General features: G+C 45.7%; 2 protein-coding genes and 1 non-coding gene across 3 annotated transcripts; 1 reads left to right on the forward strand and 2 right to left on the reverse strand.

Moving 5' to 3' along the window:
• The first annotated feature begins 13,527 nt into the window (after positions 1-13,527).
• On the forward strand, positions 13,528-26,237 carry GSG1 (germ cell associated 1). The gene is made up of 6 exons (XM_073337454.1): positions 13,528-13,584; positions 15,348-15,666; positions 19,471-19,518; positions 22,384-22,536; positions 22,970-23,081; positions 25,912-26,237. The coding sequence occupies exons 1-6, from the start codon at positions 13,528-13,530 to the stop codon at positions 26,234-26,236; spliced, it is 1,014 nt and encodes a 337-aa protein (XP_073193555.1). The 3' UTR covers position 26,237.
• A 1,035-nt stretch (positions 26,238-27,272) lies between these two features.
• On the reverse strand, positions 27,273-55,762 carry FAM234B (family with sequence similarity 234 member B). The gene is made up of 13 exons (XM_073327322.1): positions 55,687-55,762; positions 45,632-46,024; positions 44,378-44,476; positions 41,974-42,162; positions 39,846-39,976; positions 38,659-38,806; positions 38,110-38,251; positions 37,363-37,506; positions 34,396-34,477; positions 34,077-34,232; positions 31,909-32,026; positions 29,799-30,022; positions 27,273-29,440 (listed from the first exon to the last, which is right to left on the reverse strand). Exons 1-13 carry the CDS (start codon positions 55,721-55,723, stop codon positions 29,435-29,437), a joined length of 1,869 nt encoding a protein of 622 aa, XP_073183423.1. The 5' UTR covers positions 55,724-55,762; the 3' UTR covers positions 27,273-29,434.
• On the reverse strand, positions 53,903-54,007 carry LOC140905681 (U6 spliceosomal RNA). The gene has a single exon (XR_012156920.1). It is a non-coding gene; the product is annotated as a U6 spliceosomal RNA (small nuclear RNA).
• Positions 55,763-71,512: the final 15,750 nt, after the last annotated feature.

Consider the following 71,512-nt stretch of genomic DNA (forward strand, 5'->3'; position numbering starts at 1 on the left):
AAACCACTGAGCTATCCCTCCTTTTGTTTTCAAAGCAAGCATCAGAGGAACTAATCCTCCTCCATCAGGCAGCTTATTCTTATTATGACACTTCGACCGACATCTCTGGCCTTGTCTCTTGTTGAACTTTCCACCTGCTCCACTTTGTCAGTTCTGCCAACTTGTTTTGCCACCACTTACTGCTCCAGTCTCTGCACCGCTTGCCATGCTGTCTTTTATGCATGAACACCCACAGGTAGGCAGTCTGTAATAACAAAAGGACAATAACACCTCCTTTGACCCCAAAAAGCTAACTCTCTACATTACTCTCTCCTCTGAATGTTCCGAGCATCTTCTGTCAACTCAGAGTCTTTCTTTAAGGTCTAGATCCTGCAAACACTTATGCATGAATGTAACTTTAATAACATGGTTAGTCCCACTGCCATCAATGAGTAAAGTTACTCACATGCAGCCTGAGCCTTTAGATTTTAAGCAGAGCTGGTCAAAACAAGTTGGATTAAAATTTGATGGGGAAAAATTCATAACGGTTCATTTCAACTTTCTTGTTTCATGTCAATAACATCAAAACTTTTAGTTTTGGTAAGGTAAAAACATTTTCTTTTGACTTTTATATTATATTTAAATTACTTTTCATATTATGTATAATATTGTATATATATTGCATGTATATTATGACGTTTCAACAACATGTAAAGGAAACACTTCTATGGTTCTGAATCAAACGTTTTTAGCATTTTTGTTCTGTGGAAAATAGTGGCTTTTCAGTCTGATTTGGAACGAAAACATTTGAAAAGTCAGAATTTGCCACACCATGGAAATTTTGTTTTCTGACCAACTCTAATTTTAAGCCCTTTGGACCAGAGTCAATCTTTACCTTTGTGTTTTGTACATCAGCGAGCACACTGTCAATGCTAATCTGTAATAAATAATAATATTAATTCTGAAGACAGAATAACCAGAGGCAGAGATTAAATCCCAATCCTGCAATGAACTCCCCAGGGATAACTTTTACTCCTAGGAAGAGCCTGTTTGACTTCATTGAGGCTCCATGTGCAATGGGGTGAGCCCACACAGATCTCATTTAAGATTGGGTGTAAATTACTTAGCCACTACCATAGAGTCAGGTTTCAGAGTAGCAGCAGTGTTAGTCTGTATTCACAAAAGAAAAGGAGTACTTGTGGCACCTTAGAGACTAACAAATTTATTTGAGCATGCTCGGGGGGGGGGGGGGTCACATAACTAGTTAGCATGCCAGAGTCTCATTCGTTATCGGCATTAACCAGACAAATCACTCCACCAACTAAGAACGGCCATGCACCACCCCCCACAGAATCGAGAAAGAGCTATCAATCTGTCAATCCTTTCCGTGTCCGTGTTAGTCTCTAAGGTGCCACAAGTACTCCTTTTCTTTTTACCATAGAGTCAGTGTCAGAACCAGGAGGAGAACTCAGGAATTTGGGTTCCTTGCTAAACCATTAGCTCACACTAAGCCTCTCTAATAAAATGCATTTATTTGTGGCATTTAAAATAAAATATTTAAAATCATTTTGTTGCATGTCACCTGCCAAGTTTAGGGTTCTGTTTCTCCTGTGGCACAGATGATGACAGGCATAACGAATTCCAATAGTTGGAAACTGAAGCTAGAAAAATTCAGACTTGAAAGAAGGCACACATTTTTGATAGGTGAGGGTAATTAATCATTGGAACAATTTACCAAGGACATGGTGCGTTCTCCATCACCTGCAGTCCTTTTAAGTCAAGACCGGATGTCTTTCTAAAATATCTTCTATAGCTCAAACAGAAATTATAGGCTTGATTCAGAAATTAATGGCTGATGTTCTAAGGTCTCTGTTTTGCAGTAGGTCAGATTTGATTATTATAGTTGTCCCTTCTGGTTTTAAAATCTATGAATCTATGACAGTTCTTTTCTCTGTTTAGGTATTTGTGAGGATATTTATTCTTAGAAGGGATCCCATAATAGGTATAACTAAAACGGTCAACAATTAGTTTTAAGAGCATTTCTAAATGCAAAGAGAGACATTCTGCAAAAATGGAAATCCTGCAGCTTCTGAGACATATTACACAATGCATGAATTAGCAAGCTTAGAAAGAATTAACCCATCAACAAAATGACAAATGTGGTGCATTTCAAGGCATCTGGACAGATTTCCTGGAAATTCATGATTGATGAATGCTTGATGAAAGAAAAAGAATAGCTGCATGTTTCCACTCTTTCATATGTGCCATTTTGGGTATTGTCCCCAAAGAACGGATGGAGATAAATGCTTACCTTACCTAATCTAATATATCTGTCTATGGGCTTGTAGGGCCCACACCACTGTAGTATCCACTGTAGTATCCGAATGCCTTGCTCACACAAGCAAGCTCTGGATCTTATTTAATATAGCTATAGAGGTATAGCCACTGTTTTTTTCTTTTCCCTATATATCATATGTTGGCCTAAATTTTTAGAAGTTCCTCAATTTTTGGGTGCCCAATCTGAGTCACATTAAAGGGGCCCGATTTGAAGAAGGCAGGCTCTCAATGCTTTGTGTAAATTGAGATCCCTTAAGGTATCTTAAGTTGGGCATCTAGAAGTCAAGGCAACAAACATCCCTAGTGAATTCTGAAAATTTAGGCTGCTGCATTTAATTTTTCTTTGTTTCCTGTAACCTTGTGTGTTTCTGAAATAGGTCAAAATCATAAAGATATAAATGAAGAAAAAACAATCCCCCCTCAAACAGAACCTTTTCCTGAAGAAATGCAGGAACTTAAAGTCAGGTCCTAAGAGGTGAAAAGCTTGTTTATTCACCTTTAAAATATATTTGTAATGTGTAAACAATGTATATTCGACACGTATATTCTGTTAGTGAGCTTGTGTCCCGAACAGTACAACCAATATTAAAGGTTTTTAAAAAAATTCACCTTTAAATGGATTTAGAATCCAAACATATGCCTAACTAGTTCATTGCAAAGTAAGAGTTAATTCATACATACAAACAGCTAAATAAAGGTTGCAATCTGAGTAGAATTACTTAGGGCTCAGGGAGAAATCTGGCATTTGCAGTCTGTCACTGGTTTCGAAAAGTCTGGCTCTAATGTCACCACCACCCAGAGATATCTGCTGTGTATGTGTCACTGAGGGACGGGACCACTTCTCTGGACTTTATTCAGACAAAAGCAGAAGAAGGAGCTGTAGGTAGAAGGTAACGCAGGTGTACTGTCTGAGGAGCTTGCAGAATGGTTTGTGGGTATGAGTGTCTATGTGAGTTTAGCTGAGTGAATGTGCGTGTTTTCGTTGATATTGCCATTTTCTCCCAGGGCAACTGAAGAATCCATGTCAGACCATCGCATGACGCCTTACTTACCCCTGGGAAGAGAACTACATAAAGGGATATGAAGAGCCATGCACCTCTTGAGATCCACCGGTTGAGTATCACTGCCACAGGATGCTATCCAGTTAGATGCTCAGCACCCTCAAATCCCACAGCAGTCCTTGGGCACTGAGGGTGCTCACCTCCTTGCAGGATTTGGCTCTGAATGTGTATGTGCAATGGGGTCAAGCTAAAAATGCTGTGGGAAATTTAACTTTTAAATGACCTGACTTTTGTATATGTAAGCCTCGAAGATGTTGCACTAATATTGTGTCTTGCAGTGAAGTTCCTCGTTGTGTTCATATAAGAAAAGCACCTGATTGATCACACAGTGAAATAAGAGTGCTTCCTGTGTTGCCTTCACTAGGCAAAGGAAACCTTTAAAATGGTCAGTGGTGTGGAGCTGCAGATACCCAGAGAGGAGAAAACTGGAAGAAACAGTGCTCCCCACAGCATGCTAAGGCAGTGGAATCGTTTAGGATGTCTGGGAGAGTATTTCTAGTAGCAATGGCATGAAATTGAGCTAAGAGGATTTTAGGTTGAATACTAGGAAATATTTTCCAAGGTTGAAATCTACTGGATGGTGGAATAATCTCCAGATGGAAACCCCATTGCTTAAGATATTTGAAATGAGACTTGGTCAAGCATTGGAAAATACTGTACCGGGCGCAATCCGGCATTAGCCAAAAGATGGAGCAGGTGACCTATTAGATCTTTGCCACTGATAATTTTCACGGTTTTATAATTCTTCGGGGCTTAGCTGATAGAGATAAGCACCTTAGAAAAACCTAACACAGAAAGAGAGAGAGAGAGAGAGACAGAGACTCAGAGAGAGAATTTGTTCTTTGAGAGAAGACAGAACAAAAAAGGGAGAGAAGATAGATATAAACTGGGATGTTGCTTCCCCGATACACGTGATACAAGTTCGAGCAGCAAGTGAGGCTTCCAGAGAAAAGAGTGAGGAAAAGTTGCCACCTGGTGGTAGGATAAATTCTGTTGCCATCAAAAACACTAAGGGCCAGATTTTTAAAGGTGTTTATGCAACTAAATCCACAATTCTGGACCTTAAGTCCAGTATTTTTAAACATGGGGACCTAAAGGTATACACCTAAAATCCATATCTAGACACATAAATTAGAACTCACTTCCACAATATAATTAAACATGTGCCCAACTTTAAGCACGTGAGTTGTTCCACGTACTATAATGGGACTGCTAACGTGCTAAAAGTTAGGTGCATGCTCCACAGTTGACTCAGGGATTGCAAGAGGATTTTCAGAGGGGCTGCCCACCTCTCAGACTCACCCTCTGAAAATCAGGCCACTTTTATTGAGGTCTGTAAATATGGATTTCAATGCCAAAATTTACATACTCCCATTTGAACGTTTTGACCTACAGAAAGAATTGCCTCTCTCGCTAGAAGAAGACTCCTAACCAATATTATATATGGGCTTCATTCTTTTCACTCAGACAGAGGAATCTGCATTCAGCACAACTCAACAATTAATATAAGGATCTGAGGACAGTGATTGTCCAAACATTTAGTACTGCTGCCAATTAACCTCAGAAAGAAATATATACATAAGAGTAGCCTGTGCAATAGCTAGGACTAACGTGATCTAAGGGCTATCAGTCCTCCTGCTTCAAGATATAAGTGATCAGGAGGAAATTATGCTATTGACCAGGTAGGGGCATTGTGTGGCATTTTCATTAATGTCAGTGTGGTACTTTGGAGACAGAAAGTACTATACAAGTGCCAAGTATTATTTTATATCTACCTCTCAAGCATCTAGCAATGGGATTTATAAGAACCAGGATCCCTGACTAGATAGACCATTGCTTTATTTGGTATGACAAGAGGCAGGAGAGTAGACTAGCTACATACACAATCCATTCGGATAACCCCGAACAACACTGGGAGACTCGCCCACTCTGTACAAGGTCTCCTCCTGACCCCAGATAGGCAGGCGTGCATGGGATGCCTTATGGGCACTTTTCTGTAATGAAGTTCTAACTTAAAACAAATGCCTTGCACCATAGTGAGAGCTCCCCTATGCCCTTTAGTGGCTGTTTGACATATTCATCCAGTTATTTCTTTTTAATTAGAATTTGAAGAGGTTGTGAGAGGTGCCGGATTGATGTCCCTTGGAGTCTCAAATCTTCCATCCTCAGAACGGGTGCAGAGCACCAGCTTTTCCCTTCCCCTGCTCTTTCCTTTTCACATGCCTCAGTTCTGCCGAGGAGAATACTACTCAAAGGATCAAGGGAACTCAGCCTCCATAGCCCATTCAGTCCCTCGCCACTCTGTTGTGATTGCCAACAATGGGACCAGCTAGTACCAATGGTGGTTGTAGTTTTTTGGGCTGCTAGGCATTAGGCTGAGAAACTCTGACTCATTTTGTACGGGCTACCAAACATCCATCAAATGGGAGTAATTGGAGGCTCCTCTGTATTATATTGAAACTTTTTCCTCAGTGAATGCAGATCACTCTTTGCGCTTAATCCCAGCCTGCAACACCAATCTCTTCCCGTATAATCTCCCGGAACAGCTGTGCCATGATTGCATTGTGGATTATAAAACAGCTCAAAACAGCTGCTGGCTGGAAGGGAGAGCATTTAATAATCACAGGGTATTGGGGGGCTGGGTGGAGATGAAGGAGAAAGAGCTTTAGAAGCAGTTTGTTTTCTTGAAAGATCTAGCTGGTAGATGCAGGAGAGAGCAAGGCAAAGAGTGAGTCCTACAGCCGTGCCATCCACAAACTAAACAACAGCACGTAAAAGACCCACCAGCAAGGTAACTTCTACTCTCCTTTATTTCAGAAGGTTAGCAGCAGAGGCTTTCCAGATGCCAGAAGCTGTCTGACAGGTTACCACTGTCTGAGGCAGTAAGTGCTTGGCCTTCGTAGAAGGAAACTTTTCCGGGTGTGTTTGTCTAAGGAAGTTATTCAGGTTGCCTTCTTATTTTCCTAACCAATGTCCTCCTCTCTCTCAGCTCTTCTACATCCTCCTGGCACCACCATTTTCTGCCCCTTCTTCTTCCCTTTGCCCCAATCCTAAGGTATTTAGAAAATTATGCAGATTCTAAGATGCTGAGACAAATACAGCTGGACAGAATTTTTTTCTCATGGAAAATTTAGATGAAAATAAAAAAAATTGTTTTTGACAAAAAAATTAATAATAATGATTGATTCTAAATCCCTTTTTAGCAAGTGCCAACAGAATAATTCTGACCAAAAAAAAAAATGCTGAAAAATGGAAAACTTGGTTTTCAGTGGAAAATTTTCAGTTTTCAGGTTTTCTGCTTCAGATGAAAAGCTGGATATTTTTGAGGAAAGCAAACACTTTCTACAAAAAGAAAAGGAGTACTTGTGGCACCTTAGAGACTAATCAATTTATTTGAGCATAAGCTTTCATGAGCTACAGCTCACTTCATCGGATGCATACTGTGGAAAGTGTAGAAGATCTTTTATACACACAAAGCATGAAAAAATATCTCCCCCCACCCCACTCTCCTGCTGGCAATAGCTTATCTAAAGTGATCACTCTCCTTACAATGTGAATGATAATCAAGTTGGGCCATTTCCAGCCCAAATCCAGGTTTTCTCACCCCCCCCTCCCAACACACAAACACAAACAAACCCACTCTCCTGCTGGTAATTACCTCTAAGGTATGCCAGTTAGTCTTTAAGGTGCCACAAGTACTCCTTTTCTTTTTGCGAATACAGACTAACACGGCTGTTATTCTGAAACTTTCTACAAAGAATCTGTTTTCTTGACAATCTTATCTTCACCAGAAAAAAAGTGTTATTGGACATTTTTTCCCTCAGCCCTGGCCACAAACCCTTAACTAATACTGTGCAGGTGACAATCATCGGCTTCCTGGACACTGGTAAGGCAAACATGCCTTCAGATTAGAGACTGAATGAGTAACTCTGTAGTTGCGGCAACACCCTTCCCAGGGTCATTAAACAGGGAGGTTGCTGAGGGTATGTCTACACTACGAAATTAGGTCGAATTTATAGAAGTCGGTTTTTTAGAAATCGGTTTTATATATTCGAGTGTGTGTGTCCCCACAGAAAATGCTCTAAGTGCATTAAGTGCATTAACTCGGCGGAGCGCTTCCACAGTACCGAGGCAAGCGTCGACTTCCAGAGCGTTGCACTGTGGGTAGCTATCCCACAGTTCCCGCAGTCTCCGCTGCCCATTGGAATTCTGGGTTGATATCCCAATGCCTGATGGGGCTAAAACATTGTCGCGGGTGGTTCTGGGTACATATCGTCAGGCCCCCGTTCCCTCCCTCCCCCCGTGAAAGCAAGGGCAGACAATCATTTCGCGCCTTTTTTCCTGAGTTACCTGTGCAGATGCCATATCACGGCAAGCATGGAGCCCGCTCAGGTAACCGTCACCCTATGTCTCCTGGGTGCTGGCAGACGCGGTACGGCATTGCTACACAGTAGCAGCAACCCCTTGCCTTGTGGCAGCAGACGGTACAGTACGACTGGTAGCCGTCATTGTCATGTCTGAGGTGCACCTGGTCGCCTCTGTGAGGTCGATCAGGAGCGCCTGGGCAGACATGGGCGCAGGGACTAAATTTGGAGTGACTTGAGCAGGTCATTCTCTTTAGTCCTGCAGTCAGTCCTATTGAACCATCTTATGGTGAGCGGGCAGGCGATACGGACTGCTAGCAGTCGTACTGTACCATCTTCTGCCGAGCAGCCATGAGATGTGGATGGCATGCAGTCCTTCTGCACCGTCTGCTGCCAGCCAAAGATGTAAAAGATAGATGGAGTGGATCAAAACAAGAAATAGACCAGATTTGTTTTGTACTCATTTGCTTCCCCTCCTCCCCTGTCTAGGGGACTCATTCTTCTAGATCACACTGCAGTCACTTACAGAGAAGGTGCAGCGAGGTAAATCTAGCCATGTATCAATCAGAGGCCAGGCTAACCTTCTTGTTCCAATAATGACAATAACTTAGGTGCACCATTTCTTATTGGAACCCTCCGTGAAGTCCTGCCTGAAATACTCCTTGATGTAAAGCCACCCCCTTTGTTGATTTTAGCTCCCTGAAGCCAACCCTGTAAGCGCCCCTCCCAGCGTCAGAGCAATGGCAAACAATCGGGCATCTGAGAGTGCTGTCCAGAGCACTCACAATGGAGCACTCTGATGGGGCTAAAACATTGTCGCGGGTGGTTCTGGGTACGTGTCGTCAGGCCCCCGTTCCCTCCCTCCCTCCGTGAAAGCAAGGGCAGACAATCGTTTCGCGCCTTTTTTCATGAGTTACCTGTGCAGACACCATACCACGGCAAGCATGGAGCCAGCTCAGGTAACCGTCACCCTATGTCTCCTGGGTGCTGGCAGACGTGGTACGGCTTTGCTGCACAGTAGCAGCAACCCATTGCCTTCTGGCAGCAGACGGTGCAATACGATTGGTAGTCGTCCTCATCGTGTCCGAGGTGCTCCTGGCCACGTCGGCTGGGAGCGCCTGGGCAGACATGGGTGCAGGGACTAAATTTGGAGTGACTTGACCAGGTCATTCTCTTTAGTCCTGCAGTCCTATTGAACCGTCTTATGGTGAGCGGGCAGGCGATACGGACTGCTAGCAGTCGTACTGTACCATCTTCTGCCAGGCAGGCAAGAGATGAGGATTGCTAGCAGTCGTATTGTACCATCTTATGCCAGGCAGGCAAGAGATGAAGATGGCTAGCAGTCGTACTGTACCATCTTCTGCCAAGCAGCCATGAGATGTGGATGGCATGCAGTCCTTCTGCACTGTCTGCTGCCAGCCAAAGATGTAAAAGATAGATGGAGTGGGTCAGAACAAGAAATAGACCAGATTTGTTTTGTACTCATTTTCCTCCTCCCCTGTCTAGATCACACTGCAGTCACTCACAGAGAAGGTGCAGCGAGGTAAATCTAGCCATGTATCAATCAGAGGCCAGGCTAACCTCCTTGTTCCAATAACAACGATAACTTAGGTGCACCATTTCTTATTGGAACCCTCCGTGCAGTCCTGCCTGAAATACTCCTTGATGTACAGGCACACCCTTTGTTGATTTTAGCTCCCTGAAGCCAACCCTGTAAGCCATGTCGTCAGTCGCCCCTCCCTCCGTCAGAGCAACGGCAGACAATCGTTCCGCACCTTTTTTCTGTGCGGACGCCATACCAAGGCAAGCATGGAGGCCGCTGAGCTCATTTTGGCAATTAGGAGCACATTAACCACCACACGCATTATCCAGCAGTATATGCAGCACCAGAACATGGCAACGCGATACCGGGCAAGGAGGCGACGTCAGCGCGGTCCCGTGAGTGATCAGGACATGGACACAGATTTCTCTGAAAGCATGGGCCCTGACAATGCATGCATCATGGTGCTAATGGGGCAGGTTCATGCTGTGGAACGCCAATTCTGGGCTCGGGAAACAAGCACAGACTGGTGGGACCGCATAGTGTTGCAGGTCTGGGACGATTCCCAGTGGCTGCGAAACTTTCGCATGCGTAAGGGCACTTTCATGGAACTTTGTGACTTGCTTTCCCCTGCCCTGAAGCGCATGAATACCAGGATGAGAGCAGCCCTCACAGTTGAGAAGCGAGTGGCGATAGCCCTGTGGAAGCTTGCAACGCCAGACAGCTACCGGTCAGTTGGGAATCAGTTTGGAGTGGGCAAATCTACTGTTGGGGCTGCTGTTATGCAAGTAGCTCACGCAATCAAAGATCTGCTGATATCAAGGGTAGTGACCCTGGGAAATGTGCAGGTCATAGTGGATGGCTTTGCTGCAATGGGATTCCCTAACTGTGGTGGGGCCATAGATGGAACCCATATCCCTATCTTGGCACCGGAGCACCAAGCTGCCGAGTACATAAACCTCAAGGGGTACTTTCCAATAGTGCTGCAAGCTCTGGTGGATCACAAGGGGACGTTTCACCAACATCAACGTGGGATGGCCGGGAAAGGTGCATGATGCTCGCATCTTCAGGAACTCTGGTCTGTTTCAAAAGCTGCAGGAAGGGACTTTATTCCCAGACCAGAAAATAACTGTTGGGGATGTTGACATGCCTATATGTATCCTTGGGGACCCAGCCTACCCCTTAATGCCATGGCTCATGAAGCCGTACACAGGCAGCCTGGACAGTAGTCAGGAGCTGTTCAACTACAGGCTGAGCAAGTGCAGAATGGTGGTAGAATGTGCATTTGGACGTTTAAAGGCGCGCTGGCGCAGTTTACTGACTCGCTTAGACCTCAGCGAAACCAATATTCTCACTGTTATTACTGCTTGCTGTGTGCTCCACAATATCTGTGAGAGTAAGGGGGAGACGTTTATGGCGGGGTGGGAGGCTGAGGCAAATCGTCTAGCTGCTGGTTACGCGCAGCCAGACACCAGGACGGTTAGAAGAGCACAGGAGGGCGCGGTATGCATCAGAGAAGCTTTGAAAACCAGTTTCATGACTGGCCAGGCTACGGTGTGAAAGTTCTGTTTGTTTCTCCTTGATGAAACCCCCCGCCCCTTGGTTCACTCTACTTCCCTGTAAGCTAACCACCCTCCTCTCCTCCCTTTAATCACCGCTTGCAGAGGCAATAAAGTCATTGCTGCTTCACAGTCATGCATTCGTTATTCATTCATCACACAAATAGGGAGATGACTACCAAGGTAGCCCAGGAGGGGTGGTGGAGGAGGGAAGGAAAATGCCACAGAGCACTTTAAGCACAGCACTTTAAAAGTTTACAACTTTAAAATTTATTGAATGACAGCCTTCTTTTTTTTGGGCAATCCTCTGTGGTGGAGTGGCTGGTTGGCCGGAGGCCCCCCCACCGCGTTCTTGGGCATCTGGGTGTGGAGGCTATGGAACTTGGGGAGGAGGGCGGTTGGTTACAGAGGGGCAGCAGTGGCAGTCTGTGCTCCAGCTGCCTTTGCTGCAGCTCAACCATACACTGGAGCATACTTGTTTGGTCCTGCAGCAGCCTCAGCATTGAATCCTGCCTCCTCTCATCACGCTGCCGCCACATTTGAGCTTCAGCCCTGTCTTCAGCCCGCCACTTACTCTCTTCAGCCCGCCACTTACTCTCTTCAGCCCTCCACCTCTCCTCCCGGTCATTTTGTGCTTTTCTGCACTCTGACATTATTTGCCTCCACGCATTCGTCTGTACTCTGTCAGTGTGGGAGGACAGCATGAGCTCGGAGAACATTTCATCGCGAGTGCGTTTTTTTTTCTTTCTAAGCTTCACTAGCCTCTGGGAAGGAGAAGATCCTGTGATCATTGAAACACATGCAGCTGGTGGAGAAAAAAAAAGGGACAGCGGTATTTAAAAAGACACATTTTATAAAACAGTCGCTACACTCTTTCAGGGTAAACCTTGCTGTTAACATTACATACATAGCACATGTGCATTCGTTACAAGGTCGCATTTTGCCTCCTCCCATCGCGTGACTACCCCCTCAACCTTCCCCCCTCCCTGTGGCTAACAGCGGGGAACATTTCTGTTTAGCCACAGGCAAACAGCCCAGCAGGAACGGGCACCTCTGAGTGTCCCTGAAGAAAAGCACTCTATTTCAACCAGGTGACGATGAATTATATCTCACTCTCCTGAGGATAACACAGAGAGATAAAGAACGGATTTTGGTTGAATGCCAGCAAACATACACTGCAATGCTTTGTTCTACAGTGATTCCCGAGTACGTGTTACTGGCCTGGAGTGGTAAAGTGTCCTACCATGAAGGACGAAATAAGGCTGCCCTCCCCAGAAACCTTTTGCAAAGGCTTTAGGACTACATCTAGGAGAACCGCAAATGCCAGGGCAAAGTAATCCTTTCACATGCTTGCTTTTAAACCATGTATAGCATTTTAAAAGGTACACTCACCAGAGGTCCCTTCTCCGCCTGCTGGGTCCAGGAGGCAGCCTTGGGTGGGTTCGGGGGGTACTGGCTCCAGGTCTAGGGTGAGAAACAGTTCCTGGCTGTCGGGAAAACCAGTTTCTCCGCTTGCTTGCTGTGAGCTATCTACAACCTCCTCCTCCTCATCATCTTCTTCGTCCCCAAAACCTGCTTCCGTATTGCCTCCATCTCCATTGAAGGAGTCAAACAACACGGCTGGGGTAGTGGTGGCTGAACCCCCTAAAATGGCATGCAGCTCATCATAGAAGCGGCATGTTTTGGGCTCTGACCCAGAGCGGCTGTTCGCCTCTCTGGTTTTCTGGTAGGCTTGCCTCAGCTCCTTCAGTTTCACGCGGCACTGCTTCGGGTCCCTGTTATGGCCTCTGTCCTTCATGCCCTGGGAGATTTTGACAAAGGTTTTGGCATTTCGAAAACTGGAACAGAGTTCTGATAGCACGGATTCCTCTCCCCAAACAGCGATCAGATCCCGTACCTCCCGTTCAGTCCATGCTGGAGCTCTTTTGCAATTCTGGGACTCCATCATGGTCACCTGTGCTGATGAGCTCTGCATGGTCACCTGCAGCTTGCCACGCTGGCCAAACAGGAAATGAGATTCAAAAGTTTGCGGTTCTTTTCCTGTCTACCTGGCCAGTGCATCTGAGTTGAGAGTGCTGTCCAGAGCGGTCAGAATGGAGCACTCTGGGATAGCTCCCGGAGGCCAATACCATCGAATTGTGTCCACAGTACCCCAAATTCGAGCCGGGAACGTCGATTTAAGCGCTAATCCACTTGTCAGGGGTGGAGTAAGGAAATCGATTTTAAGAGCCCTTTAAGTCGAAATAAAGGGCTTCACTGTGTGGACGGGTGCAGGTTTAAATCGATTTAACGCTGCTAAATTCGACCTAAAGTCCTAGTGTAGACCAGGGCTGAGTAATTGTCCATGGAGTGGCTCACAGGAGGAAACAGAATCCTGAGCAATAAACTTTGAAGGGAGAGGGAAGGGCATTCTCAGTGGTTGGGTAGTTTCTTACCTTTGCTCAGTTCATTCTGCTTGGGCACATTTGTGCCTCTGGCAGTGTTTTGAGGCTATGTCTACACTTACGGCGGCATACAGAGTACGGACTTTGCACCCCTCCTACCACAGGTATACACAGCAGTGTAGATGGTGACGCACTGCTTAGGTGAGTAAAGACACGCCAGAACCATAGGGTATGTACTCCACACAGTCGCTCTCTGCCCAGGCAGTGCCTCCCATGTCTACATTGTAGTGTCCTGCTGCCACAATGCAGCCCTTCCTCACCACAGGGAAAAACTCTGGCTCTGGGGAAAGGCTCTGGCAGGTGAGAGGCCCCTTGCTGCTGAAGCCTTCCCCTGCTGCCCCAATCCCGCCAGGGTCCTTCACTGCCTTGTGTAGCTACATGCTGCAGTGTGGATGCAGCCTGATTTTCACTGCAGCCTGCAGCCATACATGCTCTGCATGCTGCCATCAGTGTAGACAAGGCCTTCTGTGTGATGCAAGGTTAGTCAATCCTACTCCCACGCAAGAGGGAAAGTTGCTCCATCTCAGGCACTGTCCTTCACTGATCAGACTTAATGAGCCTTCTGGTTAGCAGCGCAGGGGTTGTGGCCTCCTTGGACCGTGTCCTTGTAAGTTATCACGAGTAAAGCCACATTCCATCTCTCAGTATTATTTATTTTTGGTGTTTCCCAAACATTGAAAAGGGGGTGGTCCCTGCTTTGGGGAGCTCGCAGTGTAAAGGCAGACAGACAAGCAGACAGAGGTTAGGGGAAAGGAAACAGCAGGAGGCAAGTCATATACTATCACCTCTACCCACGGTGAGCAGCACAGCTGAAATAGGTCTTTAGGAGAATCTTAAATATGGAAAGGTAGGAGCCATGCCAATGAACTCAGCGAGGTTGTACCATGCGTCGGGGGTGCCCCATGGAAGAAGGCACATGAGAAACCGGCAGCTGGACAGATAACATTGAAATACTCTATGGAGTGTTTTGCTGGGAGACCTCAAGAGAAAACCGCAGCATTCTGGGGGGAAGTGGTGTGGGTTATTCAGCGGGGGTGCTCTTCCCTCAGAGTGAGAAGTTGCCCAGTGCCCTGACATACTAAGGTGCTGTTGGAGTTGCTGGCTTTCAAATGAATTGTAACATAGAGGCTTTTATTGTCATTTAAGATCTTCACTACACTATTGCCATCCCAGTGCCCCACTCAAATTCTGATTTAAGGGCTGGTAGCTTCCAGTGTGGGAAGTGCTGCCTAGTAGGGAGTTAGGCTGGGGAGTCAGGATTCCTAGGTTCTCTTCCTGAGTCTCTGATCCGGCGTGTGACCTTGGTTAATTCATGTAATCTTTCTCTGCCTCAGTTTCCCTATCTGCAAAATGACTACATGCATGTTTACCTCTCACAATGTTGGGCTAAATTAATTAAATTAACTAAATTAATTAGCCATTATCTGAAAAAAATAATGCTTTGCAGCCCTCCAATAAAATGTGTCCGGGCATTGCAAATGTGCATTGTCCTGGGGTACAATTGCTTCCTGACCAAAGCTTCCTGCCCAAAGCTGATGCGTGGTGTTCCTGGGAGCTGTTTAACTGCTGCGGCATGCCACCTACCTCATAGGTGCTTGCATTTCATGGCCCTGATCGGTTCATCAGTTTTGTGCACACAGCTGTCACTGAAGAGAGAAACTCCACTCACTCTGTCACAGAAGGAGTATTCCCTGGAGTCTATTCTCCAGTCCCTTTGTCCAGTCCAATTTTAAATGGCTGAAGCAACCACTTCCCTCGAGTGACTATTTCCACAGTCGAAGGGGTCATGCTGTCAGGAAATGGTTTCTCATTCCTGAGTGAGGGAATAAGATGCCCTGAGGATGGCAGAATGTCCTGTTTCTCCTCCCTGCCCTGACACACACACACTTACACATTTTGGTGGGATATGACATAGGCCCAGCTCCTCAAAGGCATTTAGGTTCTGACTGCCAGTGAAATCAGTGGAAGTGAGGAGCCTACACACTGGTGAGGGTCTGGGCCATTGTGCGTGGGAAGGGAGATGCATGGCTGGTATGTGAGTCTTTCATGTTTGTTTGTTGCAGATGGAACTGCTGAAGATCCTGCCCTGGCATCGTGCTGTCTTGGCAGTTGTCCTGAATCTGCTGGCTCTCAGCCTCTCTACCACAGCCTTGCTTGGCAGCTACTGGTGTGTTGGGACCCAGAAGGTGCCCAAGCCTTTATGTGGCAAGGGCAAAGCCACCGAATGCATCGGTGTGCACGTGTCCAGTGACGGAGGTGCTAGCAATTCTTCATCCCAGGATGCAGTGCACTACAGCTGGGAGACCGGGGACGACCGCTTTGCCTTCCGATACTTCCACACTGGCATGTGGCTTTCCTGTGAGGAGAACATGGAAGGGCCAGGTAGCATCTCCATCAAGGCAGCCTCAGCCTCATTCTTATTACAGCAAAATGCCTTTAGTATCAATGATAGGTGCCAGGCTGACAACACTAGGGAAAGGTACCTTCTCCATATCCACAGAATGGGTATAGCTGGGGCAGTGGCAGTGTCTGCCTCCCACCCATACCCACAAACCACACCACCATACTTCATCCCTCGGTGAGGGGAATGATGCGGGGGGAGTTGAATGGGCCTTGGAGACAAGATGAGACTGTTAACAAAAAGGCACCTTGGCACTATTTGTGGTAGGCGGTGGTTTTGTAATGTTCACATCTGTCCCAGCATGAACTGGAGTAGCCTCCCTCCCCCAGTTCATGTCACGTTCAGTAGGGGACGGAGCCTATGTGGCGAGAGACAAGGTGATGGCTTTATGCAGGGCTGACCACTGTTGTTGTTTTCATTGCAAGTACCATAACAGGAGGTGTTTTTCTTAAAGGCCCAGGCCCTGGAGTCCTGTGAATAAGAGAGAATTTCAACTGTCATTTAAAACACCCCCACCACCAAAGTTTCTCTCCCTCAGAGTTGTGGAGAAAAGCTTGCAAACCTGAACCCCAAAGGTGCAAAAGAGGGAGTATAAACAGGAGGGTTATCTTTAGAAGCTCATGGTTTGTGGGGGAGGTGGAGGGGGACACAGTCATGCTTTTTGAATGCTTGGCATTGGCAATATGCTTCATGGCATCTTTGTGCCAACCAAATTCTGCCTGTGCTGGGGGGCTGGTGTGGCCCCCAGTGAAATTTAGGCTAGTGGTCCTGGTCTAATTTATGGCAACCTTACCCAGGCTGCCTGTGGACTGCTCCGCAGCCCAGAGCCCTTTAAACATGCCTCCCATCACCCTGACTTGCTCCTGAAGGCTGCTGTGTTATACCTTGCGTTTGCTTTTGTTTTGTTGCATAGTTTTGTTTTTTCCTTTTTGGTGAGTCTTTGTAAGTGTTATGCAAATAAAATTCTTTTCTGCTTCAAAAAAAAAAAAATTACTCTCCTGTAGCCATCTGGCCCGACCCTGTCACACTATGTTCACAGTAATATTTATTTTTCCTTACTCAGCCAGCCAGTGCAGTAGCTTGACTCATAGTTGTATCACTATCTGCAAACTTTATTTCTTTACTGCTTGTCATTAAAGTCTTAGTATTTCACAGAAAAAAAAAATCACCCTGACTTGCTCACCCCCACCCTGCCTCAACTCCTGTGCTGCGGCTTTGGTCAGCCCCAAGTCAAACCTGCTCTGCGGGAATTCTCCCCAAGCCAATCTTTATGGCCTGGCATATCCGGGTCAGAGCTAGCCCCAAAGGCAGCAACAGCTAGGTTGAAATTAATAATACAGAAATGAAAGGTGTTTTAGCCCATCCCCATTCCTCTGTGCCAGCCAGCATTCCCCCTTCCTCAAAGGCACTCACAATGGAACTTATCAGTTAAAGAAGGCATTCTGTGCACTATTTCTCCTTCTGTGATCCACTGGGATCAGCGCTTAAAAACAGAGAGGTCACAAATTAAAAGCAGAACAACAATATTTAAAAAAGCTTCAGTCACTCTCAGGTCTTGCTGAGAGGACTGGTTTGTTCTGGGCATTGTCAGGAATGGTTCAGAACAGGGTGCACTTAGGTGGGAATGCTTAAAGCTGTGATTAATTTCCATGGCAATACCAGGGATGAGTTGGGAATGAGACTCCATCATTCGACTGAGTTCAAAGGGTTTTCAGAGCTTTCACAGGCCTCTTGGCAGTACTGGAATAAGAGTGAGGCATGAAGGGGAGGAGATCTGATAGATTTGGATTTTACTAATGCATTTGGTACAATTTTTCATGAAATCAGACTCTCAAAATTAATTCAGACTGGCTTGAATATAGCCCCTGTTATGATTGAAGGACCAGAAACAAAGGATTATCATCAGCTGCAAAGTATTGAGTTAGGGGAAGGTGTCTCGTGAGGCCACTGCACAGCTCAGCATTACGGCCAGTGTTGTTAATAACTTCATTAAAGTCTAGATGAGGTAGTGAACAGTGAGTTAATGAAATCTGCAGGTGGTACTGTGCTGGAAGGAATTTTGAACACCGAGAGGAAAGATATAATATAAAGGGCTTACAGAGATTAGAATTGTAGACAGAAAATAACAAGATGAGATTCAGCTGGAGAAAAAAGGCAAGCTAATATATATGGGGAAAATTATCCGCTCAGGGGTGATTCAGTGGGAAAGAGAACTCTGGCAAGCAGTTATGCTAAGAGGTTTTAGGGGTTATAATGGATGTGCGGATTAGACAAAACTTTGCACTGGGATATGGCAGCCAAAGCAATTTTGGATTGTATATGCCTAAGGGTGAGGAAGTAATAGTGATTCTGTATTGAGGGGAGAGTCAGAGTTTCCTTTGGAGAAGGGGTGTCCTGTTCTTAAGAAAAAGTACATCCTTCATCGGGAAGGAGCTGTGAGCTACTTTCTGCAGGACAAGTGGCAAGTGAAAATTCCATGTCCTAAGTGGGAGCTGACTCCTCTGGTGCCTGTTATATGAGCTCCTTAGCAGAGGCTGGAATCAACCTGCTGAATGCAGCCTAGAGTATAGCTGGCATGAGGGCCCTGGTGGAGTTAAGCCTCCTTCATAGGTGCAGCAGAGACTAGATACAACTCTGGATATTTTTAAAATCTTGGCCAATTAATGAGAACATAATACATTCTACAGACAAGTCAATGCTCATCTTTCTGCCATTGTCAAGAAGCAATGGCTGAGCTTAGTTTGGTGCCTAGGGTATTCTGGCCTGTGTGTGTTGGGTGGATTGGATGGCAGTTGATAACTGGCCTGGAGCAATGTCTCTGACTCACATCAGAAAATTATATATGAAAATGATAATGGAGTTTCTAGTCTATATATGACAGGTTTCAGAGTAGTAGCCATGTTAGTCTGTATTCGCAAAAAGAAAAGGAGGACTTCTGGCACCTTAGAGACTAACCAATTTATTTGAGCATAAGCTTTCGTGAGCTACAGATGCATCCGATGAAGTGAGCTGTAGCTCACGAAAGCTTTTGCTCAAATAAATTGGTTAGTCTCTAAGGTGCCACAAGTCCTCCTAGGCTATATATGGAAAGTGGATGGGGTAGATTAGAGTTCCATGTCTCTGAGTGAAAAAAGGTAGATGGCCTGTCTATGGAGATTAGGATATATATTGTGGTTTTCTCAGCACAGCTGGAGTGGGACAAGAAGCACCTCTCTGGTTTGTTCATGGAGCGTAAGAGGAAAAGAGTTGGTGTGTTTGGCAAATAACAGGCAGGCAAATGGAGCATGGGCCACGTGATGAGTTTGAGGGTTTGTAGCCGATACTGGAAAATCATGAAATAGAAGAAAGTTTATGATCTCTGAGCTGAAGCTGGGAGGGGTGAAGTTATAGAGTTCAAGCAGCTTGTGGAACTTCTATGACAGCAAAGGAACGTTTCCTCTCATCATAGCTTTCTTTTAGGGTTTCGAATTTATAGCTATTTACTTATACTCAACTGTACTTAATTTTTTTTGAATGTACACTAGCTTTCTCATAAGAGCCCCATCTGAACTAGACAGACCACTGTCCTTCCTTCCCCACTTTTCTGCACTGGACTCCTAAACCAGATCAACGCAACCATCTCTTTGGTCAGAAAGACAGCAGACTCTAGGAGACCTTAAGATAGGTAGAGCCTGCAAGCTTGAGAAATCAAAGAGGCAACTAAGGTGGAATTTTTTCCCCTCCATCCTCCCCTACTATCTTTTGAGAATCCATATAATCTGAGCTTGATTGTGTTTGCATTTCAGATGAGAAATGTCGTAGCTTCATTGAGCTTTCACCCCCCGCAGAGAGAGGTAAGAATGAGTCTTTTCTTTTTCTCACTAGCATTGCCCAATGCACCGTCTAGAGAGTGGGGAACTTCTGCAGGCTGAGAGGGTGCTGTAGGTACCTAAAGGGTTGGGTAAAATCCTGGCCTATTGAAGTCAAAGTACTGAAGATTTCACCCCAAATGTCTACCCAAAAAGCTAGAAATCTAAACCTTCCTCACATAATTTCTGGTACTTCCTGCTGTCAGCCCAACTGGAAATGTGGCAAAGACAGCCTCTTTTGCTGTGTTTCAACATGTCTAATCCTGGTCATAACCTAGAATGCACACAGGCAATCGGTGTACATGATAAATAGTAACAGAGCTGTACCATCGACTCGACATATGATCTTGGGCAAGTCACTTCTGTCAAAAATTTGAAACATGGCCACAATTTTGGGTGCTTTAATTTTTGGGTCCCAACCTGAGACACTCGAGTTCTGAATTTCAGTCATTCTGAGCATCCACTACTCCAGCTGAATAGGAGCAGTGGGTGATCAGAACATCTATAAATTGGACCCTAAGGGTGAAATCCTACTCTCACTGAAGCCAATGGCAAAACTTCCATTGACTTCAAGGCCACTATTTCGGGGTACCCACTTTTGAAAATGTTGGTCCTACTTTCTCTTTAAAATCGTGATAATAATGCATACCCCACCTTTGTAATGCACCTTGAAATCTACGGAAGAGAAACGGAATATGTGAGCAAAGAATTCTTAGTATTAACAAGCTACTTTCCCAGATGCATGCAAGAGGCCTACTTTCATTCTTAGTTTGAGTCAGAAATCTCTACTGTAGGTGTCAAAATATAAAACACATAGACAGGGCCTGTGGCCAGATTTCCATGGGCTGCTGTGCAGGGCCGAGTTTGCTGTGGGTTAGGATCTGTGCAAGGGAGGGGAGTTTTGTGTTTTGTTGTAGAGGGATTGAGTTCTGGTGGCAGTCAGGGAGACAGTAAATTGCTGTTTTGTTTTATCCTGTTACATTAATAAATATATACATCTACCCTGGTCTCCTTGGGAATAACAAATCTGTATTTTTACTGATGGCACTTGTTAATTAAAAACTGACCTGTAGTCACAACGGGAGCTATTTCTACTGGGTAATTTAAATGTTTGTGCTTTGCCTATCCCCACCCAACTTTGCATGGATACATTATTCAAGCACAAGGTCATCTTCCTAGTCTTTCAGTATTAATTAGTTTTAACAGAGTAGTGTGTGTTATCCATGATCCACTACTAGGCTCAATCCTTCCTCACAATAGGATTCTCTACCACTGTAAAGGAACAGGCAGAAAGCTTGTTGTATTTAAATTACAGTCATTAATTATTCTAACAGGTAGAACTACAGGCTAAGTCAACTCTACAACAGATGGACCAAAACCAAGAGTGGGAATTACTTGTGAACTTACAGAATGGAAAATGATATCCAGAAACAATTATGCAAGAACTTAGTATAACTAGATGCTTCCTGCTCCTTATCAAAACCTGAACTGCAGAATAGGGAGACGAGTCTCCCAGCTCACCTTGAACTTCTCCTGCATTGGGTCTATATGGCTTATTTGGAAACAACCCAGTGATCACTTTTCCTTCACTGGAGTAGTAGCAGGGAGGAGCTGGACAACTGGAGTCTTCAGCCCTCCTTAGCTCGAGGCTTACAAGGCAGCTCAGGCTTTCCCCATACAATCACTTTCCACCAGCTCCAGGGAGTTGGCACTCACGTTCTTGGCTCAAAGCCAGACTCCTGATGCATAAGAGCTCAGCTTCTGTGCTCAAAGGCAGTCCTGTTCGAGCCTTGTTATTTAGCCAAGGCTGAAAAGAAGCTTCTGGAACTGGCATTCCTGGTCTCCCAGGTGACACTGTGATGTCACCTGTCATCTAAGATTCCAAACTCCATCACAGTCCAAACTAAGGCTTTTGCTAATTGCACAGGGGATGAAACAGAGCTCCCAAATGTTTGATTTTCAAATGGTCTTGTACAGATCCTAATTAGTATCCATAATATTTTATATAATTGGAGTAGCTTAGAACATCCTGTAGGAGAGCAGAATAATGTCTATAGAAGTTAGGAGATACACTGTACGCTACACTATTTAATACAATATCCACATCTGTTATTATATAGTACAATATAAAATTAGAGATGGGGTGCCAAATCTTGGCTGCATTCCATCCCCTTTTCACTTCAGAAAAACAACTGATCCTCCCCATCTGGAAATGGGTGAAGGGGGAAGGGGACTCCTTGGGTGGCATAAGGTCATGCCAGAGGTGGGTATGTTGGGAGGAGGAGGGAGTGTAGCTGACATTCACCGGCCTCTGGCTAATTTGAGCTATGGGTCAGTCCTAAAGCCACCTTCCCCCTCCCTTGCAGTGAAAGGTACAGCTCAATTTCAGGGCTAGGGTGTCTATTAGTAGTAATGGTGGTTAGAGCAGGGGACTGGGAGACAGTCGATCCCAGTACAGAGATGTTACAGGACCCCTGTGTATAAGATCATCTCCTACTTTTCTGAGCTCTACTCAACTGCCCTAGATGTACCTGTGTAGAGGATCCACACAAGACCTATGCATATAATTTAAACCCTAATTTGAAGGCTTAAGTGGTATATACGTCCTCTTCAGGCCATCTGCACAGGGGTGAATGTCATCCCTGCAGAATGGCCACATTCTTTTTAGCCAGTGTTTGGCTATTCACTCCACATTGCTCAGCGGGATGTGGGGTATGTCTGGAGTCTTCTCTCTCTCCCCAGTTATGGTGGGGATCCTTTGGGGGGTCAGGGTCGGGAGGGCTGTGGCAGATCATGACCCCATTTTGTGCTGACTCAGAGAGGTCTCTTCTTTCCTCTGGTTTGTGGCAGGAATCCTGTGGCTGTCGTTGGGGTCAGAGATGGTCTACATCAGCTTGCTGCTCATTAGTTTCATCCTGCTGCTGATAGAAATGCTGTACTCTGGGAATCCAGTCTGCGGGCTGAAGCTCAACGCCTTCGCTGCTGTCTCCTCTGTGCTGTCTGGTTGGTGCTCCACTGCAGACACGGGGTCATGAAAGCATTCTGGGGTGGCAGCACAAGTGGCTCAGGGCAGGGAGTGAAACTCATCAAGGAAAGGATTCAAGAAATCCTTTAGGGAAGAAAGTGCAGCCAAGACCTCACACATTCATTAGCCTCAGAGTGACAATGGGGGGCAAAAGGGGAAAGGGGCAATGGAGAGAATGTGAGAGTGAGAGGGAAGGAAATGGGCAGCGTTGAGGAGAATAATGAGGAATTAGAGGAGAGACAATGACACAGGGTGGGCGAACAGGGCCCAAGGGTGGAGATTACTTAGCTGCTGAACCTGCTGAGTGGAAGGATGGATTTGGTTCTAAGCCTTAGTTCCTAGACAGAAGAACAAATCAGCTGGCCCTGGCCTCCACTGTGACAATTGTGCCTTCCTGTCCTCTTGCTTTAGGCCTGCTGGGGATGGTGGCTCACATGATGTACTCACAAGTCTTCCAAGCAACTGTCAATCTGGGGCCAGAGGACTGGAGACCGCACTCGTGGGACTATGGCTGGGCTTTCTAGTACGTGAACTGTGAGGCTCTCCACATCCTTATGGCTGTAGGCTTCAGTCACACTCCACCTCTCCAGAACTCCTCTACTTAGCCCCCTTGCCCTTGAAGACAGCTCCAATATGGCTTCCCCAGTGCTGCTTCTCTGTCATCCTTAGGTGTTTACCTCAACCCTTGTCTCACACGGGTTAATGTAATAGATCTGGGATGGAGGAGAACCAGCTAGGTCACATCTGTCCACTCCCCTGACTCAGTGCAGGATTGCTCCCTGAAACATATATTCCCCAGAGTTTTTTGTCCAGTCCAATTTTAAATGAACCAGGATATGGAGCTTCCACCCCTTACCTTGAGAAATTATCCTACAGTTTAATAGACCTCCCTATTTCAGAAGCTCAGTCATGCCTCTGCTGCTGCTGAGCATGCTGCTGTGGCTACACAGCTATTTATACTCATGCTAGCTCAATGAGAGTTCGTGTGAGTATGTGTACACGAGCAGGGGAAATCACACCCCTCGTTCATAGTGCACACGTAGCCTAAACGCCAACTTCTCCAGCAGCACAGTGCCCCCTGACAGCATACTAGGGCACTGGCTTAGTACTGAGTCAGAGGGGCAAGCATCACCAAATTAAGTTCCCGATGTTCCCTGCTTAGTCCATGTAAATACCAACCAGGCCCAATCCTGCTGAGCTTGTGCAATCTGACGACCACCTAGAGCTGCGGGCTAGAGTAAGTGCCCTGACCTTCACTACCAGCCATTTCTCTAGAATTGGATTCATCCATCCTCTCCATTTCATCATGGTTTGCTCATAAAACTGACACATTCCCGCATTTGAATATAAACAGGGGCAAGCTTAGGGCTCAGCCTCCCATCACATCCCATATGGCCCATCTGAACCCATCAATGTGAATGGTTTAGGTGTTGTTTTGCATCTTGTCTATAAACTCGTGCCTAGAAACTACAGGGCCTGGCGCTCTGTTGAAATGATTCACCAGAATCCCTCCTTTCCTGTGGTTTCACAATCTGTCTCCATTGCCACCTTCTACATGGGCCTCCTGTTGCTTGCATCAGTCAGTATAACACTTTTTCTGTAATTATGAGTCTGCAGTCCTGACCATAGTCACCTTAATGCTAAATACAGCATACTTCTCCATATACAGCATCATAACGGCTCTACAAAGTTCCATCACCACTTATGCACAGTGCAAGATCCTCCTCATAAATGTAGTGAACATGCATTAAGGAAGCTGGTACTGGTGCATCCAAGATACTGAGCACAGTGTCTACTGCTCACTGTTGTCCCTATACAGTCATAAGTCACAGGAACATTGTCTCTTCCACAGGATAACAGGAGCCACCTATTTAAGAGGGAAATAGGCATAGTGCTAGAGAACATGCATATAGTGGCGATAATGGTGTTTTGAGGGTATGGCTCAAGGAGGTGTTGGGAAACTCTGGGATTGAGGGACACAACCGGAACACAAAACCTTTCAGACTTGATCAGAACACTGGTGCATTACATTTGGGATCCTTCTTCTAGCAGTGGCTAATACCTAGTGCTTTGGAGGAACACAGAACTCCAATAAAAGCGTCTGGCCAACGGTGCTATCTTGCAGGGCTAGGAGGGAAGCAGGAAGGTTCTTTCCTGACCCAGACAGTGATCAGTTTATAGCTTGAAGCATGAGATTAGATTAGCAGAACTACATTATTGGCCATAAAATGATCCAGACCTTATTAAATCTAGTTGCAATGTTTGGCTTTGGAACCTCTGGCTGCATTGTATTCCACTGACTGTCTGGTTATTGTGTGAAGTATTTTTTGCATTGGTTTTAAGTTTACTTGCCATTAACTTCAAATCAATTTCAGGTCAAAGTATGGGACAGTATAAAAAAGATGGCCTGATCAGTTTTCCCTGTGCCCTTCTCAATCTCTTCTCTGAGAAGTCCCTCACTTCTGCCACTCTAAATAATCTTATTTACATATTTCATCTCTGCAAGCCTAGCTGCCCTGATGTGGAGCTTCTTAGTCTCAGCTCTGTTTCAAAATAATGTGATCAAAACTGAACACAAATGATTAACATTGTTCTGTCCAGTTTTCCAAAATGCCATTTTAACTGCAGTTGCATGCTGGGCAGTATCCTCAGTGATCTATGATGAGTCCTGAGTATTTATTCCTTGGAAAATCCTGCAGTTTCAAACCTAGATACACATAAAAAGTTTATTTTTAGGGTTTGTTTTCCATGTATGTAATATTGGCTTACTTGAATGTGAAAGGTTATTTTCTTTCTGTAATGATCCTATGAAAAGACCATATCAAAAGCTATTTGAAAACAAGACAAAACAAAGTATCCAACAGGTGCCACAGAGCATGGTTAATGTAACTGAAGACCGCAAAATGAACAAGATACTCAGGATCTCCCTGGCTGGCCTGTTACTCTAAGGGGTCTGCCTCGGGATCATGCTTTCCAGGTGCAGATTTTCCAGCGTCCTCCTGTCATTTTCTCTCGCTGCATCCACTTTTTTCCTTACGGCATTTTCCCCCACCTCTTTCTTTACTGTATGTTATGGACGTAGCAACATTTTACTCCATTGTTTGGGGGAAGGGAAGGGTAACGGAGGCAGGATAAAGCTCAAGGGCTAGAATGGTTTGGGTCTGGGCTACAGCTCTCGTCTATTTAGTTGATGTCCATCTCCAGTTAGTGGCCTCTGCCTGGTGTTCCAGAAGAAGGCCATTAGCTCCTTGCAATGCATCTGGTTCATTTCTTGACGCCATCATACTTCTCCGACAGTGGAAGACTTTATTAAGGTCCTCATTGCATGTGCTGTTCTCCTTCCCCTCTTATAGCATGGCCTGGGCCTCCTTCACCTGCTGCATGGCCTCTGCTGTTACCACTCTCAACACTTACACCAAGACCGTGCTGGAGTTCAAGCGTAACCATATCAAAGGCTACGACGGGAGCATCAAGGACCAGCCACAGCACCACCAGTGCTTCATGCAGCAGCAGCACCACAGGGAGCAGATGAGCAGCTACTACCAGCAGAGAGACAAGCCCCTCCGCTCCGTCTCAGAGGGGGTCGACTTTTACTCCGAGCTGCAGCAGAAGGTGCTACAGCAGGAACCTGAGTTAGACGAGGTCTTGGGACAGTCCGTGGGGGAAGACCACTGTTAGGGAGTGGGGAGCAGGCTGTTTGGGAAGCGGTAGGGAGATTGAGATCTGAACCAAATACTAGTATCAATGTTAACAAGTTCCCTAGGGTTCTGGTTCCTTTCTTTAACGCTTCCGGGGGGCTGGGAGGAGGGGAAGGCATGTGGTCACCGCTATCGATGTCTCTGGGCAGCACTGCAGGGACACTCACAGTGACATTGTGGCTTGTCCTACTAGAGCTGGTCTGCTCTCTTGAGGGCAATGGTACCATGTGAGTTGGGAATGGTAAACGCACAGGCCCTTTCCACTGGAAACTGTTATGCCACCTGTATCCTGAGGCTCCCGTGCTGCCACAGGGGTGCTATGGGAGCCATTCCAATGCCAACAGTACCACAAAAATGGAAAGGGTACACCCAGGGGGACAGTACCAGTTGTCAGCAATTATAATGGTGAGAGTCTGGAACTTTCCTTTTGATCATGGCATTTTGACCTCCATGTTAATAAACCCCTAAGGCTTTGGGCTATGTATGCCCAGCTCTATTTGCCACACAACTTGAAATGGGTCCCATTTTTCAAAACACCCAGTGCGCTGCAGAATGTCACGTCTGGCCCTTTTGAGTTAAACTGGCTCCAGACCCTCCCCCAGAACAGCCAGAGAAATCGCTTCAAACCAGGAGTTTCCCACTGGAACAGGGATAGAAAGAGGGTCTCATTCTGCACTTGCCTTCCAGTCACCTCTTCCCTCCTCCACCCACCAATCCCCCTTTTAAAGCACCCATCACCTCTGGCCAAGTCCTGTCTGCTCCCGTGCCCTCTGAGGCGCCCTTCTACACACTGTGCACCCAACCTCCTTCTCTTTGGGGCTCCCGTCTATGCTCCTTGCTCCATTCTTTCCCTCTTCAGGACGCCTGTCCGTTTCGTTCCCACACAATCCCCTCAGAGGTGCAGTGGTGAGGTCCTGCTCGCTCTTCACTCCCCAAATGCCCTTGAGGGAGCCCTGCCCGTAACAAAAAGCAGTCTCCCTTCCAGGCTAAGGAAAACAACGGTCACACACAAAGGGGATATTGTACATGATATTTATTTGTTTCACTGCAGTTCACAGTTCCCAACAATATACAGACAGAGTCTTTATTCACAGTGGGAACGCATGGGAGAAATTCACAGTATGGGGGAGCTAGCATCACTGGACGTTGACTATCACGCCTAGGAGTTTAAGGAAGCACCTCAGGGGAATTACTCCTTCGGGTAGTGACCCACCAGCCTTTCCCAGCAAGATGGGGGGGGGGGGGGAGGAGGAAGCACATCCCTGTTCCTAACTTGCCTACTGGTCCTTACATTCAGCCACTACCAGCCAGCCCGATTTACAAACCAACCAACACATATAAACACCACACCCAGCTAGAAGAGAACAGAGGCCGGGCAGGCGCCAGGACCAGAGCTCCTTGTTACAGTTGTGCTAATATTTACAAAGCTATTTACACACAAATACCATTAAACATATACAGACTGTTCAAAGGCTCTGGCATTAATAAGGAGAGGCCCAAGGCCCAGCCTCGGGGTTGCAGCTACCCCTGAAGAGACTGCACAGAAGCATTTCACTGGAAAGAGAGCAAGAGAAACAAGCAGTGGGGAGCTGGGCCAAGAGCCCAGGGTACAGAGCCAACCACACCCATAGCTCATGTGCCCTTTTAAAAGGAGGTGCCAAACTGTGCCCTCTCCTCAGCACTAAGAAAAGAAGAACTGGAGGAAAACAAAGGGGACATACTAGCTGGAGGAGAGAAAAATGTACCAAGCAGCAGCCAATTGGCCACTTTACAGCTACAGTTGCTTGGCTCTGCCAAATGTAAAGGGCCAGCCTGAGAGAGGCATGCTGGGAAACCAGTTCCTATAAGAGGGCACCCTGCAGCGGGGAAAGTTAGTTAGGGGCCAGACATCACCAAGGAGGCATTGTCCCTATGTCACAGGAGGCTTTACGGACACACTCCAGAATTGGAGCACAGGCCATCGCACACCCCGAGACACAGAGATTACATTTCATAGAATTAAAATATACTGGGGACAGATCTGGCTTTTGCACTGCGAGGAAGGTTGGGGGGAAAGTGATAATATAAAGCCCATCTTAATCCTCTCCTGATTCTGGGGCAGCTGGGAGTAGCACAGGTCCCCACTGTTAAGTCAGAGCAGCCTTCTGGCTATTCTAACTTATGCTACCTGGTGATGGCCATAAAGGACCAAAACTGCAGCTTGGGATCAGTTCAGAAAAGGGTCTCCTGGCTCTACCCCCTGCCTCCAGCCCCTCCTCCTATGCAAGAAGCAAGAGGGTTCAGAAAAGCCTTTACACCATCTGAGGAACCACTTCACACTGCTGAGATATTCCTGGGGCCACATATCCAGGCTAGAGTCTGCCAGAGGCACGGCACAAAGTGGTTGCACTCCCCTGTTCCTAAGGATCTGGCCCACTTCAGTTAACAAATTTGCTTTGGGATCCAAATGGTGTGATGTTCTTGTGAATATTGGGCATGTTTCTACGGAGCTCTGGGCCCGCAAACAAAGCAAGGGGAAAGGGCGACCTAGGAATGGGGAGCCGCTCCACCAACTACTTCAACCTGGTTGGGCGGGACAATTGGAGTGGGGACGTGGAACCTTTCTCCTCTGGAGCACATGTTCCCAACCTGCCAAGGGCACAGAGGGCTGGACGGTTCAGGAGACTGGGAACTGGACATGGAAAAGTGGAGTGGCCTGGTGACTGTAAAATAAAGAGGTAGGACAGCTGGTGGAGCCTCCGTGACCAGCCCTGCCACATATGAGCCAGGCAGAGGCTCCACTACAAAAATAAAGAGATTAGAGCAGAATGGCAGGAAATGCTGGATGGATACAAATGGGAGCTTCCTGGAACCAGTTCATAAATTAAACATACAAAAATATACGTGTATCTATTCAGAGCTCTACCGCTCTGCCTTCTCATTTCCATGTTACCCGGAAGGAAGCATGCAGGCAGGGTGTGGGGGGGAAGGGGTCACACACAGTTGCTCCCAGTGGTGGCATCTGGCAATGGCAAACCCGGCCCTGCCATTCCACAGCAAGCGGGGGGTGGGGACAGAGAGAGTGCTCAGTCCCCACTCCCTGGGCACAGCGGACGTCCTGAGGAATCGCCGAGCAGCTCCCCGTGCCCCACCCAGACCACACGTCTACCTGGCTATTGAAACTTGATGGGCCAACATGCTAGAACTGGAGAAAGAGAGAAAAGTCATCAGCCAGGCAGAGAAACGGGCTCATGGCCAGGACTCTACTAGCCCCAAGTCCAGGCAGGGGACCCCTGCCTTCCCCATGTTCCCCACTGACCTTCGTCCCCTCCCCAGCTACCATCCCCTGTCCTTGTCCTGCTCCCAAGACTCCTCCAGTCCAACTGTCACGTCCTAACTTCCAAAGCATCTGCAGGCCCTGACAATCCACTCAATTTACGCTCGAAGGGATGGCATCCTGCAAATGCCAGCGCAGAAAGATCCCGACCCTTGCCCATGAGGGGAGGGGCACTGCCCAGTCTGACCCCTGTGACTTAGCAAAGATTCCCTCTGAGTTGTCTCACCTTGTGAGGAAAATCAATAAATTTCAGCCTGGAGAGGAATCTCCTCACTTCCCCACGGCTGATTTTTGGGGTGGTCTCCATCAGCGGCACCATTCGGCTCTGAGTGAGCATGGCCCACCGCAGGCTCAGCTTACTGACCAACAGCAGGCCCGGCTGGTTTTCGGAGGTAGGGCTCGTTGTCACGGTGATGTAAAACGCATCTTTTTGGAGATCGTTAATTCCAACTGATTGATAAGAAAGGGAGAGAAAATACTGGTGAACACTGAGAAAATTACACCCTTCAGGCAAAAGCTTATAGTCTTCACTCAGCCAAGATTCCCACTGACTTCAGTGTGAGTCATGTCTGGGTGAGGGTCTGTTTACACCGCAGTCAGAGATGTGACTGCAGCATATGTAGACACACCCGAGCTAGCTTTGATCTAATTGGCTCCACTAACAACAGCAGTGGTAGCACAGGCTAGCCGCTTGAGTCCATACTCAGGGCCCCAAACCGGGCTGTTTAGCTTGTGCTGCCATAGTTGCATTGCTATGGTGCTGGAGCTAGCTGGATCAGAGCTAGCTCGGGTATGTCTACATGTGCTGCAGTCACACCTCTGACGGCAGCGTAGACAGACCCTGTGTAGGGACTGTGGATCTTTAGTCACATATAAATTTGGATCATTCTGTTCAAAAATCTCGAAGGTGGAAATCTGCAGTGGAAATAAATTGCAATGCAGATCAGAATAGGAAGTTTGAAACTCGACTGGCATTTGAGAGTCTCATGCTGGCAGCTACACATACTTGCATAAAGTAATACATTCTGAGGAGCCTCTCATTCCCAAATCTTAAGGCGCCTTACAAACATTAATCCTCTGTACTCCTGTAAGTAGGCATTTGAGAGAGACATGGTGAGGTGATATCTTTTATTGTACCAGCTTCTGCTGGTGAGAGAGACAAACTTTCAAGCTTACACGGAGCTCTTCTGCAGGTCAGTAGGCATTTTATTCATTTTACAGACAGGGAAATGGGCACCAAGGCAGGGAGGGTAACAGACTTGTCCAAAGCCCCATAATGAATAGAATAATCTGAACAAAACCCAGGAACAACCATCTCCAATTCCCTGCTCTAACAACAAATTTACACTTACTTTCAAGGTGGCCATTTATTTCAACAGTGCTATGAATATTAAAACCATTATGCCCCAGCAGATTTGTTTGTGGCATATCTAGCATTGGGCCCCAGCTCCTGGCACACTAGATTCAATGCCAGTTCATCTAATCCCGTATCTTGCCTCCTGCCACACCAGCCAGGCCACTATTGGTGCAACTGGTCTGGTATGCTCCCTTGGGTGTCCAGCTGATGCTCTTAGGAGGTAGTTTAAACTCCCACATTCCACTTCCCTGATTGTGTAATTTTGTATGGAGGCAAATCCAGGTTTAACCATCCAAGGAAAAACGAATATTTAAACAAAGTATTTAATTTCAATCACCTCTTCAAATGAATGAGGAGGAAGCAGAGCAGGTTCTTCCACATAACGCGAGGTGACCAGATGTCCCGATTTTATAGAGAAAGTCCCAATTTTGGGGGCTTTTTCTTATATAGGCACCTATTACCTCCCACCCCCGTCTCGATTTTTCACACTTGCTGTCTGGTCACCCTGCATAGTGCAGAATAGGTGACTTTCTCGGGCACACCACTGGGGCAGCAAGACGATTGGATCTGATTCCTCTTGAAGTGAAATAAATACTGAAGAACTCCACTGAAATCAATGGATCTACTCCAAAGAAAAACCAATGTGAGACCAGAATCAGGCCCTTAGTGTTTATCATATGTTGAGTGATTTGGTGAGTTTTCTACTTGCCAACCTATAGACCTGGTGTTGGGCAAGAGAGTAGGAGTGGGAGTTGAACCTTGGTGGCGGTTTTCACTGCTTTTCTGTAGCTGGCCTATACTTGGTGGACACCAAGGGTCCTGCTTAACCTGAAGCACAGCAAAACCTCATACCATGTCACAGCCAACTTTTCCTTCAGAACAGGGAAGGGTTTTTAACATCCATTTGGCTTTCTTCAAGCTTCCCTTTGTTTCCCTTTGAGACAAGACTAAGCAGCACCCCATGCCCTTGTATACTTACTGGCTGAAGCAGTCACTGTGTCTGTTACATTGGTGAGGTCCAAAAGGATGGTAGGAAAGGTAGGGTGCAGAAGGTAGAGGTGGTGTAGCCCTGGATGCTTGTTTCTTGGGCCAGGCTCCTATTTGAAAGAAAGGCAGAAAAGGGATGGCTACATCTTCCACAACAACCCCTGCTTTGGAAGAAGCCTCCATTTGCTGAGAACCCCCATCTTACACTGACTGGCATGAGCTACAGTAATCATTCTTGATTTGCTGCTATGAAAAGCTCGGTTCTTCTCCAGGATGGACTCTCCTGCTCCAGAGGGAACCATTCACACACGAGGTCTCTCCCACAATGCTTTATCTCAGCTAGTCTCCCTTTTGATTGCACAGCTCTTCCACAGCAGCTGTCCCCAAAGCTCTTTCTCAGTATGAAAAGGAGCCCCTGGAGGATGTCTAGAAAAACGTATGAGCCCAAGCAGCTTCTCTATGGACTCATGCTGAGGGAGGAGATGGGCAAAAGAAAGAAACATTCTGAGAACCCATCTCTCCGCCAGCCAGGGACAGCTGGTGAACTAGCTTAGGGGACTGGGACCACCACTGTGAGGCAAGAGGGCGGCAGGTGAGACTTTTGCAAATGCAACAGAAGCTATGGGAACTGGCACAACCATCCAGTAGGCAGGGACCACTGTAAGCCCAGCTACCAGGAGAACAAGTCACTAAAGCAAACAAGAATCCCTTCCTCAGAGAGCAAGTTGTCCACAGGCTCCTGCCCTGACAGACGGCTCTGTAGAAGCCGTAAAGCAGCAGTTATCAATTTTCTTTAGCTAGAACTCCTTTTGTGAGGCACTCCTCCACCCATCCCTATGTCCCTTCACGCCACACCCTGGCACATTTCTCGTTCCTTTCCCTCACTCTCTCTGTTCTTTTTTCCCCTTTCTTGTCTTCCGTCTATTTTTTGCTGTATATTTTTAAAGTTCTTTTTGCTCTTGTTCTTTTCCTCCCTTGCCACCCTCCTCTTGGGTGTTGCCCTCCATTGGTGGCTTCATAGTGCCAGGCTGCGCCTGCTCTTGCAAGCATGCTGAATAGCAGAAAAGGGAGGCTTGGCTTGGCAGGCTGCTGTCTGAGCTCATTCATGCGAGTTTTTCATGGGGCTGTCTCCATTAAGAACTGTCACAGGTGCAAGTGACAGCTGTGGTTTTGATCCAAGATCATGCAGCTTTTTTTTGACTCAGCTAGTTCTCCCTTCCTCACTGCTCTCCCCTCTCCTGGACCAGTCTAGCAGCCTGCCCACCGAGCTGTGGAATGCTGGTTGAAATGATTATGGAAGCTAAACCCTGGAGTTCCTTCCTGGAAAACACACGTTTAGCTGAACATTCGCACAACCCCCCACCCCACTTCCATATAAAAGAGTTCTGGGCTTAGGAAGACTATATTTTTAGGAGGGGGCACACTGTCCCAGTGACACTTGGGCTAGGAAAGGCTTCTGCAGCATCCCACAGAGTTCTCTCACTTCTCTCTCCCCTAGACATACAGCAAGCACTGCAGCCATTAGCTACAACCACGAGGGGTGAGACTCAACTGCTATTGACAATCACTGCAGAATTTAGACAGAGCTGGCCTGAAGGCCTTGTACACTTTTTCTCTCCCTTCACTCAGATACCATGGTGATGGTTGACTTTACCGGACCTGAGACAGGTGGAAGATTTCATTATGTTATTCCTCCTCGTGTAGATATGGGTGTGCGTAACGCCACCTAAAATGCATTTCCTTCGCTTCTGTTCTCCCTCTTGGCCTACATACAATTTATTCTCACCTGGTCTCCCATGACAAAAACTAATACGTGCGGGGTCTTGATTGCGTTCCACATCATTACCAATGACAGAGTGGATCTGAACTGCTGAACAGGTACAGGGGAGCTCATATTTATGTGGCGCCTATAAAAATGGCAGCTATTTAAGGAAAAATATTAATAATCTAGTAGTAGATTTAAAAGCAGACTGTGTGTGTGTGTGTGTACATGCTCAGTTCAGAATTTAGAACCAAGAGACCACCCCATCTCACCACCCATCCCATATGGAAGGTTTTAAGTTCAGTAACATTGTAACTGAAGAAGACATAAGAAAAGGGGGAGAGACTGAATACTCCTCAGGCAGAAAGCTTCCAAGTGGGAACAGGGCTCTTGCTTACCAAGTTTTGTAATGCAGGCTGCATTTCGTCAGCCCAGAAGAGAAAAACAGATTTCCTCTCCAAAGTCATCACTGACAGTGCATCAGATTCTTGCATGTGACACGGGAGATCATAGCTCCAAACAGGGAGGCCTGATTTACCATCCACCACCAGCATCTGAAAACAGGGAGGGGGACACAACGTGAGCACCATCAGCCATCGAAATGGGAAGAGACAGATGATTATGGCAGAGACTTGGGACCTTACAGCTAGCACATACCCTGCCCTCTCTTCTGTCCCACCACAGTCCTCCCCAAGTGTTTGCTTTCCTAGGATTTACCTTTTTCACATTGTTGTTGCTCTGCGCCTGCACCATGAAGTCCAGGGTTTGGTCAGCATTGAAGTAGCCAGGGGCAGGCTGGCTGTGAATATTGAGAAAGTAACAGTGACCAGAAAAGCACGGAATATCGAGCGAGACAGTGCACCTGCTTTTAGGTAATCTTCCCCTGATGGACACTCATCCCGCTTCTATTTACACAGGATTTTCCAAACCAGATCAGGCCTTTAATCCACCAGGCATAGTCCTTGACCGGCAGCAACCATTCACGGATACATCAGAGGAGGGAAAAATAACCACAATGCTCCTAAGCAATTCTTCAGTGCCATAAACACAGGGGGAAATTCCTGGCTGAGTCATATGGTAATCAATCAGTTTATCATAATGCAGCCTGACATTTTATTACCCTTTCCTTAGCATGCACAACTACTCATTTGTATTAGCAGTCATAAAATTATCGAGACCTTCTAAAATCCATCAACAGTTTTTGACTGTCTGACCGCCTGCAGCAGTAAGTTTTACAAACTGATTATATGATGTGTGAGGCAGCAGAGGTTCTAAATATATCTACCGTTATTTTTATCACATTACTCCTTGTTCCTTTATTGTGGGCCAGTGTGACAAAGAGTCACTGGCCAGTTTTTACTAAACCCTTCTTAACCTTTAATAGTTCAGCTCAAGTCCCCTCTCACTCTTCTCCTTCTAGGCTATATAATCCTAAATTTGTATCTCTTGCATCATATGTAAACTCCTGAGTTTTCTAACCATCTAGCTTGCCTCTCTGGCTTTTTGACTCTGAGTTCTATCTTTCTTAAAGTGGACAGATCTGGACACAATGCTCCAAATAAGAGCAGACAGTTCTTCAATACAATATCCCCATAGTGTGTTCTGTATTTGCTCATCCCCTTTGTAGTGCACCAAGCATGCCACTTCCTTTTTCACTGCCTCTGAACCCGGTGGCAGATATCTTTAAACTAGCATCAATGTTTCCCAAGTCATTTACCTTGGAGAATCCTGTGTCTTGGCATAAACAAGAAGTGGAGGCTACTTTGTGCCTGTGAATGTTACCTTACATTTTTTTAAGGTGAATTTCCTCTGCCATCAAGATTCCTGATTCCCCTGTGGGTTTGAATTCATCTGGAATTTTCCCCAAACTGAAAACATACTTTAGGTGCTGTCCATCAATCGACATCAACTTCCTCTTCAAAATCAGCGGTGTAACAAACCAATTCTGCCACCACATTAATTACTGGGATAGCCTGCTATTAAACCTTCTCTCCTCTGCAAATCATCCATTTACAACCTGATTTTCAATTGCTTAATCAATTGCTAGTCCACCAGACTTTGTCCCTTAGCTTCTGGCTACTCATTCTTCTTTCTGGTCTTAAAGGATCCTATCAAAAGCTGTTTGAAAATCCAATAAAATTATATCGACCAGGACGCCTTTATCAATGATTGTATTTTGTTACCTTTTTCCAAAAGGGCAAGATTTCCCCGAACAGAAGCTGTGTGGGTTTGACTCTACTGAGTGACACTTATCCAAGTGTTTTACTATTCTATCCTTAGGCCTTGTCTATGCTGGGGGGTTGTGCGGATTCCAACCCCCAATGTAGCTGCACAGGTACAAAAACCCTGGTGTGAATGGGAAAAGCCCTATAAACTGTGCAGCTTGTCCCTGACTGAACCCGGGATGTGTAAGCTGCACATTTGGAAACTGCAGCTTAGCCTGTCTCCCCGATGTGTCTGGGCTGGTATGGCTATACTGGCGGCTGTAACTGGAGCCAATCTCCAATGACGACAAGACTTGAGAATGGCCTTCACTATCCCCATTAGTGAAGTGAGGCTTCCCAGTCTGTTACCTCCAGAATCTTCCTTTGCTCCCCTTTCCAAAATTCTTCAGCCTTCAGGAATGGTCGCTGGGTTTAGACATTGTATGTTTGACACGCCATCCCTCCCGTTGTTTCATGTGTGACAATTCCTGGCAGAGTTTGTACTTCGTGCTATGTTGTTTAAGTAGGGTTTTCATTTATTAAATGATATTCTTTTAGCGCTAATAAACTCATCCCCTTCTCTACTTTACTATGAATGTTTTATCCCCCTTTTTACTCTTTGTATCTACCCACTGAGAAAAAACAGCCTATCTGGGCCGTTGGCACAATAGTCCTGTACAGGCTGTAGAATGATTCCATGATCTAACCATGTTTCCACCTTTATATTTCACTTCCTCTTCACCATTTTCCTGCATAAGTTTTGCAATCTGCCCTTTTCAAAGTAATCACTGTGTCCTCGTAGGCGTATTAGGACATCACACCCAATTGTACAGTGATCGTTACTGGTTAATGAAGATTCTACACTCGCCTCCTCTATAAATTCCTACCTGTTAGTTAACACTAAGTTCACAGTTGTATCCACCTTTGTAGGTACCAAAAACAAGTTTTTGGTTTATGCTGCCAACAAATTATTTCTGCCAACTGAGAAATAAGGTGAATATTCAACCAGTTGTATATTCAGGTGTATATTCAACCAGTTAATGCTGCGGTTGCTGGGGAAATTACTTGTTGTTATTGTCCCAGGGGATTTTGCAACTTCCTTAAGCTCTTTGAGTGAAATATACCCTTGTGCAAGGGCCAGCACGGAGCATATGCACCGTCATCTAGAGGGGCTTAAGTGCGGCATAGACCACATGCTGGCTGCCTGCACAGGGATGAATTTCTTCCTTTCAGCATACTAAGATGGACGTCACTCTTTGAATCTAGTATGTTGGCTATTCAGTCCGTCCCTTTAATTCGTTCCTTCCCTCTCCCATTCTCCCCTCCCCACAGCACTAACATACCGACACGCACATGACTCCAGCTCCCTGGTATCCCTGCAAGCTTGGGGAATAATTCCAGATGATTCTCACAGGTGTGTGTGTGCCTGGAGGAGAGAAAGAGAAAAAGGAGAGACAGAAAAAACAAAAGTGTAACTAACCTGTGAATGTCCTGCAGCTCCAGGTTCCAGCGGGGCTCCAGGTCCTCTCCTCGCAGCAGAGTCAGGCTGTGTTTTGTGGTGATGAGGAGGTCGCTGCAGTTGGTATCTGAAGCCGTCACCATCTGCAGGAACTCAACGCCCCCGCTGGGAGAGGCAGAAAGCCGACATTAGGCAATTGCGCTTCACAGGTTTTATTTACTTATTGAAATAAAAGCAGACAATGCCAAGCTCTAAACTTTTGAATATGTGAGAGTCTAATCCAGGTTTTTTCCTGTGACTGAATCCCCACTTCACTGCCTCATACAAACTGGGGCCTGCTGCTTTCTCCTTGTTCCCAGTCACACTAAAGGATTTCCCAGACTCTGCTGGGCATTGAATCACTGTGTGGAGAATAAGGGACACCCAGGAGCTACACGACCCTGGCCCACTCTGCTGTGCACAGACAGCGCTGCTAACTTGGACTCTTAATTATTTAAAAACACACCTTTTTTCCTCAGTGCGGGCTTATTCAAATGCACGTGTGGCTGTAAGGGGGGGAACAAGGGCTCAGAGGAACAAGAGGTTCTCTTTATAACACATGGCATTTGCCCACTGCAAACACTGGAACAGGGAGGGAATTGGAATTCTTGATATCACAGGCATTGCCTAGGCGACTCTGATGAACAGAGATATTCAAGTGGAAGGGGCACCCCTAACAGTGCCCAGGCAGAACTACAGCTTAGCCCAAATGGTGAGACCACAACCCACCTGTAAATGTCAATGAGCTCCGATAAGTTGACAGATCTGCGCTTCTCCCACTCTGGCTCCTCCCGCTGCAGCACAGGAGGGAAGCTGTCACGGTTTCTGGCTTGGGCAAAGAGATCCCTCAGGGCGACTGCTTGGACATTACCTAGCAAATACATTACAGGGAGAGCAAAGATTGAGATTCTCACTTGTTGGATGACAGTCCTGAGAGCACAAGAGGCTGGGACCACTTGCAGGTGGAAAGTGATCAAACAAAAGCAGGAGGAGAGTCTCGGCCTCTCCCAGCAGGACATAATGTAGGAAGAGGTGTAGGAGGATCAGTGGCTTTGGGGAGCTCCAAGCCACTCTAGTCCTAGGAGCTGCAACCAGGTATCACTGTTCCTGTGCCATTTCCTACACTGGTGTGGGGAGCTCCCATCTTCTCCAAATCTGAGCCTCCACCAGTGGAAGGCATGGTAGGAACATCCTGGCAGAGCTCACAGCAATCCCAGCTTTAAAGTGCCTTAGAAAAGAGATCAAATGGAAGTGGCAGGGGCCCGTGGCCCATCTTACCAAAGCCAAACAGGATATAGATGGCTCCTCGGCTGGTAATGTGGGCTTGGGGGCCGATCAGTTTTCCTTCTCCATTGATGCTGTACTTCACGGGCCCACCCAGAGGGTTTCCCGTCTTACCCGATACCAGGATAAAGCACAGGTCTGGCTGCAAAGGTGAGAGAGACGCAGGGAATTCTGGGAGTTGACTCACACACAGTAGGCAGCCTCTCTTCCCCAGCATGAAAAGCTCTGCCATTCCCTCCCCACACAGCAGCATGTATCAAGTGACAAACCATTTGGAATCTTTTTCCTTCCCTCCCACTTCCTCTGTTTGTTTCCTGTGTGAGCTAGCAGTCTTGGTCTAGTTCCTTCTGTTACGATGTCCTTGTCACAACCCCCCCAACATGCTAGGCACCCTTGTCAGTAGCAGAGGTGCCAGTGAATGAATGGACGTTGGAGTCTGAACTCCCTCATCAACCTTAAAGGCAGTACCTTCTAAGTCATTGTGCACGGAGCAGCACAGGGGAAGTTTGCACCATGATTGCCAGGCAGGGACGTCTCTTCTGTAGCTAAACAGAGCACATCACTGGGCTGTTAAATTGTCAGCTTTCACTAGTGCTACAAAAACACTTTAAAAACAAAAGCAGTAACTGCTAAAGGGGGAAGCACAGGAGAAAGAGAGTGATTCTCACGTCTCAGCCGGTGGGCAATGATTAATTACTTCAACAATGACAGGTTTCAGAGGAACAGCCGTGTTAGTCTGTATTCGCAAAAAGAAAAGGAGTACTTGTGGCACCTTAGAGACTAACCAATTTATTTGAGCATGAGCTTTCGTGAGCTACAGCTCACTTCATCAGATGTTGAATGTGACATCAACATCTGATGAAGTGAGCTGTAGCTCACGAAAGCTCATGCTCAAATAAATTGGTTAGTCTCTAAGGTGCCACAAGTACTCCTTTTCTTTTTACTTCAACAATGACATTCGTCAGCTGATAAAAGATAGAGACAATGTCATTACTTCTTGATCCTGTTCTCCAGAGCAAGAGAAGGAAGCCAGGTTTGTACCTAAGGGGAATGTGAGGTAAGGAAACTACTTGGATGAAGGAATTTGTACCATTCCCCCACTATACTCTCTTTAGACCATGGCCCTGCTCCCCCTCCAAAGATTCAGGCCCATTCAGAGCTCTAGTGGGGATGTATCATACCTGGGTCTCTCCAATGGCCAGAACCACCAGATCTCCAACCTTATCCCCATCCAAATCTGGCAGCATGACGGCTGGTGCAGCCAGGGTCCCACTTGGCAGGTGGGCTGGGTTCAATGTCCAGATGGTTTTCCCTATAGGAGGAGAGAACATCTGAGCACTGCAGCACTTCAAGAAAGCAGAATTCATGAGAATCCCCAGGGAGTCCAACTAAACCTTCCTGAAGGAGGAAGGGGGAGAAGGCACTGTCGCCCAACAGCATGAGTAACAAGCCCAACCTAGAACTGGTGGCTGTGGAATTCACACACAGTGGAAAGCAGAATTCTTCCCTCCCCACTGCTGTGAACTGCTCTTGAGTCTCACCCTGCCAATGCTTTGCTTTATTTGTGTACTGACATCTCTATCAGGGTCTGATTCTGAAACTGCAACTCTTCTGGGGTTCAACTGCCAGGATCAGATCCTAAATAAGAGAGAGGCTTTGCAGGACACCAGTTGTCCTAACTGGCCAGTAGTAAAGTGTGATTGTTGATGTCACGGCTATGCAGCCACTCCCAGGGAACGGAACAGATGGGAACGCATAGTTGGAGGGACAGATTTTGGAAATGGAAATCTGTGTCTCAGTTAAATTTCCAACCAGAAAGAGCCCCTGTTGCATCTTTATCTTCTCCACATGGGGGGATAAAGGCATGCAAGCAGAAGTGATTTTAAACACGGTTTGTCAGTGGGGACCCGCGTAAGGGCCCAGTAAAAGAGGATTCGCAATTTTTTTAACCAAATTAAAAAACAAGTTCGAAGTAATTCCAGATGCTCTCCCTGCCCTCTGAGTCCCTCTGCCAATTACTATCCTTTTACAATCACATTTTAACATTCTTTTCTCCCGCTTCTGCTGTGGGAAAGCCCCCTCACCCCTCCAAAGTACAGAACAAAGTTAGGGCCAGATCCTGCAAATGCTTAGGCACACAAGTAACTGTACTCACACCAGCAGTAGTACTGAGTTCAGAGAGACTAACCTGACCCTGCAAACACTTACGCATGTAAACAGTCTCACCGGATTAATTCATAACAACCGTTTGAAAGTCAAGCTGTGGTGGTTATTTTTCACTGGGCACAGAAGTCATGGAACATTTCTATGTTCCCAACTGCATGAGTAAAACTCTTAGACCCAAGGTTCCACTGCAAATACTCATTCAAGCTCCAAGAATATTCTCCAACATTTGCCTAAAATTCACTGTTCCCATGAACATTTCTGCTCGCAAATTCAGTTGCAAGGATGTCCATTAAGGGTAAACATAAAAAGAGCGTCAACATAATCAAAATGACTAAAAATGCAATATTCACTCAGATCTGGTAAATACTTTTATCCACCTAAATTCTCCTGAAGATGTAACTGGCTACAGCATACTTCCTCACCTCTTTCTCTAGATATGATGTTTAGTGCATCTGTGTTGTTGTGAAACAGCTGCTGCATTCCACTCAAGAGGTGGCTACATTTCAATGGTAGGTGAAATGACTCCTATATCCTTTATCTATATCACAGGGATGTTATAGGGCTACATTAATGAAGTGCAAAGGATTACATTACATATTATTCCCTGTAATTCAATATTTGTTAATGAGTAGATCAGGGGTTCTCAAACTATATTGCACTGTGACCCCCTTCTGACAACAAAAATTACTACACAACCCCAGGAGAGGGGACCGAAGCCCTAGCCCATCCAAGCCCCTCTGCTGCAGGTGGGAGGTTGGGGAGGCAAAACCAAAGCCAGAGCCGCACCGTCCCCGGTGGAGAGGGGGGCAAAGCCAAAGCCCAAAGGATTGTGCCCCAGGCAGTGGGTTTGTAACCTAAGCCCCGCTGCCCAAGGCTTGGACTTTGGTCCTAGGCGGTGAGGCTCAGGCTTTGGTTTTAGCCCCAGGCCCCAGCAAGTCTAAGTCAGCCCTGGCAACTCCATTAAAATGGGGTCGCGACCCACAGTTTGAGGTCCTGACCCACAGTTTGAGAACCCCTGGATTAGATCATCTTCTGTATTACTCTGCAGTTTTCTTTTAGCTATGGACTTGTTCCTCTGTTGTTACCATGGTGCTGAATTATTCCAGGTGATCAGTTCATCCACACATTCATGCCTGGAACTACCTGAGGAGGCATGGAGAAGGCTGAGGAATTTGGATGTTCCAGTCACAAGGCAGACAGGCTCAGCTGGGGCGGTGAGAATCAGTCCTTTACACTGCACACTCCGAGTCTCTTCTGGAATGTGGCTGGACCACAGGGTGCTGCCGTTCATACCAGAAAGGGCCATGACAGTTACTGATGGCCTAGAAACACCTGCAGACACACAAGAGGGACAGTGAGGTCCTTTGCAATCAAAGGAAAGAGAGGAAAAAGGCAGAGTGATCTCAGGGGGACACGCTGTTCAGTTATGCTGCTACTCTGTGCTGTCCCCAAGTGGACAAGCTTAAAGTGGTTTCAGAGTAGCAGCCGTATTATTCTGTATCCGCAAAAAGAACAGGAGGACTTGTGGCACCTTAGAGACTAACAAATTTATTTGAGCATAAGCTTTTGTGGGCTACAGCCCACTTCATAGGATGCATAGAATGGAACATCTAGTAAGAAGATATCTATATACACATACAGAGAACATGAAAAAGTGGAGTAAGAGGCTAATTAATTAAGATGATATTGAATCTATTTCCCTAAAGTTAAGTATCCTCACATCTTCCTGTCAACTGTCTAAATGGGCCATCTTGATTATCACTACACACGTTTTTTTTTCTCCTGCTGACGATAGCTCGTCTTAATTAATTAGCCTTTTACTCCACTTTTTCATGTTCTCTGTATGTATATATATCTATCTTCTTATTAGATGTTCCATTCTATGCATCCGATGAAGTGGGCTGTAGTCCACGAAAGCTTATGCTCAAATAAATTTGTTAGTCTCTAAGGTGCCATAAGATTAAAGTGGTAACATTCACAAGAATCCCATGAGTTTGGTTATTTCAGTCCCTTGTTAGCTCACAGGAATAGGACTGGCAGTAACTGTCCATAGAAACACCTGAAGTTACATTTCTGTTCTTGGTTGGCAAAGGAACATAATATTTGCCCTACCCGAGCAACTATTGGTCCATTCAATTCATCACCCTAACTGTTGTCACACCAGACTAGACTATTGTTCTTTTTAATGCTTATTCTTCTGCTGGCCAATGGTTAATGCTTGGAAGTTGCAACTACCCTTCTATTAGGAACCTGGCTAGTTATGCACAGGGTCCTGTATGTTCTGTGATTCTGTGGCAGCAGAATTTTGCTCCACAATCTAGGTTTTTTATTTTTTGATCCCCCCCCCTCCATGTTTCTAGCCTTCATTGTTGTGAAAAACACCTTGAAAGCATGCAATCAGTGTCAAACAGTGTTGTCTGCCTGAGTCTGCAGACAGCACAAAATAATAGCTAAATGGAGTATGAAGTACCCCAATATGTTTTAATCAAATGTTGACTTTAATACCTAATGATGATAAGTTTAATGTCAGCCTAACATCACACATACTGTTGATCATTTTAGCAGAAACATCCAGCTAATGTGCTTATTAGTCTCCACATCTAAGAGCCCCACATAGGTCTTATCCAGATGGCAAAACTTCCAACTTCTCCCTAACAGCATCTACAGTGCAGTTAATGTGAGGCCAGTACAAAAATCTGCTTCATGTTGAAAACTGAAAATGTGAGAACAGTGTAAAATAAAGAACACGGGGAATACCACACAGGTTGAATGATTCATTTTCATATTTAATTCAGTACAATCACAATTTTTTAATTGAAATGAACCTGCCATCGGATTTTCTATCTGCTGCACCAGAATTCCTTGGACACCAGGGACCCTGGTGTGGAATTTACATCTCACTTGTAATGGAGTACATGGGGCCTTACTTATGTAGCACTCTGCCATGGGGGAGGGAAAATTTCCTTTCTATCTGTATTTGTATTACACCAATCATTGCAATTAGGCACCAGATATTGTCAATACACTCCAGCATAATGGAGCCTTGCTTCTTGACTGTTTCTCTGGGACTGGAACAGATTTCATGTCACTACGAGGTGAAGACAGTCTGTGGAGATGCAGTACAATGGCAGCTGGGAAGCTCCAGAAACGGGAAGCTTGGAGCAGTGGGAAACCAGCAGCACTCAGTGACAAGCTAAGTTATTTCTAGACTTCTGATGGGTTATCCCATGTGTTCTTATGCAAATGTTAGCAGAGAAATTAAAAGCAGCCTGCTGAGGGGGAGTGGGCTGTTTAACATTAAACAGCCAGGCGCAGTAACATTACTACTGTCAATCAATATATCAGCTGGGACTTTCACAGCAGAAGTGAGCTGTTTTAAGGAGAGGTCTGAAGGAGGACAATGTGGCAACTCCGCAGATGGTTACGGGAACTCCTCCCATGAAGGCTCACAGGGAGAAAAATAAGAAAAAAAACACTAGACAACCCAACAAAAGAGCCATCAAGGCTGGCATCACTGGCGAAGCAAAGTCGGCAGATAACACCTTACCCAATACGCTAGCATTCATCAGGGCTGTGAAGGAGAGCAGGATATCCGGGAGCCCATCACCATTCACATCGGAGAGCTCCAGTGGGAACAGCACTCCACCTGTGACAGTCAAAGCAAATCAGGAGCTGCTATCAGAATAGCTGCCAAACCCACTCTGTATAATGGGGATGAGGACAAGCCTGAATGAAAAGGGGTCTGAATAACAAGCCATCATGGAATCCACAGGAGATTACCGAAGCAGCACTGTTCCCCCAGCTGTTATGTCCCTCCCCACACAGCACAGCTCCAGCACCAGGCTCAGCCAGAGATCCAGCAGGGGCCTACAGGAGCCAGCAGAGATGAATTATCTGCATCCACTGCAGTGATCTGGCACCACATCTGACTGGCTTCTCAGAGCCCACAAATGGGAGGAGGAAAGAAGAAAAAGGAATAGTATCACATCAGGGCCTAACAGAATCACGTCACCAATCATTCTGTCTCAATGGAGATATAAGAGGGGAAGCACTTTAGAAAATACCACAGATTAGCTAGCTATTCTATGACTGTTTGAGGAGGGACAAAGACCTCAGAACATTTAAATTATTGATTTATAGATTTAACAGGGAGAGAAATATGCAGAGGAAATAACATTAGTTAAGGCAATTTGCAGACACAAAGGAAAATCCATTCCTCCCCACCCCAGGCAACACGTCATATCCCCCCACCCAGATTTGCTGCTTGGCTTGTACTGAGCATGCTCATTAACACTACTGAAGCCAGCTGACCTCACTCTGCCCCCCCACTATTGGCAGGCTCGGGTTGTCTCTGCCTCCCCACACCCCGCGTGAATGGAGGAGCTTGTGGGGTGTAATCTCTGGATAAGGAAGTGATGGGGACCAAAGTGGACTAGCCCATCTATATCTGGGGCAAATTCCAAAATGGGTAACGCCATCCAGGCAGAGGGGTGACATGGGAGGAGAGTCAGAAGAACCCTGCTATTTTTTTGGCACTGGAGAAAGTAAGACCTTATTGGACAACAGATTTATCTCGGACTGGCCTGAGACATGTACCATATTTAATAGGGATCAGAGGAAGGCTAGGTGCATCAGCCATATGCCTGTTTATGGCCTCAGAGCATATGCAGTGGTGAAGAGGATTAAGTTGCTGCTCCTCTGCTCTAAACAAACTCTCCCAGGTGGGTCTTTCCCCCACATCCACCCTGTGAGCTACCCCCTGCCCAATCTCACACAGCTGCTGTTCCTGATGGTCTCTCACCTGCTTCCTGGCCAAGGTTGCGGTTCCAGGTGTTATGCAAGTCTCTAGGAGGACAAGGAATGAGAAAGGCGCACACCAGCACCAGAATCATGGAGATAACCATGGTAAGCAAAAAGACTGCTGTGCGCAGGTAAGGCATCAGGGAGGAGGTTGCCTTCTGCTCCAGACTGCCAGTGGCCTCTGCAGGGTACCCATCTGGGACACTCTCTGACAGCCGCTGCTTTGTCACTTCGACCTCCACTTCTGAGTCTGGGTCCAGCACCTCCTCCAGGGTGCTCTTCCCGTTCTTGACTCCCCCATTCTTCTGCAAGTTGAGCACAAGGTCATCTTCACTCTCATCACTGTCAGCCTGAGTGAGGGGGTCATACTCCCCTAGGTCCGGGCTCTTTTTTCCTGAGGAGAGAAGCAGGGAGAGAGAATCAAGCATGGCTGGTGGAAAGGAAAGAAAGAACAAGCTCTCTGCACTTTTGGGTCCCAAAGGGAGGAGAGTGCGAGAGAGAAGACAGGATGTCTGTATTTTGTGTCTACTCAGACGATGGGCATGGTTGGAGGGGATGAGGTGTAAGGGAGAAGGTGGGGTCCATGCACATCCACCAGGTCTCAGAGTGGGGGCTACAAGAAAACGAACAGTTTAGTTCCCCAAGGCAAAAAACAATTCAGGATTTGCTTAATTTCCTCTAATTTTGGGGGTCTGTAATGAGAAACAGTTCCATGGAGCTATCATACTATATCTTTAGGCTTGGAAAGATTAGAATCTCATTTGTGTATGTTGATAAGCGCTGATTTCATCGTACACACACAAACCCATGAAAAAATATTTCCATCGATAACAGCTGAAATTTACAGAGAGGCACAGTAAGAAAAATGCTACTTGTGAGCTTATTAGAGTTTGGATTTAAAGATATTTATCTTGTGTATTTTGACATGTGACGTTGACAATTTGTGTTTGAGTGGTTATAAAACTTTAACTTTTTCAATCTTAACATCTAGTGTCATTAAACAATTATTGGTGGACCCCCACTAATGTCGGATTCCCCCCCATAATTTTCCACACCTGTGAAAATGTAAATTGATAAGAATAAAAAAATGCTTAAAAATAAACATCGATAATATCTGTCAAAAACTTTTTTAAAAAAATTGAATTCTGCCAACCCTACATATCTTCATGCTTAACCCTCTGCATACCTAAGTCCCAGACTCTCCTCAGCAATCTCCTAATTCAAAGCTCTAATCATGAAAGAGCCCTTCCTCACTTGGTAGCCTTTATAGTGTATCCATGGCAGGGTCCTCTCTCTATATCTCATTTTTCTTCTGTTCCTCCTCCTTGATCCACTCAGTGATGTCACAATCTAAATTTCTGTGACATCATAGCTGCTTCCACAGGAACGAGCTGTGATGCCAGATGCTAAACTGTGCCTCCAGGTGTTTAAAGGAACACTTTGCAAGACATAAATAATATATACATGGTAATTGCAAAAACGTGTATTGTATTCACCCTCCGATACTATGATGAATGGGAATGATCCAAAGAAGAGAAATCAGAAAGTTTTAGGTTCTCATGGTAAAGTTAATTCAACCATACTGCTCAGAAGTAATTTTTCCTATTTCTGTTTTTCTCTTTAAATGCACAGCTTAGTACGTAACTGTCATGTTGTTAAATGTATAAAATATGCAGTCTGTGCTACACAGCAGAGTTGACATTGCAACAGCCATCCTTAAATTCTTCAGTTTGGAAAGATTCTATCAGTTTTAGCAGCCAAACCAGTAATATCTCTCCAACCAGTAGAAATGTTGGAAGTGCACCCAATCTACCATAAAAGAACCTTCACTTTTTCCTTTCTTATGTCTGAAATTGTAACTTTAATGTAAACTATAGGATTTTTTTAATGCAAAAGCCAATCAAATAACACTGTTAAGTCACAGTAAATCCTTAACTGCCTCACTCTAAATAGAAGCAGCCTTAGCTAAGGCAACATTATAGTGACATAGAAGCGCCGTGATAGTTAAAGCTGTGTCACAACTTCTGTTTAAAGGTTGATCTTTCTAAGTCTCTAAAATCTACATGTTTAATCAGATTCCTTTGAAATTTTGTGTGCCTCAGGACAGTGCAGAGTAGGGTTAGTGACCCAAATTTTGGATCATTTGACAAAGGGATTCCTGCCTTACAGGCTCCTCTGGAAACCCAGTTTCCTTCTGCTGCCTTGTACTGTTAAACTGAGAGGTATTAATGACTGGATGAATCACAGACCTCATTGAGACTCACGGCTGTGAACTCATCCTTCAATTAACATACTGAAGGATAAATTAATCACAAGCCCCCACCTAAAACCAAAGGAGTTTTGGACTGAGTGACCAGAGATTGCTGCAATTTGTGAGTCATGGATGGCAATTTTATTCTGGAGGAAATGTAATCAAGGTTTTTGAGGGGGAAAATAGACATATGAATGCTTCCAGGGAGGGGAGAGGAAGTGGGAGAAAGGGATTTGGGGCTGCAGTGAAGAAAGGGGGGGTTATAGGAAGGGAGCCAAATGAGGACAGGTGGTAAGGGAGAGTGGAGAGAGGTTGGGGGCTCAAGTGAGGGAGAAATGGAGGTTGGGGGAGTGGAGGGGTGGGATATTGGGAAGGCGGATGTTTGGGGGAGGGGTAGAGGAGTTGGGTGAAATAGGGCACCTGTCAGCCCCACATTCTCCCCTCCCATGTGTGCGCCCAGATTGGGGTGGCAGGGGATGGACTCTTGCACCACTAAGGCAGTCTGAGCCCCCCATATAAACTGGGATATGGGAGGTCTTGCCTCTCTGCGGTCAGTATGCAAATTGCAGGACATGATATGGACAACTGCCTAAATGACTCCTAACTCCTATCTCCAGCATATCTTTTCCTGTTCAAAAAACTAGGAAATTCAATGACAAAAATCTGTCCTGAGGCAGAGTTAAGGTTGCTTGGTGGGATGTTGTCCTCTTGCAGAACACTGAGTTGAACAAAACTGAAAACTTCTGAAACCCAGGAAATGCACTGTTAAGGTTGTGGCTTTGGAGAAGGTGACGTAGGCAAACCTCGGATTGGTGGTTTGAGAAAAATCTGTATTTTACTAGACACTGGGGAGGGGAGCAAGTGGCTACTTCCTGATCTCAGGGCAGATTAATGTGGTGCTTCCAAAGGCACAAAGGTTCAGAACTGACAGCACAGGTACCTTGACTCACAGGCACCGGCTTCCTCCTTTCTATAGGGGTGCTCAACTCCCACTCTGCCCCAGGCCCTGCCCCCACTCCACCCCCGTCCTGCCTCTTCCTGCCCCTGCTCTGCCTCTTCCCAACCAGTTCCGCCCTCTCCCCTGAGCAGGTCCCGTCCCCGCTCCTCTTCCTACCCCCAGCACCTCCTGCATGCTGCAGAGCAGCTGATTGTGGCGAGCGGGAGGCACTGGGCGGGAGGGGGGGAGCTGGCTGCTGGCTGCTGGTGGATGCTAAACATCCACTAACTTTTTTCCATGGGTGTTCCAGCCCTGGAGCACCCCCGGAGTTGGCACCTATGCCTTGACTGCTGAGGGAAAAGAAATAGGTGTGGATACTGGGTGATTCCTGGATTATGAGACTGCATTAGTTTGTGGGAGAGCAAGGAGTACACCATGACATGGGGACTGCTGAGTACACACTGAGTTGGATGGAGAGAGGTGGCCTGCACTGGGCACCTTATTTTGCCCTCTCTGCAGTGTCTAACAACCGGTTACTTAAGAATCGCTGCAGTGTCTAACAGGCGATTTAAGAGATGATCTACTGGACTTTGTGGAGATTCACTCAGGCAGAATCTGGGTATGAGAGCAGATTTAAACTGCATCAGAGATCTATATCCAGGATCTTTGATAGTTTTCTCTGATTTGGCTGAGCACCTGAATAATTGCTATATATAATATGAAAGATATGAATAAGTGCTGGAATAACATTAACTGGGAAACTGAAGGGTTCATAGATGCCTGGGACAAGGGTATTGTATGACACAGAAACATTGCAAACTCTGACTTCTCACAGTTTCTTGGCAATGGGATACATTTATTGGACAGGGGTCAGAGGATCTTTCTCTCAAACATAAAACTGTCAGTACCTTGGAACAGAAACACTGTCTGTGATTTCTCTCTCCAGTCCTGCCACAAACTCCACCCTCCAACCACTCTGAAACATGAACAGGAATACCATTCCACTGTAACATAGTTGTCCTTCGCTCCAGGCACTGTATGTGAGTTGAGTTATAGGAGGGGAGGAAGTAAAGCAATAGAAGTGTTCCTATACCAGGGAGCTAAGACTTCAGGAAGATGTGTTCCTTGCTTGTGGTGGGAGGTCCTGGGTACAGTAGTGGATGGAGAGACAGGTTGGAATGGGGAATGCAGTGAACGGGTCAGGGGCATGGTTGGCGAGGTCTGGACTGGTGGGGTCCAGCTGATGGGTGTGCGTGGAGGCAAGCTGACTCAGTATGCAAATTGCAGGACATGATATGGACAACTGCCTAAATGACTCCTAACTCCTATCACCAGCATACCTTTTTCTGTTAAAAAAACTAGAAAATTCAAAGGGAAAAATGTACTTTAAGGGAGAGTTAAGGTTGCTTGGTAGGATGTTGTCCCCTTGCAGAACGCTGAGTTGAGCAAAACTCAAAACTTCTGAAACCCAGGAAATGCAGTGTTAAGGTTGCCTAAGCAACCTTAACTCTGCCCTTTTTCAACAATGTCCCAATATGCCGTTAATACACATAACTTTACTCTGCCAACCCCCATAGTTGCTGAAATATACAAGCTCTTCATCTCCTTTGACAACCCATTCATGTTCACCCACAGGATTCCATCTTACACTAGTAAAGGACAAAAAAGATTGCCCATGTAATCTTCCTTCTGTTCCCTTGGAGCTGACAGTAGCCAATGGGAATTATTTGCATACATTGAAAGTGCAGTCAGTGTGTTACATATACCTTCTCTAAATGGTGGAGACAGTAGTTGGGGCTGCTTGGTAAAAGTGTATTTGTGATAGGAGGACGTGGATTACTTTGAGGTGTGTAGCAGACTTGTAGTTATAATATAACGAAATCTATGTTTTGCATCTTCCAGTATGAGTGAGAGCAAAGGGAAGAGCTACATGTGTAACTTCAGGATCCAGTAGGCACCATTTCAATGCAGAATTGTGTACATTCTATCATTAGCAGGGCACAGGGTTCTTATTACAAAGGGTATTATCAATAGCAAGTTGGAATATGACTACAGTCTAAGCATGTATTATCTGCATGCCTTCCAGGTCACGTGTGTGTCAGGTGTAGCTGTACTGAATGGTGGAGGCAGTAGTTAGCTCTGCTTGGTAAAGGTGTGTTTGTGAGATCTGTGGATTACTTTGAGGAGTGTGACACAGCAGTGACTGTGATATGAGAAGTTCCATGTTTTGCACCCTCTCATGTGTGTGAGGAAAGGGAAGAGGTGCATGTGTACCTTCAGGATGAAGTATGCACCATTTCTATGCAGAAGTGAAGAAGGTTTTGTCAGTAGCAGGGCACAGAGCTTTTATTACAAAGGATATCAGGAGTGAAATGGAATATGAGAGGATTCTAATGCTTTAATGATGGTTAAGTGAAAGTGTAGGTTGAGATGGTATCCTGTGAGTAGTCTTTCTGGGAAGTTGGCTAAGGGTGTGAGTGTGTCAGGATCTGCAACTTCCTGAATCTCATAATACCAAGGGTCAGTGTATGTGCTTATTTAGATGTTGCTGAAAGAGGCTACAGGAAGGTGGCATGGACAACTCTTCCCCACTCCCAGCAAGTGTTAGTTGGAATCCTGTGGGTTAGAGTGAATGGGTTGTACAAGCGTTTCACCTACTTTTACATTTCAGCAACTGTGGGATTGGCAGAGTAAAGGTATGTATATTAATGGGGCACAGTGGGGCATTGCAGAAAGAGGGCTGAGTTAAGGTTGCACAGGCAACCTTAACTGTGCATTCCTGATTTTCAGATGTTTTGAGTTTTGCTCAACTCAATGTTCTGCAACAGGATGACATGCCACGAAGCAACACTGCTCTACCTTAATTTAGTTTTTTTGCCATTGCATTAGGTGACGTATTCTTACCAAAAGAGATAAGTGTCACATTTAGCTAAGGTCAGTTATCTAAACTGACTTTTAAAGCCACTTCTATTCTGATCTATGCAGGTCCACACACAGACTTGCACTAAACTAAACCAGTTTTCATTCACACCTGTGGACATTTGGGTACAAGCCTGTGTACAGACTGACTCTTACTTCCCCGTGCCGCACTGGCATCAGCATGGAGCCTCACGGACTGCTGGTCTGACGTCCCAACTCATTTGACACAAGCTAATGGATGCAATAATGGATTTTAGCTGTTAATGACCTAGGTAAAAAATGAACCAGTGACTTATAGGTTAGACGTTCCATATTATATTCTTAATCCTTTGAGCCATCTACTATCTCCCTTGACCACAGTCCAGTCTGAAATTAACAACCTAAAGGTGAAAGGCTCTATTTTCCATTACCGATGAAATGTGATTCTCTACAAAGTCAAAGCCCTCATTCTAATTTTATTGTCACAATCTGTCAGTAGTTTTGCTCTTCTTGCAGCAGACATGTCAGTGCCGCTCCAAGGGCTGGACCAAATTTTCACAGAGATGTGCCCGAGTTTTACTTTCAGGCAAGATCATTTGTGCAGCTACATTTTCAACTCACCATACTTAAAGCCCACTAGTTGACCAAACAAGCATGAAAATAAGTGGGTAAGCCATGCTTTCAAACCATCTATTTAAGCCCCCAATTGAATTTTAATCAGAGAGACATAAGTAGCACTAAGATTTGTATAAGTCAAAGCATTCACCCATTTAAGGAATTACGATTTACTGAGAAGCTCTCCAGAGATCAAACTATTTGCTTTCTGATTACTGGGTCCTGGACCAGCGCTTGGAGAAGTTGACTGGTCTTCAAAAGAATATCCAGCACTGTCTGGTTCTGATTTATCAGTGATCAGAAAATCCAATACCTTGTGTGGTATCAGATACAAAAATGGTTTTCAGCTTTCCAATGATATAAAGCATAGGTTCCCAAACTGTGGTCCATAGACCAATTACAGGTCGTCTTTGGCCAAGATACTTAACACATGCTACTAGGCTTTTTGTTTCCAGACACTGAAAATCTCCCCCTTAGTATTTGATATTTTTAAAGGCAGAAGGTAGAGTTAGGAGCTCAACTCTTGCTGACTTTCAATGGGAGCTGGGCACCTAACAGCACTTTGTGCCTTTAAAAATCTCCTCCTTTCCTAATATTACTTTTCTATGTAAGCTACTGCTGTGGTTGTCATAGGGGTGCTATGTGATCTCACATGAGAGAAAAGGTGCTCCATTCATGCAATTATAAATAGGAGGCGAGGCATCCAGTAAGGCCTGTATTAAAACTACGTCAACATTATGAAAAGTTTAAAGGTTTGCCGGTTTGAGAGATACCAAGCTATCACCAGTCTCTTGGCCAATAGCTGTGCTCTTTTTTAGCACTAGTTTTAGAGTGAAGAGAGCAAATCCTGAACTTTAGACCAGTGTAATTTCCAATGCCTGTTTTTCTTGATGATTAAAAAGCAGGAATCTGCTTCCAATAGTCTTTGAACCCTCTTTAGTGCCATACTTTGTTTTCTATTTTTTGCTGTTAGGAGTTGGCTGATGCCTCTCCGGGCACTCCACATATATCTATCTAAACCCTTAGGGAGATAAGATAGCACATATTTGCAAAATTAATGAAAAGTGAAAGAAAAAGCAGCTATAGGAAAAACAGTTCAGACTTTTCGTGGTTGTTGAAAGCTACATTTTGACTATGTTTTAGTCACACAAGTAGTTTCTTAGTTGTACAAATTAATTTGAGCACAGATAGAAGGATTATTTTTGTAAGTGCACTTGAAAGGCCTTCGTTCAACTAAAAATAGCTTACTTTGTGTACCCAAATTAATGCCGTCCAGTTGCACGTGGATACACATTATTAGTTAAGTCAAGAAATTTAGGGAGAAGTTTGTCTTTGCAGTTGCAAAATGCTCCTTTTTCTCACATATTTATAACTCTCCCATTTTGTACTTTTATTTTTTCCAAGTAAACAGCTTTGAACAACTGTTCCATCCTCTTTAATCAAACAAACAAATTGTTCTGTAAATGAAAAAAAGCACTAGAGCCAAGCTTCAGTTTGGTAGAAGACCTTGCCCTGGATTGATTAATGCTCGAGGTGGGGCCTTATAGGTGCCATAACAGTCGGTTCTCATGGGCCAGTGGAAACGCTTCACGAATTTGCGTGTCATCCTTGCGCAGAGGCCATGCTAATCTTCTCTGTATCATTCCAATTTTAGTATATGTGCTGCTGAAGAGGAAGGCCATGTCAACTGCCTACTGAATTTCACTTCAAAGCCATGGGAGCACTAAGAAGCTGGTGAGACCCAGCAGGAGGGAGGAGCCCCAGCCCCAGCAGCAGGTGTACTAGTTCTGTTCGTTTTCCTGAGTGCAAGCAATAGACATGAAGGTTGATGGGGCACTTTCCCATTGGTTTAATATTGGCACCTGTATTGGCTCCACCCGTTCTGTAGCAAAACGTTGGCAGCCTGTTCTACAGTAAAATACAGATATTCAAGATGTGTTTTCAGCATAAGTCCCTTTTAATGTTCTCACAGAAATGTACAGTTGGCTGTATCTATGCCTCCGAAAATACGTGCTTCTCTAAACTAACAGTCCCTTTTCTTGAATATCCTATTACCAGGGTGTAGATATATTTCTTTTCTCCCATTTTTAATACAAATGATAACATAGAGATTACTGGAAATTATACAGACAAATTTGGCAGGGTTTTCATATTTACCCAGATAAATGCGGAGACAGAAGTTTAATTTGGAGCCTGGTTTCCAAGAGTAGGTTATTTATAGGAATGACACATACTAGCAGACGAAACAAAGACAAACATTTCTTATATTTTTTAGGTGTTCATTCTCCTTCATTTATTTATTTTTTTACACACTGCATCAGTTTACCGCAAAAGGTATTTAAAAGGCAGCAATTTAAACATTGTTCTAAATCTGTTCAAAATCAAATATGTTCCACAATAATATGAGCTGTAGGAAATGGAAAGCAAAGTATTGCAAAGAGTATGCAAAAATGTATTGTTACTTAATCTCAGAATATAGCACTATAAGAGTGCATGACAGGGTGCAGAGAGACTAAGATATTTAACAGAAACAGTGTCAGGGGCATCCAATGAGCAAATGGACCACCTCTGCCATCTGTTTCCAACTCAGGTCCTACTCCCCACACCTTATGATCAGTGATCCCCACTCCCCCCAGGAGCAGTGACCCCCCTCTCTCTCCCCTTCTCCCCCCCACTCCAGGAGCAGTGACCCCCCTCTCACTCCCCCCCACTCCAGGAGCAGTGACCCCCCTCTCGCTCCCCCCCCCGGAGCAGTGACCCCCCTCTCTCCCCTTCTTCCCCCCCCGGAGCAGTGACCCCCCTCTCGCTCCCCCCCACTCCAGGAGCAGTGACCCCCCTCTCGCTCCCCCCCCCGGAGCAGTGACCCCCCTCTCTCCCCTTCTCTCCCCCCCCCCCCGGAGCAGTGACCCCCCTCTCTCCCCTTCTCTCCCCCCCCCCCCGGAGCAGTGACCCCCCTCTCTCCCCTTCTCTCCCCCCCCCCCCCCGAGCAGTGACCCCCCTCTCTCCCCTTCTCTCCCCCCCCCCCGGAGCAGTGACCCCCCTCTCTCCCCTTCTCTCCCCCCCCCCGGAGCAGTGACCCCCCTCTCTCCCCTTCTCTCCCCCCCCCCCCGGAGCAGTGACCGCCCCTCTCCTTTCTCCCCACCTCAGGGCACGGACACTGACCCCCACCCAAGCTGCCCGAACCAGGATGTCCCTGGGGGGGTCTCTCCCTCCCCGCAGAAAGACCCGGATGTTTTTGGCCCCCAAGGGACGCGCGAGTCGGTCCCGGCCCCCCTGCGCGCAGGGTCCCGCCGAGCTGTCCCCGCCTTGCCCCGCCCTCCCCCCTCGGCCTGTCCCTGCGGAGCCCGCTCCCTACCTGGCAGCTTCAGCGCGCGGGACAGCACCGTGGCCATGCTGAAAGCTCACGGTGCGCATGCGCGGCGGCCCGCGGCTTGCTGGGAAGTGTAGTTCTCTAGCCGGGTGGCCACACAGGGCTCACGCTGCACACAGGAGGCGCGGGGCGGGGCAGAGACCCCTGCCTGGCCCAGGGAGCCCTCGGGTCATGTTCCCATCGCTCCTCGTAGTTGCTATTGTTCTGTTTCTCTTTCATTGTTATTTTAAAGTTAAAGCTCTATTATGAAATAAAACGATGGGGGGTGAGGGGGACAAGAACCACCAGTTACATTTAAGGTGGGACTCGCCTGGGTGAGACTGGGCTTGCCGCTGTACAAGGTGCAAAGGCAGAACTGCTGATCTCTGCCCTATACAGAGAGACAGGGATCAAATGTCAGCCACACTGAGAGGCCACCAGGATCATGCTAACTGACCGCAGCAGTTTTTTTTTCCCATCAGTCAGCAGCACCAGACCCAAATGTTCAAAAATCATGAGATTGTGCTTTAAATAATGGGAAATGTGGGGTTCTTTGTATTTGCCTTCTGGTTTTTGAGCCTTAGGGTTCACATTTTCCAGGTTTTTTTCACAACCGTGAGGCTATAAATTTACTTTAAAAACAAACAAACACAGATTCTCACATAATCAAATCATTTCGGCAGCTGGATCTTTTAGTAAATCACTACAGCGTACAAGACTTGGTAGTGTTGTTGAGTGGTGGCAGCATTTTACTGCTGCAGATGAGGTTTTTGTGGGGCTGCAGACGCTAGTGAGTTTGTGAGGCTCAATCCTGTAAACGTTTACACATATGTTTAACTTAGTCACAGGAGTAGTGTTGAAATCAGGAGGACTCCCGTGTAGGTAATGTTAAAAACCTGTGACAGTTTTGTGACTATGTAAGCCTTTTAGAATCATAGAAATGTAGGGCTTTGTTGAAGAGAATCTGACAGCGTCAGTCTTATACCCGTTAAGGAAACTTGTGATAGAGGAGGTCAAATGCTATCCCGCAGAGAAGTACTTTCTAAGAACCAGCTTCTGGAACAGATTAGAGCTGAAAGCAAGAGTGCAAGCAGAAGGCAGACAGATAGAGGTGTCGGAGAATCTGGACTTTTCATTTCTGTGTTCCGGACATCTGGCTCCCATGCCCTGAGCAATCCCGTGGTTTACAATACTTGTCAATTTGTCCCGCAGTATCCCAAAGTTTAAATAAATGCAAAAAAGTCTCTTTCTCCAACTTCAGAGTTAGGCAGGGGTGCTATGTGAGGTCAAATTCCAGCAAGAGCAAATAGTTTGTGCTGCAAATTCATGCAATTTGATGCATGGATGGCAGAGCATAGTGTTCGGGATTTTAGTGATGTACCAAGCATGAAAAATGAAATTTACCTACTTTACATTGTGAATGTGAGCTAGTGATATGCACTGATTTACATATAAATTGGACACATCTAATTTACTAAGCCCAAGCAACAAACTTTTCTAAAATAACACTAAGGTTGCAAATAGACCATTAATTTACAACAATATTAAAATGTCATTCAAAAAAAAAGTTTGAAAGTCAAGAAATGTGCAGTTAAGCTTGAAGAGTTAAAAGTTTCAATGTCAGGAGTTTAGAAGGCCATTTATAAAACTAAAGTGCCAGAAAGTCTGGAAATATTTGCTCAAGTTCCACCACCAATGATCACTCTGCAGCCTTACCTCTATTATTCTCTTCTGCCTAGAGGGAAGATCCTATTTACTGCACATGAAAGAAATTGAGTCTGTCCTGACAACTGAGTTTGGTTTTGGGGGGCAGATTCTGTGCCTTTTGAAATCACTCCAAACCCAGTTCCAACAAGGAGCTGCCATTTTTGCCTTTGTTTCTCTCCAGGGACACAGAGACGCCTGCTTGCTGACTTCAACTAATTGTGGCAGCCCATAGCTCCTGTGTTTGGAACCTGGAAAATCCGGCTAGCTTCACACTCCCTCCTCTGGGGCCACCCTCCAGAGATAAGAATGGGTCATTAACCCATATGTCCCATGTGTCCCCGCTGACAACTCATGAGGTAGTGACCTGAATTGAATCCATACTGCCTGTGGTTTCTCCCTGGAGGACTACTTCAACAACCCATAACAAGTGAGCTATTACATATCTCTTTCATAACAGACAGTCCAACACTCATATGTTTAGGATCATGACCAAAAAGTTGATCTCTGGGCTGTAGCTAAAGTTTGAAGTCCCTGACCAATACTGGGAAGATAAATAGGGTTGAGTGAGGTTTTGTTCCTACAACAGAACGATGAATAAGGTCTGTACCATGTGTGAAGGGTTATATAGGAGAAGCTGAGCTGGTCGAAACAAGGTTAGTAGATTTCATGGAAAAATTGAACAGTGAAAATGTTTCACTTCATTCAAAAAATTCAGTTGGTCAAAAAATTATTTTTCAATAAAAAAATTAAAATAAAAAATTCCCATTTCCCCCCCGCCAAAAAAAGTGTGTTTTGTTTCAGTGCATAATAAACCATTTTCTCACACATTTTTTACTCCCCCCCCCCCCCCCCCGGAAAAAGGGGGAGGAGGAAGTGAAAGTGTGAGAAAGTATTTATTTCTCTCGAGAATCAAAACACAAGTGTTTTTGTGTGTGTGTGTGTGTGTTTTGGGGGGGAAGAGACAGCAGGAGGGGCATTGCTGGCACATGATGGCATATATCACATTGCAGGTGAACGAGCCTCCGAAAGTGCTGATGTGATTAGGCCCTATGATGGTGTCCCCTGAATAGCTATGTGGGCACAGTTGGCAACGGGCTTTGTTGCAAGGATAGGTTCCTGGGTTAGTAGTTTTGTTGTGTGGTTGCTGGAGAGTATTTGCTTCAGGTTGGGGGGCTGTCTGTAAGCAAGGACTGTGCCTGTCTCCCAAGATCTGTGAGCGTGATGGGTCGTCCTTCAGGATAAGTTGTAGATCCTTGATGATGTGCTGGAGAGGTTTTAGTTGGGGGCTGAAGGTGATGGCTAGTGGCATTTTGTTATTTTCTTTGTTGGGCTTGTCCTGTAGAAGGTAACTGCTGGGTACTCTTCTGGCTCTGTCAATCTGTTTCTTCACTTCCGCAGGTGGGTATTGTAGTTGTAAGAATGCTTGATAGAGATCTTGTAAGTGTTTGTCTGAGGGTTTGGAGCAAATGCGGTTGTATCGTAGAGCTTGGCTGTAGACAATGGATCGTGTGGTGTGGTCTGGATGAAAGCTGGAGGCATGTAGGTAAGTATAGCGGTCAGTAGGTTTCCGGCATAGGGTGGTATTTATGTGACCATCGCTTCTTAGCACTGTAGTGTCCAGGAAGTGGATCTCTTGTGTGGACTGGTCCAGGCTGAGGTTGATGGTGGGCTGGAAATTGTTGAAATCATGGTGGAATTCCTCAAGAGCTTCTTTTCCATGGGTCCAGACGATGAAGATGTCATCAATGCAGCGCAAGTAGAGTAGAGGCATTAGGGGACGATAGCTGAGGAAGCTTTGTTCTAAGTCAGCCATAAAAATGTTGGCATACTGTGGGGCCATGCGGGTACCCATAGCAGTGCCGCTGATTTGAAGGTATACATTGTCCTCAAATGTAAAATAGTTATGGGCACTGCTATGGGTACCCGCATGGCCCCACAGTATGCCAACTTTTTTTTGACTAACTTAGAACAACGCTTCCTCAGCTCTCGTCACCTAATGCCTCTACTCTACTTGTGCTACATTGATGACATCTTCAGACTACAGACTAACACGGCTGCCACTCTGAAACCTATCAATTCTGTAAACATCCTTGGTGACTCATGAGTGGACTTTTAAGGAGAGTCCAAGCGTGTGGCTGTAGACATCTTTAAACCTGACTCCCCTCTTGGTTCATGTGTGGTTTTAAGAGGTACACAGCCTGTAACTGCAGACAATTCTGTCTCATATTATGCAGTTAGTATTGTTTAATATTTATATTACAGAGTGCCTGGAGGCTCCATTCAGAATTTGGGGCCCCGTTGTGCTAAGCGCTTCACAAACATATACAAAGACACTGGTCCTGCCCTGAAGAGTTCACAGTCTAAAAACTCTCCCGAGTTCTCATAGATTGTGGGAAAAAACCCATATAAACTAACTTTAAACTTAAGCCACAAAGGCTTATGAAAACAGCCAGCTCCCACTCCTCACTGAGGAGAATAGAACAAAACATCTGCAGTTGCTATGCAGCACCATTTTTGAGATGTGGCAAAAAAACATAACGGAGAATTTTAAAAAAGATCCTTGACCTCTCTGCTCAGACAGTTTATGATTGATGCTTATTACAGTGTCATTTTAGTGATGTATAACACAGGACAACAGAGCAGGGGATTTTTGTAATATGGACCCCCATCTGCTAAGAACTGGACTGAGGCCAGGTCTACACTGCAAAGGCTTATTGGCACAGCTGTGTTGGTCAGGGGTGTGAAAAAAACCACACACACCCCAGACTGACATAAGTATTTCAGCAACCACCCCCCCATGTAGACACAGCTAAAGAGTCCGTTTGCTGGTATAGCTTATGTTGTTCAGGGAGTTGGTTTAACTACATCCTTTTGCATCTCCACTAGAGGGGCTCTGCTGGTATAGCTATACAGGTAACTGTACAGCTGTATCTGCAGAGCCTTTGAAGAGTAGACCAAGTGGTTCTCAACCAAGGGTTCCCATACCGCTGAGTGTGCACAGAGGTCTTCAACAGGTACATCAACTCATCTAGATATTTGCCTAGGTTTACAACAGGCTATATAAAAAGCACTAGCGAAGTCAGTACAAACTAAAATTTCATACAGACAATGACTTGTTTATACTGCTCTATATACTATACATTGAAATGTAAGTACAATATTCCTATTCCAATTGATTTATTTTATAATTCGATGGTAAAAATGAGAAAGTCAGCAATTTTTCAGTAATAGTGTGGCTGTGACACTTCTTTGTATTTTTATCTCTGATTTTGTAAGCAAGTAGTTTTTAAGTGAGGTGAAACTTGGGGATACTCAATACAAATCAGACTCCTGAAAGGCAACAGTAGTGTGGAAAGGTTGAGAGCCACTGGTGAAGACTAGTCAAGAGACTAACAACTAATTGCACAAGGCCAGAAGGGCCAACAGATAACTCTGATTCAGTAACAAAACAGGCTGCATTTGAACTGGTAATTTAGAGGCTGAAGTCCTGCACACTGAAGTCAATGGAAGTTTTGCCATTGACTCTGCTGGGAGCCCGACTGGGCCTGAAAGACACTATTTACTATGAAAAATAGTGATCAGGATTTGGGTAGATCATCAGAGCTTTGCAGGGACCCTTTCCCAATCTATTGCACCATCAAGTGCCCGTGCCCTGAACTTTCAAGTGGTGAGTCCCTCCAGGAGTTTGTTTCTTCTTCTTTCCATTGAACTGTCGTGTCAGCACATCTGGACTGTGCTAGTCCCTTCTCAACTGGGAACAGCTGTGAGAAATCCATGTGATGTAGATCAGCGTTAGGGTTATAGTTGTATAATTTTTGTTTGTTTTTATCCCTGACAACACGGGTTGCTAACATTTCTGGGAGCTGTATGAGTAGTTTTAATATTTCCGATTGTGGGTTGCTTTATGTAATTGGTGTTGTATAACGCCGTAAGTAAGTGTCCCACTGTTTCAGTGCTATGGACAATAACATTGACATAGAAACCTCACTCGCCATGCAGGCACTTTTTTTTAAGAGATGGAGTGGAGGAAATGTTGGCACCATGTGTCTCTGATACTGTCTAGCTCTGGAGAGCCAGTCCTCTGTAATCACAATCCTCTCTCTGTCAGGGCACCTCTCCATTGGAGATTAGCATGTTTGAAGGGCTGACTAAATGAAGGTAATAATAATGACTGACATCTATAGTGACTTCACCCAGAAGGAGCCAAAGCACTTTACTGATTTACAAACCATGGGTTAGATGCTCACCTGGTGTAAATCAACATAAGTACATTAAAGTCGGTCTAGGAGCTCTGCTGATTTACACCAGCTGAGGATCCGGCCCTATATACTGCGTGTGCATGCATGCGCACACACTGCTTTTGGTCTCGAGCAATCGTAAAGTGCTTCACTCTATGCAAGGGGATTATTGTACCTACCACTGAAACGCAGCTGCAGCAGGGGTGGAACATGCAGTTATCTAAGAGCACACAGCAAAATCATCAAACGGTTTAGAAAAGGAAGTGAAAAAAGCACTGCAGCCAATTGACACTATAGGAGTAATATCAGGCAGAATTCAAATTTGGCCAGGGAACTAGCAAATCGTGCCATGGATATGGTAATGATCACAGGAAGCCAGAACATAGTACTAAAGTTTTATCCAAAGGATAGCACCTGCAGTAGTTCAGCACATCCTAAGACAGTACTTGTTCAATTCTTACTCACAGGGAGGGACAAGGTCACCCTCTACTAAGTCACCAACATCACTTATGGTGATACCTGATGTTTCTTTGGAGGTCTCTAAGTCAAGTACTGTCCAAGCCCGAGTCTGTTTGGCTTGGCAGCCAAGTAACTTGGGAGCAGAGAAAAACACTGCAGACAATATATCCTCCTCCTTGTTTACTCTGACCAAAATAGATCTGGCACAATGGCTCAGGAATGAACTAATCGGCAGAGAATTAATTGGCATGTTTGTTCAAAGGCAGAAACAACTTGAGGAACAAATCCCAGGCTGGATGGCTCCAGGGGGCTCAAGTTGCCAGAAAGGAACACGGCATAGTGGAAACTATGGATGGTAAGAGAGGTTGCACAGCCGTGCTGGATGCCAAAGAGTTGTGTGCTGTGCAACGGGGAACCAAGGTCACGGATGAGAGGAGACCCCTCAAGAGAGGGTCCACTTTAAAAAGGAACTCCACTGATCGATGTTTTCACTTCCGTAAGGCTCCCATGTGTCTGAGGAGATGTTCAGCTTGAATGGACAGGAGGGGAGGGCAAGAAAGAGCAGCTAGAAGAGGTTCCAGAGAAAGATTGGGGAAATGTGTGAAGCAGAGATATGAAGAGGAACACGTCACACACTACAAGCTGAAATCCAAAGGGGGCGGTGAGGAGAGAAGAAAAAGAGAGAGAGAGATACATTGAAGCCTCATCACAGGATTGCCCTCTGGAGTCCAGGTAAAGTTTATTTACAGTTTTCTGCTCTCCTTACCAGGAAGAAGTTGTGCCTTCTTCATGAGGAGACACAGCTGAGCTTCTAAAAAGCCTGGTCAGTAGAAGGGAGTGAATGAACCTGCAAGAAGATGCAGGAAGAGGAGAGAAAATCTGTCTCAACACCTGTGTCCTTTGTTGGATGGGCTTAGACCTGAAGGCTGTATGAGTGCTACTGGATTGCATTGGAGGGGAGAGGGTACTAGTGTGCAGAATGAAAGGAGGAAGAAAAGAAAGAATGTGCAAGTCCCAAAGACAGGGAGAAATAGAGTGCAAGTTCTGAAGGAGTCTGCGTGTGTATGTTCTGAGACCTAAAAGAGAGGAGGAATGTGTTCTGAAGGAGAGAGAGAATATGCACCCTGAAAAAGTGTGTGTACATTCTGAAGAAAGGGCAGAAACTGTGTACACATCCTCAGGACAGGAAGGACCAACAATATTTTCACTGCTGCTCTGCTTTGCAGCAATACCTTTATTGGTACCAGCCTAGTATCACTCCTTTCAGTCAGTATGCCTATCTGTCTGAAGCAGGGGTGGGCAAACTACGGCCCGGGGGCCACATCTAGCCCTCCAGCCAGTTTAAACCGGCCCTCAAGCTCCTGCTGGGGAGCGGGGTCAGAGGCTGCTCCGCAAGCGTGTGCCGAGGCTCCTGGAAGCAGCAGCATGTCTCTGCTCCGGCTCCTACATTTAGGGGCAGCCAGGGGGCTCCCTGCGCTGTCCCCGTCCCATGTGCCACCCCGCAGCTCCCACTGGCCGGGAACTGCGGCTAATGAGAGCTGTAGGGGTGGTGTCTGCGGACAGGGAAGTGCGCAGAACCACCTGGCTGCACCTCCGCATAGGAGCCGGAGGAGGGACATGCCACTGCTTCCAGGAACTGCTTCAGGTAAGCACCGCCCGGAGCCTGGACCCCTAACCTCCTTCCGCACCCCAACCCCCTGCCACAGCCCAGAGCCTATTCCCGCACCCTGAACTCATTTCTGGCCCCACCCCAGAGCCCACCAGCCCAGCCAGAGCCCTCACCTCCTCCTGCACCCCAACCCCAATTTCGTGAGCATTCATGGCCCACCATACAATTTTCATACCAAGATGTGGCCCTCAGGCCAAAAAGTTTGCCCACCCCTGGTCTAAAGCATCAGTTTCTGTAGCTGCCAGCCTGCAGGTCTTCCATTAAGGTCAGAGGATCTGTCTGGTTATCAGGATGGTCAGTCTATTTGCAAGATCAGTCAGGTCTGCTTTCAAATGACCATATGCAAAATGAACAAATTTGTTTATAATTACATGCAAAACAGCACTAGTGTCAATGGGGCGTGAATGCAGAAATGGCAAGCCCTTAAAAGTCAGGAAATTCCAAAAGTTAATGTTACTCCCACCTAGGGTGACCAGATGTCCCGAATTTATAGGGACAGTCCAGATTTTGGGGTCTTTTTCTTATATAGGCTCCTATTACCCTCTCACCCCCATCCCGATTTTTCACATTTGATGTCTGGTCACCCTACTCCTACCTGAACTCAATAAGGTATTCCATTCTCTCTCTCTTTCTCTCTCTCAGTATATATATTTGTTATATATATATATATATATATAACAAATGATACGAATTACAATTAACATTTAACAAGGAATAGAAATAGAAAACACAGCAGAGATACAAAGTGCTGAGTTAATATTGTGGGATTTTTTCAGACATTTCTGTGGTATTTCAACTATAAATAATTAAGTTGATATTTATATTTCCCTGCTTTTTACTTGGGGAGCTTATAAACAGAATCATTTTTTAAGCGAAGCTTGTAAACTCTTTGATTGTGGGCTTATGTTAAAGACCTCCCAGCCTTTCTCTCCTGTGGAACTGTCAGTATTTTCAACATCCTGGCTCTCACAGTTCTAATGGAACTATCCTTAACTGATGTGTTCTTTACTCACCGTGTATGCTCCCAGATATGGAGCTATTTGGCTGGAGGATTTTAGAAGCTCATTTGGCTTTACCTGTGGAATAAGATGGCGTTAGCTGGGTGTCCAATAAGAAATGCATCCTCAAAATATTGCACATTAAAAAAACAAAAAATAGAAAAGGGCTAGCAGAATGTGCAGAAATTACATATTGAACATTTTAAATTATTTTTTTTAAAAGCAAATTTGTCTTGCTGCATAAGTGTCCATTAAATCTACAAAATGAGTCTAGCTTGATTTTTCTAACTTCTGGTGGTTCTGATTTACTCAAGCACAACATTTCTGATAAGACTATGTGTATTTTATTCCTGTGCAAATAACGCAAAAGGATTCATTCGCTATTGTTGACATTTTTCAAGAAAATTGAACTTTGGGCGAAAAATAAACAGAGAAAATGTCAGCCTTAAAAGGAATTTGAGAAAGTCATGAGTAACTGAAAACAAAGGGAAAGGAGTTTCACATAGAAGGCACAAGCCTAATTCACTGTTGCCCTTCATTTTCTGCAGTGAAATCAGAATGGGAACATTTTACACCTACTTTGCATTCACTTTTTTTGGTGTAAATGACAGTGGGGGCATAGGCCCCACATTTTAGACATAACTATAATAATTGCTACCTCTAGTCACTGAAATCCTGATCTCAAACTGAATCGAGGGTCGAGCCAGTATCAACCACCCCAGTATGCTCAGAAGTAGAATCAGAAGACAATATGCATATAGCAGCAGGTGGAAAGGCAGTTAACAATTTCAGCCCATCTTGTTATAAGGCAATCTCAGAGTCCTGATCCAATGTAATGAGTACAGTATGTACTCATCAGGCTTCCGAAGGCGTTGGCCTCTTTGAAATGGAGGCTGTATTTGGCACTGGGACTGCATAACCTAGAAAATTCCCAGCTGCACTAGCAGAAAACATTAGTTGTGTACAGTACTGAACTGAGCGGTTGAATGTTTTCTCTCTGTGGGATTCAGGGCAGACACAAGGGAAATCTCCCTAGCTATATCTTTGTCTCTGCTTACCTGATATTTATAGGGATTAGAACGCTTCAGCAAGGCCCTTTGTTTTCAGTTTTTAATGAAAAATTCCTGGGTTTTGCAAAAGTTATTTTTAATTTTTTACCCATTTTCATGCGAATTTTGGACCACTCAGGTACAAGAATATACCGATTACATTAAGAAAATCCAATCCATTCCATTAGGTGCATGTGTTCATGTTAGTAATGAATTAGTCTAGGTGTAAATGTGAGGCTGTCTGTCAAAGCAAGGCAATGCAGTGGAAGATACACACACATGTACGTCAGTGCTTAACTTCTAAAAAATGAAATGCCAGAACTCCCTGGACCTGGCTCCTTGCTCGGGAAGGAGAGAGGGTGGCTTTGTAACTTGGACAGCCCAGGAAACCGAGCTCCTGTTATTCCTCGGGGGCGCTGCACTGCAGGAGCCATGTGGGCTGCCGCCTGGCCCTGCGCACGAGCCCTGTTGCTGCTGCTGCTCCCCTGGCCCTGGGGCTCCTGATGCTGCCTGGTGGGTCCCCGGCTGCTCTGCTGGGCCTGGGCTGCCTCCTGCTGCTCTCCCCATGAGCACCCACCACCCTGCCTGCAGCCAGCCCCTGCCTCCAGCCACCCCTGCACCCCCTGCCCTGCCTCCAGCCACCCCCGCACTCCTTGCCTGCAGCCAGCCCCTGCTGCACCCCCTGCCCTGCCTCCAGCAATCCCCACACCCCCTGCCTGCAGCCAGCCCCCGTCTCCAGCCACGCCCTGCCCTGCCTCCAGCCAGCCTCTGCCACACCCCCTGCCCTGCCCGCAGCCGCCCCTGCCTCCAGCCACCCCCACACCCCCTGTCCACAGCCAGCCTCTGCCACACACCCCGCCCTGCCCGCACCAGCCCCTGCTGCACTCTCTGCCCTGCCTGCAGCCAGCCGCTGTCTCCAGCCAGCCCTGCACCCTCCTGCTCTGTCTCCAGCCAGCCCCACACCCCCTTGCCTCCAGCCAATCCTGCACCCTACTGTCTCCAGCCAGCTCCGCACCCCCTGCCCTGCCCGCAACCAGCCCTGCACCCCCTGCCTCCAGCTAGCCCTGCCCCACGCCCCTGTCTGCAGCTAGCCCCACGTCCACTGGTGCCCTGCAGTTCCCAGGGCAGTAACCCTGCACACCTGCTTCAAGGAGGGGGGGCAGGGGGCAGCTGGGACCCACACATGTGCACACCCTAGGGTGACCAGACAGCAAGTGTGAAAAATCAGGACAGGAGGTGGGGGGTAATAGGAGCCTATATAAGAAAAAGACCCCAAAATCGGGACTGTCCCTATAAAATTGGGACATCTGGTCACCCTAGCACACCCCCAGGGAGTGGCGGGGACCCGCATATGTGAAACGGAGCTCATTTCTAGTTCAGGCCCATCTTTTTAAAGAAGAACTTTAGGCAGGGTTAACATACATCCGTATTTTCCCAGACAGGTCAGGTTTTTTGGTTCTTAAATTGCCGTCCAGGAGGAAAATACGGACATATGGTAACCCTGTTGGTACAAAAAAATACATACTGGGGCACATCCCTTAAATCAGAACTTTTTATAGGGAATCAGTTGTTAAGATTTTGGCAGCTCATCACTGATTACATCACTTCCCGGCCGAAGCCCATCAAAGCCTCAGCACCCCCTGCAGGGAAGCGGGTTAACAACCGGTTCTAAAACTGCTTCAAAATTTAACAACCGGTTCACGCAAACCGGGGCAAACCAGCTCCAGCTCACCACTGCTCCTGTCTCTCCTTCCAGAATGGGCCCAGAAGTGGAAGAGATGGAGGAGGCAGCAAGAGGACATGGCACTCTCACCTCCTCAACCTCTTCCACTTCTGGACCTGCTCTGGAAGGAGAGATGGTGGCTCAGAAACCTGCCCAGTTTACTAAGTTGCCTTTTCTCCTTCCAGAGTGGGGAGCAGGGTCAGAAACACTCTCACATTTCTCTATTTGTTGCTTTTTTTCTGTCCTTCCATGCCCCAGTATTAGCCTCAATATTTACCAGAAAACTTATATTAATTTTTTGCACCGATTTTCATCTGATTTTTACGTTTTTATAATAAACATTGATACATTCCTGGGAAATTTTAAACAAAATAAAAACCCAAAACACAGGGCCTTGCACACTGGAAATACAGTATCTCGGGGACAAATGTTTAACGCAAACAAGAGAGGGTGAATTGGCAGGGAACATGGGGCTGGAAACTGAAATGCTTGCAGCATTAATTTATTGTAGAGCATGGATTCAAGGAGACTTGGAAAGCGCAAGTGTTGATCCTGGAAGCGCTGCTCTTGAGGTAGTGAGCTCACACAGCTCTCTTATTATGTGGGAGTGCGGAATTAGCAGGCCGAAGGGGGGAGACTATTACAGTTTAATATTTAGTAGGGCTGTTAAGCAATTAAAAAAATTAATCGCGATTAATTGCACTGTTAAACAATAACAGAATACCATTTATTTAAATATTTTTTATGTTTTATACATTTTCAAATATATTGATTTCAGTTACAACACAGAACACAAAATGTACAGTGCTCACTTTATTTTTTATTACAATATTTGTGCTATAAAAACAAAAACATTAGTATTTTTCAATTCACCTCATACAAGTACTGAGATGCAATCTCTTTATTATGAAAGTTGAACTTACAAATGGGGAATCATGTACAAAAAATAACTGCATTCAAAAATAAAACAATGTAAAACTTTAGACCCTACAAGTCCACTCAGTCCTACTTCTTGTTCAGCCAGTCACTCAGACAAACAAATTTGTTTACATTTGCAGGAGATAATGCTGCCCACTTCTTGTTTACAATGTCACCTGAAAATGAGAACAGACATTCGCATGGCACTTTTGTAGCTGGCGTTGCAAGATATTTACATGCCAGATGCCCTAAAGATTCGTATGTCCCTTCATGCTTCAACCACCATTCCAGAGGACATGCCTCTATGCTGATGACAGGTTCTGTTCAATAATGATCCAAAGCAGAGCGGGCCAACATGTTCATTTTCATCATTTGAGTTAGATGCCACCAGCAGAAGGTTGATTTTCTTTTTTGGTGGTTCGGGTTCTGTAGTTTCTGCATCAGAGTGTTGCTCTTTTAAGACTTCTGAAATCATGCTCCACACCTCTTCCCTCTCAATTTTGGAAGGCACTTCAGATTCTTAAACCTTGGGTTGAGTGCTGTAGCTATCTTTAGAAATCTCACATTGATACCTTCTTTGCGTTTTGTCAAATCTGCAGTGAAAGTGTTCTTAAAATGAACAACATGTGCTGGGTCATCATCTTAGAGTGCTATAACATGAAATATATGACAGAATGCAGGAAAAACAGAGCAGGAGACATACAATTCTCCCCCAAGGAGTTCAGACAAAAATGTAATTAACACATTATTTTTTTAACGAGTGTCATCAGCATGGAAGCATGTCCTCTGGCATGGAGGCTGAAGCTTGAAGAGGCATACGAATGTTTAGCATATCTGGCACGTAAATACCTTGCAATGCCGGCTACAAAAGTGCCGTGCAAATACCTGTTCTCACTTTCAGGTGACATTGTAATTAAGAAGCAGGCAGCATTATCTCCTATAAATGTAAACAAACTTGTTTGACTTAGCGATTGGCTGAACAAGAAGTAGGACTGAGTGGACTTGAAGGCTCTAAACTTTTACATTGTTTTGTTTTGAGTGCAGTTATGTAACAAAAAAAATCTACATTTGTAAATTTCACTACAGTGCTTGTATGAGATGAACTGAAAAATACTATTTCTTTTGTTTATCATTTTTACAGTGCAAATATTTGTAATGAAAATAATATAAAGTGAGCACTGTACACTTTGTATTCTATGTTGTAATTGAAATCAATATATTTGAAAATGTAGAAAAACATCCAAAAAATTTAATAAATTTCAATTGGTATTCTATCGTATACAGTGCAATTAAAACTGCGATTAATCACGATTAATTTTTTTCAGTTAACTGTGTGATCTAACTGCGATTAATTGACAGCCCTAATATTTAGACAAAATTGTCTAATCTTCAGACACTGATCACGTCAGGGTATATCTACACTGTACCTAAACATCCACAACTGGCCTGTGTCAGCTGACTCAGGCTCATGGGGCTCAGGTTGTGGGGCTGTAAGACTGCAGTGTAGACGTGTAGACATTTGGGCTCAGCTGGAGCCCAAGCTCTGGGACCCCTTGAAAGGGAGGGTCCCATACCTCAGGCTCCAGCCCAAACACCTCCAAGGCAATTTTACAGCCCCACAACTCAAGCCCTGCGAGCCCGAGTCAGCTGGCACACATCGGAAACTGCAACATTTAACATCTTGCCCTTCGTATACAATCCATCAACCCTCCCCCTTTTTCATCTGCCATCTCATTGTGGGCCAGACAGCTCAGTCTACCTTCCACGCCCTCCCTTTCTGCACAGGCTGGAAAACCCACAGTACCCGCCCCTGGCCACCCTCCTGACAGAGGTTGGGGAGCATGCCCTTCAGATACAGAGAGCTCTCTTTGACCTGTCCATTTTACACATACTGGCTGCAGACCTTAGAGTATCCCATGCACTCAAATGGGGGCTTTACTTCTGCCACTTCTCTGGAAGGCAGAGTGGAGCGGGCGAGTGTGTCCTAAAGCTGCTTGGCAGCCTCTTTGCATCTCAGGCAGCATGTGACTGACAATGTCCATCTATCCCACCTCCATTCTCTCAGTCAATCACCACATCAAACAGAGTAACCTGAGTGTGATTGAGACACAACCCGTTTCTCTTGTCTTTCAATCTATGCCCTCCAAGTGGCACTGGCAGCAGGCCATCAGCAATCCGTTTTGTACTAAGGTGCCTGCTAAGAAATCAAGGGGGCCTTTCCAGTACAGAGTTCAAATTTCCAGGCTGGCAAGGTCTGTCCTTAATTCACTCTGACTCCCGGGTGAAACATTGCAGACAATGTCCCAGACCTGGTGTAGGCTGAAGGGTTATATCATCACACACACAGAAAAAATACTGGGGACCTCACATACCATGCTACACAGGGTAGACTTGGCAACTGGTCAGGGCCTCCAGGCTATAAATGGAAAGTGGGGAGGATGAAGGCTAAGGCTGGAGTTGGAATCTTACAGCAAATTTTCTGAATTTCTAGCATTTAGGACTTTTTTTTATTACAAATATAACAGTCTACTAGCATTGTTTTAAACTGCAACAATAGACCTTCGGAATATAATGCCTGATCCAAAGCCCATGTCTTCAAAGTTCTCTAGTTCAGGCCTATAAAGAATATGATCCTGCAAGCTCGTACTCGTGTGAGTAGTCCTTACTAGTGAATTGATTTCCATGGGACTACCTAAGGGAGTAAAAATGATTTACATGGGTAAGGGTCCGAGATATGGGACCTTAAATCAATTATTATTATGCAATAATACTTATAGGATAATAAATAATACTGTAGTTGACTCTCAAGAATTCAAGGAATCGGGCAGAAGGGGAACTGGTCTAAGGGGCCCTGGAAATAAAACATCTGGGTCTTTTATTTTATTTGAACATTTGATGTTTCAGAGAGCCTGAGATCAAATAGGTTGGGTTTTCAATACCAGATGTGGGGAGGTTTTATTATCACCTTTTATTTCATACATCTAGACTGATCAAAGTAACCCGGTACTGAAATAGGCAGAGGCTGGGGATAAGGATTGTGGTGGATGATTTTCTTTTTTTAAATGAGTTGA

This window comes from Lepidochelys kempii, chromosome 1 (assembly GCF_965140265.1).
Source record: "Lepidochelys kempii isolate rLepKem1 chromosome 1, rLepKem1.hap2, whole genome shotgun sequence".
In the NCBI taxonomy this organism is placed as follows: domain Eukaryota; kingdom Metazoa; phylum Chordata; order Testudines; family Cheloniidae; genus Lepidochelys; species Lepidochelys kempii.

Excerpts from the sequence above, each read along its gene's own strand:
- GSG1 (XM_073337454.1), top strand. The coding sequence starts at position 13,528 with ATGCAGCCCTTCCTCACCACAGGGAAAAACTCTGGCTCTGGGGAAAGG. Across the intron at positions 15,667-19,470 it reads GGAGAACATGGAAGGGCCAG|ATGAGAAATGTCGTAGCTTC; the intron begins GTAGCATCTCCA and ends TTTGCATTTCAG. Across the intron at positions 22,537-22,969 it reads TGTCTCCTCTGTGCTGTCTG|GCCTGCTGGGGATGGTGGCT; the intron begins GTTGGTGCTCCA and ends CTCTTGCTTTAG.
- FAM234B (XM_073327322.1), bottom strand. The coding sequence starts at position 55,723 with ATGGCCACGGTGCTGTCCCGCGCGCTGAAGCTGCCAG. Across the intron at positions 39,977-41,973 it reads CCTTCTCCATGCCTCCTCAG|GGAAAACCATCTGGACATTG; the intron begins GTAGTTCCAGGC and ends CTCCTCCTATAG. Across the intron at positions 34,233-34,395 it reads GCAACAACAATGTGAAAAAG|ATGCTGGTGGTGGATGGTAA; the intron begins GTAAATCCTAGG and ends CCCTGTTTTCAG.